The following is a 72,089-nucleotide window of genomic DNA, read 5'->3' as shown; positions in this document are numbered from 1 at the left end:
TGAAATACTTATAAATACACGCATTTGCGCCGATGCGCCTAGCACCACGCATTCAAATTAACCCTTAGCTCTATTTCTCGTTTTTCTATTCCCCTTCCCCTATCCCCCAGTGTAGGGTAGCCAACCGGAAGTGTTTCTGGTTAACCTCCCTGCCTTCTCCTTTTTCTGTTTCCTTCCTCCTTCCTTAGAGGCAAGCCATCACCAAAAATAACGAGTGTGCCTTCTCGGCCGATGAGGGTACCGATAGTAGTCTAATAGCGTCTTCATCGACAGTTGACGATGGTCTAGTGTTCCCTATGCATTTGTAAACCGAGTAGAGGGCAGTGGCACATAGAAGGTCGACATTCTCTTTTCAGCCGCAAACATCATACGCAGCACTGTCGGCCTTTCCGAATGAATACTAAATAAGCTCTCGTGAAAGTAACTTCCAACCGCAACCGGGTAGTCCGGATGTAGGTCGAGATGGCAGCGAAAGGCTTACTTCCTGCGTTCTATATGGCGAGAAAGGTCTCTAATGCTTTGTGCTATGCGTCCTCGTCAGGAATGTCGCAGATGATGAACAAATTCCCCATCATTTGACGTGGCAGAAAGATGGAACTCGGAACGCCTACAGGTTCAAGAGGGTGGACCGAAACATTGTGGCCCTGTATCGAAAGCAATGCATGGAAGAATGACTCTGACCCAAGAAGAGTGGGGCAGACGTCGTTGATGGCGTCTAGGCAGCCATCAACGACGGAAAGCATTGGTGCACGATTTCCAGAGCAAATTGGAAGATGACCATCAAGTATACGGCGACCCAGCATAAAATTGAAACACAGGCGATCGGGTATGAAGAGTCGTGGCGGCTCGACAAGCGGTCAAGTTCATGCAACACAACCTCGTCGCCAACTCATTCATACCCTGCCCCGCCACGGTGGTCTAGTGGTTATGGCACTCGACTGCTGACCCGAAGGTCGGGGGATCGAACCCCGGTCGCGGCGGCTGCATTTTCGATGGAGGCGAAAATGTTTGAGGCCCGTGTACTAAGATTTAGGTGCACGTTAAAGAACCCCAGGTGGTTGAAACTTCCGGAGCCCTCCACTACGGCATCTCTCATAATCATATCGTGGTTTTGGGACGTTAAACCCCATATAATATTAACTCATTAATCCCCTTATGCTGCGTGATTATGTATAGACAGCTTACACTGAAGCTGTCCGGAGTTGACAATAGCGCTGGGGCGCACAAACTCGCGAGAGGCGGAAGCGAGAACTGGATGGATGCCATAGATATTCGCTATTACACATCCGGTTGCTTATAGCAACACAAGTGTTAGATGTGAGAATGTCGGAGCTAGCATCAGGGGCGTAGCCAGAAATTTTTTTCGGGGGGGGGGGGGGGTTCAACCATACTTTATGTATGTTCGTGCGTGCGTTTCTATGCGTGCATGTAGATACACGCAAGCAAAATTGAAATTTTTCGGGGAGGGGAGGGGTTCAAAACTCCCTCCCCCCGCTTGGCTACGCCCCTGGCTAGCATGCTCTGCATATGACTTAACGGAACTACTTAAAGAGTGGCGCTGTAAACTGGAACCAGATACAGGGACAAAACCCAACACAAGAAATGCATCTATCATCTGTTTATTAGAAAAAACACACAAAAAGACAGAGGTGTGTGAACATTCTGGGCAAACAACGCATGCACAAAAACTGATGCGTGAATTGGGCTGGATGGGAGTAGCCTATCTAATTGTGTTCGCCAACCGTGTTTGCAATCCCTATTTTTTTCTAACAACCAGTTGACAGATGCTCTTCGTCCGTGAGGTTTCGTCCCTGTGTCTGTTTCTACTTTGCAGCGCAGCTCTTCAAGTAGAAGTGCGCTATTCGAACTGTATAGCCCCAATGCAAGTTTTAACATGGCTTCGTGTGTTTTAGATTGAGATCTTGAACATTGAACATTATTATTGAGCGGGAGATCAGTGGAGATGGCTCAGTAACAATCAGTCGAGGCACTACTGAATCACGTGTCATTTGTCCTTCGCAATGGCGTCTCGTTTTCGCCGCATCTCTAATAGAGGGCGGTGTCGGCGACGCTGGTGCGATAGACGAAAGCGTCGATCGTGGCTCCCTCTGGCTGCTGCCAAGAGTATATATATGGCGCATCAGCTCGACGAGACGCGAGCCCGTCGAGAAGTCGTGTCAGCGCCTGATAGTTCGCACCCCACCCCCTCCCTTTCCGACGTAGTGGCCGGTGTGGCCACGACGGCCACCGGTTGCCACCACCTTCGCCGTCAGGGAGCGGGAAGTGGTGGCGGAGGTCTGGATGGCCAAGGGCACGACGCGTGGTGTACCGCTGGCCCGCTTCTCGAGGAGGCTCCTCCGACCTTGTCCGCTTTGTTTATGCGCGTCGCTCGGACGTCCAAGGACCCTCGCACACCCTGGCCGACGTCGCGTCTTCCTGCTGCTATACTAAAGAACACGCACCTTGACGGACCTCTCCGCTCCACCTCGCACATGGCACTCACGCTCTCGACGTCTCCCCTCCTGGTCTTTCATCTCGTCCGTGCGACATACATTAAAGGGCCCCTAAGGAACCTCTGAATATGCAAGGACGAGCACGTCATTCTTTGCTGGTGTTTCCCGTCTTTTCGGCACAGGTAGTGACGCGAGCTGTCTGCTCACGTGACGTCATGAGGAAATAAGCTCTCGATTGGTCCATATACGAGAGATATCAGTTGTGAATTGTCTCCTACACTGCTTTACCACGCAGTAGAATACCCGTTCTGCCTCGTCTGGCATGACTATCGTGCGCGATCAGCTGATTGCACTTCATTTTGTCCGTTTAAGACTGCTCAAGCGGAGAGAGCAACGCATAGAGGAAAAGCGTGGAATCCTGATTCATCGCCATACTATAGTAATGATGATGCGTACAGTTGCATTTAATTTCGTGCCGTGCAACGTTCAATGCAACGCAGAGTATGGGCTTTATTTTTTCATTGATGATGTGAAAGGCATTTCTTCAGAGTATGTACAGACGCATTCGTGGTGAAATTTTAGCTCGCACGTGTGACATAGGGGACACAGTGTCTCTCCCCTATACGCTGTGTCTTTGTCGTTTGTGCGCGCTGACATTTCACCGTGAGTAGTAACGAACTCTCCGAACTTTCAGTTCTACTGTAATAAACGCGTGTGTAGAATAAATATATTCACAAGTTAACTGCCTGACAGTACCCGTAATGTGCTATATTCCGAAGGCCAACTTGACAGGTAGTCCATGTGCGCTCTATTAAGTTCAGTTGTTTCCACATATATGCTGCTCACACGGTGTATATAAGGATGCGGCCCGAGATTCTTCACTATACACACACACAAAAAGAAACGGCATTTCAAGCTGCTTTAGTATTTCAAGCAAGTTATAAATTCAGGTACGAGGCTATACATATAACGTCCCAACAACGAGAAGCCTACAATGCTCCTGACAACCAAACTCTGATTTAACGATAGATCCGCGATTTTGCAGCAATTATTTTTTTCTCGCTGCTATTCCTTTTCGTGCGTCTTCAGTAGTAACAGCTGTAAGCTCCGCCTGCCTTATCAGTGAGGTCAACCGAAGGCGGATGATTACGAGAGGAGTAGAATCGAGCGGAAGGTGTAACTGCGAAACTGCGGCGTAGCACAAATGTGAACGTTAGTAACACACGTGCGGCCTTTGTCAAAAGCGGCCAGCGACGAACAAGGCACGTCTCTGGAACATATACATGGTGTAAAAACATGTAGTGCGTCGGCTATTGCCAGTACGTCTTAACTAACGAGAGCGAGAATTGCGCGAGAATAGCACCTAAGCGAAAGCTTTACCTGAGAACAGACTGAAGTATATACGTCAACATATGCTGCAGCCTTCTTCGCGTAAGAGGAGCAGTGGGAGTACTCGCTATTTCCCTGGTGGTTCCGGGAAGTTAATTTAAGGCGTACTCTAAAAGACCATCAATATTGTTTTGCGGCATTTTGCCCACATCTCGCTGCGAGAGTGCTGTGTATGCAGCAGAGAGCATACGGCAGTAAATATTGTGGACGTGGAAAAAAACACCGGAAGGGAGTGTTCGGCTGAGAATAAGCAGCAATCCCAAACCCTTTAATACGACGGGATCTTGTTTTAGAACTCACTTTGTTTTTTTGTTTTATTTACGATAAAACAGGCGAAGTTTCACATATATGTGCCACGTATACTGATGAGAGGTATCTTCAATTAAAAAAGAACCTTCACGGAATAATAAAGCTAATAATAAATTGATAATGCCTTGTTACGAAATGTAGCTCACGATGTTGTTTTGCAAAGCAAGAATAGCGTAGCGCAGTTTGGTTCGTTGAAATCATTGTGAGTACATGGTTCACTGTTTAATGGAACATTTTCACGTGCTACTTTTACCTTTCCAGCGCTTTGGGCGGAACTGCCGTCTGAAGCTTTGCCACAGCAGTAAACAAGTTTACACATTGTTTCTGGGCTTAGCGAACCACAAGTTGTCTACTGCAGATCCGGGTGATAACAGACTCGACTGAGAAGAAACTTGTTAAGTTTTCTACATTCCCGTGTTTCTTGCGGGAGACCGCATTGTCTATTTGCATCCGAGTGGTTCGGCGGTTTGCTGCTCTATATGCATTAGTGCCCATCGAACGACATCCACGCACGTACAGCGCCACCGCTGTTTATTTCGAAACAGTGCGGGCAACAATCCAACGACAGCTATATACAACGCCTTCCGGAAGTCGCTGCCCTGGAACGCCAGCCGGTCGGAAAATTGTCCCGCGCACTTGGCTTGCGCCGATGACCCCTTCCGATGTTTCTTTCACTGAGCTCCCTTTTCGATATTTACTTATTTGTCGTTACTCTGTGTTTTCCGGTAGGACATCAAGATTTTCCGGTCTCTCCGAAGTCAAGTTTCTCGAAAGTCAACCCAAGCCTGCAGCGTCCGTGTTTTGGCTGTTGGCTGTGAAAGTGCATCGAATTCTACCCTTTCCAAGTTACGTACCAAAACGGAAAGAAAAAGGACAAAAAGAAAGGAGTTATTCATCAAATAACTATAGAATTTTAAGATGTGGGACAATTTCTTTACGTCTGTCAATGCAATGTTAAACGCAGGAGAGGTCCCCCCCCCCCTTGAAATTCTGATGACACATGGTGTTTTGTCGAAAATAAATCATGAAAATAAGCGTTTTTCTCAAATAGTCAAGGCTTTCAGCAAGTGGGCCCTAACGAAAAAAATTCCTGGCTACGGGCCTGCGCAGGAGTATAGAATGAACGCTTTGATTATTGATCAAAAGTGCGAAGTACAGAGCCGCAAAACTGAGATTCTTTATGCGGCACCAATGGCGTGAAATACACATTAGTGTCTCCCATGTCGCGCCTCATTTTAATACCGACTGTTTGTCATGTTGCGACTTACCTGTCTTGTCCCTTGTGTTACGCGCTCGTTCAAGTTGAGACATCAGGGCACGATTTCGCAGGTTTGATCCCAGGTCACGGTGGACGCATTTCGATGTGGGTATAATGGAAACGCATTCGTGCTCCGTGCTTCGTGTGTGTCTGATATAGAGCACAAACGGGACGAAATTTATCAGGAGTCGATCCTCAAATACTTGTTCCCTGACAGCTTCATACGTAGCTTCGCAGTGTTCAAATTTGTAATTTTTTTTTTCATGTTGAGAATGAGAGGTAGCGAAGTATCTTTCAAAAAAAGGTTGCAGTCTTGTGCGAGCTTGCAGATTTATAACTCACTTTCTAGCAGCTGTAATAATTACTAAAACATTGTCCGCGCGTTATTGCAAAGATAGTGAGAGAAGCAAGAAAATGCAGCGGCGTTTACGCCACACACGTGCGGTTTTCTACCCTGCTGGGGGTGGGGGGGGGGTGGGGTAGAAAAGAGACAGAAAGCAAACGAAAGAGCGTGCACTATATATTCCGTGCCATTGACTATAAGCGTGCACTGGTCTTCCGCACCATTGGCCATCAGCACACCAGTGATACATAGTGAGCCACGTTGTGTACGCACTGCTTTGAACGAAATGGGATGTGAACCTACGTCAAGTTAACGTTATCTAATATTTTCCCAGGCGGTGACTGATATCAACGGGTTATCCGTCGTCCTCATATCGGTAACCACCTAGTTTAAACGTTTTCAGAGACACTGGCGGCACTCCTTATGACGCCTGCGTTGTGAGACGACTGATATCAACCAAGGTGCTACTCACTTCAGCCAGCACGAGTTAGTTGCCTTGGGCGCATGCGTCGCACCAACACGTCGCGCCAGCGCACAGTTATTTAGCCGTCGGAAAAGTGCGCGCTCAACGCTAAACCTTGTTACCGCTGTCACTGATTTCGCCCTTTGGGCGAAACGGCTATTTAAGTTCATTAGCACGAAAGCGTTCCTTGGCTATAGGTTGGCGAAAGTGCGCATCCAGCTGCAGCGAATGGCGTCCGCAAGAGTCGCGTCCGGAAGGCACGTGACCTCTCCCCCCGGAACTGACATCGGCGCCAACTACTGCCGCAGCAACTGCCTGCAGCCGTGGCCGCGTTTCTTGGCTAGGTTGACGAAAGCAACGAAAGCGCGAACCCAGCTGGAGCCACCGCAGTGACACTCGGCGAGCGTTCCAATGTGCCGAAGGAACCGCCTGCAGCCGCGGCGTAATAAAGGGGAATCCCCGCACTAGACCTTGCAGCTGCCCTCCGTAACAACGCCCCAACCAAAATAAACGTTTTCGTATTCTCATCTCGTAAGAACACGTTTAGGGATCACCTGCAACGTTTTCACTATTACTCAACTTCATCGTTTTCCTTCGTTTCCAGCCCGCTTCGCACATCCTGTATGTAACAGGCGAGTCACGTCTCTCCGGCGAATCGACTGCCCACGTGTCGTCAACGAAAATGCTTGAAATAAGCCGTTCCAGTAAGCTAATTTTATGATAGCACAAACTAACTGCACCCACATGTTTTCGCACAGACAGGACATATGAACTCATTGCTGACGCCACTGTACGTACACATTTATTCACCCAGCGTGTGTAGGTCGAGCACATACGTGCACATACGGCAGACAGGCGCCTGTCGCAGCCACGCGCGCAGGTATTATACTGACACTTCGTCTTCACACAACTGCGTAGACGACCTCGAAAAAAAAATACTTCCATCGCATCCTAGCGAGAGGAGTCTGCGTGATGCGACGACAATTGACACCGTTTCGTCGTGAGCACGCAGAGGGGCGTTCCTCCTGCGACGACTGCACGAGGATTCTCGGAAGAACGACATTTCGCTCAAAAGGGACTGCAGCACCTACTTCGCGACAGTGTTTCCTCGAGCTGTTTACCTGTTTCTCCTGCCGTTCCTGCCGCTGCTGATGTTCCTATACCGCCTTCTTCGTTGTTTTCACCTCCTTTCCTAAAGCCTCGTGGTACGCCCTTGTGGCACAAGGGCCTGCTGAGTTTTCCGGGCCACCCCGCCCTCGTAAGTGAGGAGAGGGCGTTTGCACATGCGCAAGAGACGCAACTGCGTTCTAATCTGAATTAAGTTGCCCTCGTGTCAGCTCTAGTCATTTTCTAGGAGCTGGGAGGCACGCAGCTCGCGTTGACGTTCTGAAAAAAAAAAAAAAGAAAGAAAAAGGGAGGAGCACGGGCTTCTTTATGAGTCGGAGTATAAGCGCCGTGGCCGTGTTTTCATAGGAGAGCGAATGCGAATGCCCAAAGCACCGAACGACGCGTTATGTCACAGAAGCCTATATCTGCGCCTCTTGCACGTAACCATTCTACCGGCTTCATGAGGACAGCGTGGCCTCTTACGCGCTCTTTGTCCACGGTCATCCGCTATAGCGCTAATGCATGAACGAAAGCGTGCATCAGGAAGTCGTGATCTGTAAAAGTGTCCTTTTTTTTCGTTCATTTTAACGTGTCACTTAAGCGTACCGCGTATTGTCTGTTTGTCTTCATTATGGCTTTGTTGTTTTCTTCAGACCCGTACCTCTTCTTGACATTGACAGAACGGCTGATATAAAGTGTACTTCTCGTTTCTTGCTGCAATTTATTGGACAAATATTGCCTAAGGCTACGCAGAGTAGTGAATAATAATATTATCTGGGGTTTAACATCCCAAAACCATGATACGATTATGAGAGACGCCGTAGTGGAGGGCTCCGGAAGTTTCGACCACCTGGGGTTCTTTAACGTGCACCTAAACCTAAGTACACGGGCCTCAAACGTTTTCGTCTCCATCGAAAATGCAGCCGCCGCGACCGAGGTTCGATCCCGCGACCTTCGGGTCAGCAGCAGAGCGCCATAACCACTAGACCACCGTGGCGGGGCAGAGCAGTGGATAGCAAATAGAAATTTATATTGCATAACAAAAGATTCCGGCATATTCAAGTCCATTTACCGTATCTCCACTGTGCCCTGTGTTAAATGTTCAGAGTTGCGCACATGCCAGCATCACCTACTTTATTGCTTATGTGCTCCATTCTTCAGCCTGCAGTCGGGTTGTCACGCTTTCGTGAAAAGGAACCAGCATTGACTTATACCATCCCACGATACTGTTGTAGACTGGGTGGCGACGATTCCTCGGATAATGAAAAGTATACACCCATTACTCCAATCCAATCCGATCTATCCACCCATTCTTTCATTATTCCACCCATCCTTTATTCCATTCATCTGTCTGTCCTTCCATCCGTCTGTTTTAACCATGACTATTATAAGTTCCTTCGATACATTGGCCGTCTTGGTAAACAAACGTTTTTTAGGGGACCAACTTGTAACGTCAAGCTCACTTTTCTTAGCGTTAGGTGCAATCGTACTACCTCGGACAAGCTCGAGGGTAAAATGACGCCAATCTAGGGTAATGAACGACCAACTTCAACATATATCTCATTGCGAATAAATACATTCGAGTCAACAAATGAATGGAAAGATTCTTGCAGTTGACATAAAGCATGGCAACGAGGAATACGATGGTATAATGAAGCTTTTAGGATTAACTACCCGACCAGTGCAGCTTTTCCCCCAGGTTATTCCGGAAATCTGCCATAAAAGGCATAAAGGCAGTAGATTCAACTATGTTCTAACGAAAAAGCACCGAGACGATACATTAGTTCGTTATATCCGATATTCGTTGTAAGATTAGAGATAAACTAGGCTCTACCAACTCGGTAATGTGCTGATGTTCCTATGTTCCGGTGATGTGCTGATGTTCCTAGAGTGGACGCTTTGAAACTTTTCAAGGGGAAAGGGCCTGGTCTAAACTTCACTTTTGAGGCTCCAAAAGAAGGCGCTATACAGTTTCTGGATTTGGTCATTCGGTTCGGTGGTTCCCATGTTTGCTGGATGTATTCACCACGTTCTGAAAAGCCAATTTTGGATTTTCGATCCGGCCATTCTAAGCTAGTGAAAACCGGGGTAGCTGTTTCTTGTTTGACTGCAGCCTTAAAGAAAACATGCCCACACCTTCTTGCGGAAAGCTTCAACAGGCAGGTGGGGCAGCTTAGGGAGGCCCGCTTTCCTCTGCCTGTTTTGGCTCGCCTTTGTGAAAAGATTTTGCGCCACCTGAAGTCTGAGCGGAGGTTCAGCTCCTGCTGCGAGTGATCCGGATAAGAAGGCACTGGTCAGCATCCCCTACCTGCATGGTGTGTCGCACCACCTCAAGAAGGTTGGCGCGAAGTACGGAGTACACGTAGCATTTTTCGCGAGGAATAAGTTGGACAGAATTTGCGGGGCTGTCGAAAGAAAGGTGAAGGGAGCATCTCCAAAGTGGTTTGAGTGCGGGGTCAAACACAGGGACGGCCAATCGGAATGTGGCAAGGGTGTGGTATATTCTGTTTCTCTCTCTCCTGTGGAAACAGTTATATCGGGCAGACCGACCGCTGTCTCAATCAGAGATTGAATGACCACAGGTTAACGATGAAAGGACAGCCTTCTACAAATCTGTCATTACACTGTCGCGATTGTAAGTGCGGCCCGCTTTTCCGCGGAACAAAAGTTCTGGCAAGACACGAGGAACGTACTATACTTGAGATCGTCGAAGCTTATTTTATCTTCAAAGCTGGAGATAGTTGTGTTGCCAGGCCACCTGTGGCGTTACACGAGGCGGAGATTGCGCATCTTGATGCGCACATGTAGTTCTTGTCTGCTGTTTATCCTTGCACACGTGGTTTCTTTGCTCTTCATATTCTGTGTTTTTTCAATAAACTTTCAGTTGTTAGTAGGCGCTTGCGTCGTCCGTTTCTCCTTTTGCCTACGTTTTTCGCGCAGTTTTCACGTAATTCATTATCAACTCGCCCAACAGTCTGTTCTTCTCGGTAATGTGGTTGTCACAAAAATCTTAGATACATAAATGCACACACTGAGCAGTATGAAGTTTTCCACAGTGTCCATGCACGAGAGGGCCTTTTCTACATTAGCAGTTTCAGCCTTCGGGAGTTTCTACAAGTAGCTTCTCAATTTCCTTGCCATGTCCGCGGCCTCCGCAGGGCTTATGGTGAAAACTTTCTCAACCTTCGAACCCACATTTTTCACCAAGTTTTTAATGTCGCAAGCATACACTTTTTTTAAAATTGTGGTTGTGAATTGTCTTTAGATGTTTATTTTCTCTTTTATGCAACTTTTCGAGTTTCGAGCCTCGCGCGAACCAAATATTTCTTCGTCCCAGCCGATATCACTCTCGCCTTTTTGGTTTCGCTATAAAAAAAAAAAAAAAAACATGAAGGTCACCGAAATGATCCGTGACCAACCAAAGCTCGTATTTTGTTCGCTATAACAGAAAATTCTCTATACCATTGTTCGTTGTTAACAGGCTCGACTGTAGTAAGAAAGGTATCTTCAAACTGATAAAAAAAAAAAAACAGCGACATCTCTTTCCTTCGTGCGCTACGCCGCTCTAAGCAACCAGCCCGACAAATAACGAGAGCATCGTTTGCGTTCAGCACTACAGCCCACACGTAAACAGCCGCAACGTGTGTTCTCAGCACTCCACAATGGTCACTCACAAGAACCCTTGTTAACGTTAACGATGTGCAAATAGTAACGTATCAGTGTGTAATAGTTAGCTAGTATACACGAGAGTGGGCGCGAAGAAGTTACCTGGAACTAGGCCCATTGTTCTGTACAAAAGGTGTCGCACGCACACTCGTCTTAAAACCTTCGCGACCTTTTTCTTTTTTTTTCTCTCAGAGCCTCGCTTTACGCACGTGTGCGCAAATCTTTCTGCGGTGCCGTTCTCTTCTGCTTCCTCGCATTTTTTTCCTCTCATTGTGAGCTTCAAGTCTTTAAAAGTTGCACTGCCACTTTCCATTTATTTAGTCTTTTTTTTTTCTTTTTTTTTGCGCCCGCACTCGCTACTTCTTACCTTTCGCATTACAGACACACGTGTTAGAAAAAAAAAGCGCTGGAAGGTTGAAGAGATGCAGCAGAGTAGAAACAATGACTAGAGAACAATTAGTGCACACTGAGATGTGTAATGACGAATTTTGTACGCTTTAAGCAATGGCTGAGGCTGACGCCTTATTAAACTCGGAGGCTTCTACGCCGTATGGAGTTATTTTGTCTCTATGAAGATCGTAGTGCTAAGAGCGTGTGAGTCCGAGTTCGTAGCGTGAGTACTTCGCGAAGCACAGAAGTGAGGAAATGTATAAGGTTAGTGGAAAGGAGGTATGAGCACAGACGCTGGCTACAATCTAAATTTTATTGGTTTCAGAGAACGTATATATTATACACCGGAACATGGAAGGTTAATGGTTACTGAACACGGTATAGTATACAAGTGGTAACCTTGGAAGATCCCGGAACCAACACGAGGAGCCAGAGGATGGAATGATGGCTGCGATTCTTAGGTATTAAAGTTCTTTACAAGCCAGTGAGATTCTTCAATTAACAATACACTTGCACCTAGTAAAAAACGAGGCCAAGATGGCGACGGAGCGGATGTAGATGTAGCAGGGCTTCATCCTCCTCGTCGTTGTCACTGTAGCCACGCTGAGGCGGCCTTTGTCTATTCCGTATCAATATTATGCAATTTTTTTACATACGTACATATATACTACACCACCTGCTAGCTGTATACAGAACTGAAAACCTTGAGTTTCGGCAAATGAGTGTCGCTGTACAAAGCTGACGCTTGGTCCGTTACAGCGGCTCTAATACGTATTAAACTGACCCGCCACGGTGGTCTAGTGGTTATGGCGCTCGACTTCTGACCCGCAGGTCGCGGGATCGAATCCCGGCCGCGGCGGCCGCATTTTCGTTGGAGGCGAAAATGCTTGAGGCCCGTGTGCTTAGATTTAGGTGCACGTTAAAGAAACCCAGGTGGTCGAAATTTCCGGAGCCCTCCACTACGGCGTCTCTCATAATCATATCATGGTTCTGGGACGTAAAACCCCAGCTATTAATATTATTATTAAACTAACAATTAAATGATTATCGATAGCATGAATATTTCCTATATATGCAGCGTTCTGCCCAACGCCTCAAACAAGTGTCAAGTAGTACAGGCGTCGCAGTTATCTTAGTTAAGGCAGATCCGGTGGGACCTGAGCCAACTGCGCTATCCCCGAGGAATTCGATTGGAGCGTGGAAAATAATGCCTGGTCGTGTATTAAATGCATTACAAATCATCGTTCCGGCTGAGGCACTTCTCAGAACTACGTAACGCTGAAAAGAAGCTCGGTTCCGAAGGTAGTGCCAATCAGATATGCTAACTAAGCCTGCAAAGTAATGAAGCTTCCAATGCCTGTCTGGGGAGTTGTTGCCAAAAGCAAGACACAGACGTCATTCCGACATCTGAGCTACTCGATAATGCTAGCCACGTGCTAAGAAAAAAAAAAGAAACCCTTGCATCTCTCACTCCCGGAAGAGAACAGTTCAAGTGCACGTCGGCCTTTGATACTAGACCGAAACGTGAGTCTAATGCTCGAGATAAAACGTCCTCTCGAAAAAGCCTCGCGCTTGACTTTTGCGATAGAGCATAAACACAACTCGTGGTGACACTGTAAATACGCGGTGTCGGTAACGCGTGCGTAGTTGCCAGATCACATGCAGATTTATCGCGTGTCAAGGTCAAGTATCAGACTGTGCACATCCCACTCCCACGTGTTCTCCGTGGTCTGCGGCGCACAGCTGCTGCCGTTGCTTGTGTGAATGCAATGACAAGCAAAATACTTCAGGATGATGTACGTGCATGATAATCGTGTTCGATATTTCGTTTGTATGTCTCAATGCGCATCGCTTTGGCTGTTCCGTTTCGGGCATCTGAAGCTGGAGTACCAACATGCGGCCACGATACACCGTTTGTTCTCGAAGGTATTACCAAAGACAAAATCAACTGCTCTCCGAATAGGCCCGAGTCCTCGAGGTTCCAGCAGCACAAGTGACTTCGCGAAAGCGAAAGACGAAACTCAGATCTCTCTGGATATATGTGACAACAATCGCGTGCGTGACCTCTTTCTCGTCGAGTACTCCTAGAAGATCCGGGTGTCAAAGCTCATGTCTGCATCGAGTGTTACGTGCTGTTTATTTAGATGTGCATAGAAGGCGTACGCTGTCCTTCTTTTGATAACGCAAATGACCGACGCACTTCTGCAGACGGATCCTGCCTTTAGCTAATCATTGATATAGGCCTCGACGATAGCAACCACCAACTACGTGCAGTACATTTTCCACGTGCTTTTCCAGTTTGCATCATCGCCAACATCTTGTTTTGCTTCCCATTGTGTCACAGTCTTGCAGTCAACCCGCCGGGATAGGCTTGGCGGCTGAGGCGTCGCGATGATACGCTCAAGGACTCGGGTTTGACTCCCGGCCACGGCGGCTGATGCGTCGCGATGATACGCTCAAGGACTCGGGTTTGACTCCCGGCCACGGCGGCTGCATATCGATGGGGGCGAACAGCAACCGCCAGTGTACTTAGGTTCAGGTGAACGTTAAGGAGTTCCAGGTAGTCAAAGTTCATCCGGAGTACCACCTACGCTGTGCCTCGTAACCATATAGGTGTTTCGGCACAACTCCCAGAGAAAGCCCCTCTCAGCAGTGTTAGTAGCACGCCTCGATGACCGGCCGCTTTCTCAGGAATCAAACTTGTAATGCCGAAACATTCGAACTTCACATCAGGAAGCGACAAAGGCGCTGCCGTAGTTTCTACAATGAACCGGCCTCGCCGAACGACTACGGCACTCCCGTGTGCGTGTGCGTGTGCCGGCGTGCATATGTGACCCTCTCCCTGTTTCCTCATTCTTTCATTTCTTGCCTTTCTGTCTCCCCTTACCCTTTCCCCACTGTAGGGTAGCAAACTGGATATCTCTCATCCGGTTAACCTCCCTGCCTTCTGGATAACATCTATCTATCTATCTATCTATCTATCTATCTATCTATCTATCTATCTATCTATCTATCTATCTATCTATCTATCTATCTATCTATCTATCTATCTATCTATCTATCTATCTATCTATCTATCTATCTATCTATCTATCTATCTATCTATCTATCTATCTATCTATCTATCTATAAACCCTCGCATGCTACTTTAAGGTCAGCTGGCACCTCGTGCGAAGATAACGACTGTTCCCCACCCACCGCCGTGGCTACCAGTGGCACAGGCTAATACTTTCAGGGATTACACGTACAGAAATACCCGATGAAGTGGACGGGGAAACGCTTTCCGTCGTTGCTCAATTGGTAGAGCATCGTACGCCAAGGTTGTCGGCTCGGATCCCACTGACGGAAATAGTGTCTTTCTTCTCCACTTCAATTCATTGCAATTCACGCCATGAATACTGCACCGCAGTTAAACGCAACAATTAATTTGACCTATGCTGTCCTTGGCATAATTGTCTGTTGGATCCATTCTGCTGATTTAAGCGTGCCAATAATGATTTGATTCTTGTTGGATCATTCGAATGTCTGGGATCATGTGCGTGACAATTCTTGTTGTTTCTCTCTTAAACTTGATTTATTTTGTCCCCTTCATGACGTTTCAATCACCCCATATAAAGGAACAAGCCCTGTATACTGCAAGGTTTTCAAAGTTTATTAAGTTATCTCTCTCTCTCTTTCCTTCCGTCTTTATTTTCTTTTATCCCTCGTTGAATATTTATAACCCTAAGATAAAATGAATAAATATAAAAAGTATAAATATGAATATAAAATATAACATAAATATAATTAAGTGACATAACCCGGCAGCGCCCCGCTCTCTTGCTTACTACAGGTCGGTGTACCTGATGCGGCGTAAAAAAAAAATCACAGCATATCCACGGAGTGAATGATGATGAGTGGGCGAAGCTGCGGAGGTTCATCGGTAAACCGTGAATCTTCCGTGAATTCTGCCCAGTACATCATCACTGACGTGAGATCGGGCGCGTTTATAATAAAGGTTCGATGAGTTATGACGACTTGCAGCTCACTTTAATTTTACATGTACGCTGTGAATTTTCATTGTTTGGAAAACCATTGCTTTAGAAAACATCTGGCGTCTTTCGTTAAGCAGCTGGCGTCTTTTCGTTTTGCTTTAGAAACATCTGGCGTTCTTTCGTTTTGCTTTTACAAAACATCTGGCGTCTTTCGTTGGTTTATTTCATCAATCAACGGCGTCTTGAACAAAATTTCTATTGTTTAATCACGCACAGGAGAAATCTCACCAGGCACTACCTTGGAGGTAAAGAATGGCTGCTAATGGGAATGAGAGACAGAAGAAGTCGGCTTTTAGCTAACGCTGCGAATTTTTTATTGTTCAACAACGCACAGGAAAAATCTCCCACCGGCACCACCTTGGAGGTCAAAGCGTAAGACAGGTTACGCACTACGACTACGACTACGAGGGACGAACGGGTGCCGCCTTAAGGAGCTTCGCCCCTAAAAAAAAAGCTGGCGAGGCAATCATCGGCGCCCTCCGATAACCTCCGCACGCGTATGATCTATTTCACTGATGTAATTGTTTTTGCGACTTCGCTGTATGTCCGGTCGATTCCCCGGCCACGCTGTCGCAGCGTTGGTACGTCGCATCAAGCCGCTCGGAGCACGTGTGGTCGGTCGTCGACACGGCCTTACAATATCCTCAACAATGTGTTTCGGACGTGGAAGGACCTCTTTAGATAAGTCGCACTATGACAGAGATGCCGGTTGAAAGCGGCTACGCGACCGGTCCAAACCGGTGCGGAGTACGAGCATTCTTTTTCTCGAAGGCCTGTCAAGTGTTGTGATTGCGGAATGCGTGGACAGACGCGATAGCGAGGCGCTCAAATTATCGCTCGCTCGCGTGCGCTGCTGCTGCTGCTGCTATATGCGGAGGAGGTGACAGTGTCGACGGAGGGACAGCGCCTTTCTGTACGCGTCTTCTTTCGCAGCGAGCTTGCGGTCAGAACGTTAGAGGAAGATACGAGTGATGTGTAAACGGCTCCTCCACTGGACTATGGGCGCGTGGTGTGTACATATGAGCGGGCGCGTGCGCACTTCGCTGCGCTCGTGCGCGGTGCACGTGCGAGCCCATATCGTTGGTCCGGGCCAGCGTTTTTGAGGACACCAGAAAGGAGAGTAGAAGAGGCTCTTTTCCGTGGAGCACCCGTGACATACGTGTCGACGAGCACGTGCCCGAACATTTTGCTTATAAAGTATCCCACAAGATTTATTAAAGGGACTGACAACTGGTCACAACGTGTGATTAGAGCCTGGTAAAAATGAAAAGATTGCGAAATATAGCGACAGATTCCAGCATCCTTTCCGCGTTGTGAGTAGGGTTTATATTTTTTAATCGCGTATAAAAGTAACAAAACCGGTATGTCGCGCAGCCTAGCGGAAGAGCCTTGAAGTTGGATTATGGAGTCGATCACTTTTTTTTCTGTAGGTAGTCATGTAGTTTGATGCTGTCATGCGCGTCATAATTAGTCCTGAAAATTAGAGTATGTATGTTATTACCTACCCCCGCTCAGTTCTGTGCTGCCTTCGAGGTAAAAGGAGTTGCACGGTGAGAAGTGGCGCTTCCTTCGCGGTAGCCACTGGAACATGTCGAGCCGCGGCGCATGTGCGCGGAGTGCACGCATGCGCAGCAAACCGCCGCGCTCGAACACGAACGGCTCTCGCGCTCACTGTTTGCAGCATGGGTTCCCACTTGTGTTTACGACTTCATATCCGCCGCAGATAGAAAAACTCTGATTACAAATGTTTCACGGCGTTTTCCACGTTACCGTTCCGTGATTAGACACTCTCGCCGGTAAGCTTTCCGTTGCGCTAAAGAAAATGTTCATTATAATAATTGGTTGTCGGTCCCATTAATAATAATTGCCGGGGTTTTGCGTCCCAAAACCGGGATATTATTATGAAAGTCGCCGCAGTGGAGGGATCCGGAAATTTTTGACCATCTGGTGTTCTTTAACGTGCCCCTAAATCTGAGTACACGGGCCTCAAGCATTCCGCTTCCATCGAAATGCGGCCGCCATGGCCGGAATTCGATCCTGCGACCTTCAGGTCAGCAGTCGAGCACTATAACCACTAGACCACCGCGACGGGTCCGCAAGATTTACTAAGGCGGAAGGAAGCCTTGGATGCCTCATAAAACGCGAGAATGGACCGTCGGCGCTGTCGGCGTGAACACGAGTGATGCAAAAAGTCATCGGTACTTAATGACGTCACCATATGACGTCATTGTGACATCACAGATCTCCAAAATGTGTGACGTCACCATGACGTCATCACATGACATCGCCTCTTGATCAAAGGTGGGTCGATCACGGAGGCATTGCGAAACCAGGTCGGGTTCAGAAAGCTTGCAATGCATATATGTTCATGGAGGCATGCAGTGCAAAACCACATTAAGTGCACAAAGCTTTCGGAGGGGGGTGCGGTTGTCCTCCATATGGCGGGTGCGATCCCGGTTGCAGCGGTCGCATTTCGATGAGGCGGAATACTATTGAGACCCGTATTGGCCTCGAGGCCCACCACTGGAAACGCCGGCGCCACCGTCGGCGTGACGTGCTTGGCAGGATCACGTGGTCTCAGCGGCCGCATCAGCTGCTTGTGGCGCAGTGCCGCGTGCTTTGAACACGAGTTTCAAGTCCCACATGCGCTGCTGTCTGTTCAAATTCGGAAGTTTTCTCTCATTTTCTACTCAATTGAAACCATTGTAATAGAGTGGCTGCCTCCGAAGGCGACGAACATGGGGCTCTACCGCTCGGTGCCGCAGTGCCGCGCTTACGCAAAGGAGCCCAGTGTCAGCCTGCACTGGTAACCGCGGGACAAGAAACAGCGTGAAGCATGGGTTGTAAAGCTAAGAACCGGCAAGTAGCCATCCGCTACGAGTCTTGTGTGCAACAAGCACTTCCGCGACGAAGACTTTTGTTACTGCTTCGGGCCTGCGATGTTCGGTGAGTAGCAGACAGTGCGCACTGAGACGATGGCTCGCGCGCGCTTCCCGCCGGAAAATGATGCTTATCTGCCACAGGATGGTAAAAGCGCTACCTTTTACCACGTGCGATGCCATCTCAGAACCCTCCAATGCGACCTCTTGATCGTCGGCCCCGTGCCTGCAGCGTCCACAATATCGGCTGCAGATGCGCAAGTCATTGTTTAGATACGTTAAATAAAAAAACGCGCAGGGTCCCTTATGCATTCGTTAAAGATGACTAGAAGGCGAAAGCCATCTTCTTCTTGTCAGTCGATGTACTGATTCTCCCGCGCCCCCCTCCAAAAGCGTTCTGCGCCTAACGCGGTTTTGCACGGCCTCCGTGACCGATCACGGAGGCAATGCAAAGCGACCATGACGTGTGAATGCGTCATCATGTGACGTCACATTATGTGACGTCATAATGACGCTACACATTTTGGCGATCTGTGACGTCATGATGACGTCATATGGTGACACCATCACGTGACGATTATTTTTTGCATCACTCGTGTTGACGCCGCCGACGCGGGACGCCAACGGGCAACCTTTCTATTTGATGAGGCATGCATTGCTTCATAAGCTACGTAAATTTTGCATTGCCTCCGTGATCGGCCCACCGGCCAACCCCATGTATTTTCTTGGAGCTTCATTTATTTACGTGGGAAAGATGCCACCCTGTTGGCGTTAGACACGACACTGCTGCCAAAATTGCTGGGGTACATGCCAAATAATTACTATCCTGTTTTGCGGCTGTTGGTTGCTGCAATAACTTCTATTTTATTCACCGCTATTTCAAGTTCATGTGGGTCCTATAGTTCACAGCCGACGTTTGCAGAACAAGTCCGCAAACGTTACTGTATTTTCTTTCTTTTCTTAGGCGTCGCATGCTACTACATGCTCGGTCTCGTAGACTGGTTCTTCTTCCACCAGCAATCTCGAAGTGGTGAAGCTTTCGTCTATGAATTTGTTGATGACAGAGAGCGGCAAGTTCACTGGAATGCAAACGGAACGATAATTAAGGAGCATTAAAAAAAGGCGTCGCATTTGCTCACGTTTTGTGTGAGCACCAAACGAAACGAATGCGCGGAATAAAGAAACATAAGCAGCGGCATTTGCCCGCTGAGAAGACCGATCAATACGCAGTGCGAGACAACTTGTCAAATGACATTGAAACGTACCCAAATTTAGACCAAGAAAGAAAAAAAAAACACTGAATCGTCGGGACGGCAGATCACAAAGTTGCCATGCGCATCGAAACCGCAGTTGTAAGGAAATTGTTTTTGAACTGCTCTGATAGCGTCCGCGCAACAGTAGTTGTTCGTTTACTCATAAATTCTCATATTTTGCGGCCTAAAGTTCACAGCGCGGTGCCAAAATGCGCTCGTAGCAAAAGCAAAACCATCAGTACGAACATACATGCAGACGCTCATACATGCAGAGGCACCGTCAGTCGTCGCGAACCCGTGCGATCGCTGGCTTGGGGCTTCTTTCTGTTATGCTCCGTTTGGTTGTACAGGCAGTCTACTCTAACGAGATATTTCACGTAGTTTGCACTCAGCGAGTGACTACCTTTCACGCAAGAAGCCGGTTCAGAGGTCTCCAACGCGGTGACAGCGTGAAGCGGGTGCTCGGTTTTCTGCAAAGAGACAGCGACTGTAGACTATCTTGTGCTTTCAGTTCGTCGAAAATGATTATTTTGACAATAAAGAACACAGTTCATTTCGAAAGTACTTACAGAAATGCCCTGGAGGGCTTCCGCGAGGTGTTTTTGTAGAGCGCCGACAGCAAAACCTATGGGGAGCGCGCCGGCGGTATCCTGCCTAGCACGCAATCGAGGCGCGTCCGATAGAGGGCGACTCCGTAACTCCTCGAGGCCAATACTGTGCGATGTCAGTGTGCGCTAAAGAACTCCAGATGGTCGAAACTTCCTGCAATATACGGCATGCCTCATATTGATATCGTGGTTTTGACACGTAAAACTACGCAAATTATTAATTATTATTACTGTCATTATTATTATTATTATTATTATTATTATTATTATTATTATTATTATTATTATTATTATTATTATTATTATTATTATTATTATTATTATTATTATTATTATATTATTATTATTTTCCCTTCTTACGACCTTGTGACTTCGCGCATTGATCATTATCAACGAGGTATCGCGTTTTTTAACGCAACTATACTCAATAATTATTAATGCAAGCGGAGCCTTGCTATATTGATTCTTGCTTGTCGAAAGAAGGAAGGTGTACACAGCCTTGACACTGTCCGTGATTATATTAATAATTTCAATTGTTAATGTCGGTGCTGTGTACGTCTATCGTGCTTCATGTTTCGTTTGCTTTTGCGCAGTTCGTCACTAAATATAGAAAATATTGCCCAGTAACTGAGACCTAAGGCGATACCTGGCGTGAGAGCTTGCTTGCACGCACTCGAAGACTGGCTCCTCTGCTCGGCCTTTTGTAGCGTTAGCTACACTTGCCAAGCCGAAGCCGATTTCGCGTGGATCGTCATGAGCCGTCTGCGCATGCGCGAGGATCATTGATGTCACACAGCTGGCTCACCGGAGCTGGCATCTCACGCGCTCTCCGCCACAGCCGCGCGCGGCTCGCCGCTGCTTGTCTGCACGTTCGGGAGGAGTGGCGTCGTAGCCGCGGCAGACAAACTGGCGCCGGCGCGCCGCAGACTCCGCCACCGCCGCGCGCGACTCGCCGCCGCCGGTCTGCGCTTTCCAGAGGAGTGACGTCTTAGCCTTGGCAGACGTATTTGCGCCAGCGCGCGCGCAGCTATTCGCCTTCGCTGTGCAGTCGCCGTCTGACACTGTGCTGGAGCCGTTTGATAGCGCCTCTGACTGGCGTTTGCAGGTGGGTAACGCCATGGAGAAGGAGAGCGCAAATGCTGCTCAACGGCGCAGAAGAGTCGAGAAGCTTATCTCATCGGATCCCGAAGTAGTTGCCTGGCAATGAGCGGTTCAGCGTACGATGAATGAACAGAAGAAGGCTAATAATCCTAGACAATCTGGAAAGCTAAGAATAATCAGCTGAACATTTGCTAACGCTACGTATATCCTGGCATAGCCGAGCTAAGCCACTGGAATTTTTTTTTTTTTCAAGAGGGTATAGCTCCTGTTCAGTAGAGTATCTTCGCTCGTGTTTCGAGAATACACAGTGCTGAAATGAAATTCTTGTCGCAACCCGAGCGCAGAGACCACGAAGCCTGCCAACAACTCGCGCACTAGTCACGTGAACAACCGACGTTATAGAAAGAACGACCATTGAAGTGGTCGCTGATTTGAACCTTGCACCTGACCACTCCCACGCTGTTTTCTTGGAAAATGGAGCCTTGTGAATTTAAGCAAACACGCGTACGCACGCTCTTTTGCCACTTCAGATAGCTCATGAAGTGTTTATTCCTTCCACATATTTGGCGGTTGTGCATGCATAGATGGCTTGTTTTCGAGCACGGAGAGGAGTAGTCCCAAATACAGATGTTTGTGCAAGCAATAAACACATGCAAGAGACTCCATATCTGGATGCAGTGTTGACACTCGACGAGACAGACTGAGTTGAGCAATGCACAAACGAGAAAAAAGGAACTTATTTTCATTGGCAGCGTCAGTTTCTCGGAAAATATTGCTATACTGGGAGCCGAGATAAGGAAGGGCAGGCGAGACGCGAGACGACCACTTCCATGCCCAGGCAAGACAACATGTTAGCGAGAAAATGAAAATGAAGGGATCACTGGCCGGACTCTCGAAGCTTCTAGTTGCTAAGGGCTTTCTTTTGTTCGCTAGATTTGTCCAAATATGTCCACTGACAGGACTACGTGAAACTTTCTCTAACGAGCACGTCTATACAGTGGAGAAAATTCACACGGTCCATTGTACCGATTCTCCCGAAACCTTTCTGCATCTTACGTGGTTTAGCACTGCCTCCTGGATCGCAGGAACTTCAAGCTCTCTGCACCTCGCGGGGCTTCGCAGTGCCTCCGGGATCGGCCCCACCTTTCACTAAACGAGGATGCCATGTGATGACGCCATACATTTTGGCGATTTATGACGTCATGATGACATCATCACGTGATGATTTTGTTTGCACCGCTCGTATCGACGTCGACGGTCGATTTTCGCGTTTGATGAAGCATCTAAGGCTTTCGCCTTAACACGGGTTCAGAAGTGGTGGAAAGAGTGCTTTCATTGCAAGCAATGTCTTTTTTTTAACTAGAGGACGTTCTTCGTCAGAGCCGTGGGGAAGCGATAAGAAAATGTCAACCTTTCAATGACCTGTTTGTTGATGATGACGGTGATGATAATGACCATGGAGCAGACAACGAGGATGTCGTTGTTGATGTTCCGTGTACTAACCGAAATGGCGTTACTATCTTCCCGACATCGTGTTTCTTCGTTAGCGGTGCGATCTAAAAGGACGCACTGTTTTCATACAAGCACATCAAAAAACACTTGCATGGACTCTTAACTGTATGTCGTGTGGTCGAAATGTTCTGGACAGTGCTTTCGGTGTAGGTGTCTGTATAAATATTGTGTATAAAAGTTTTAGTGTCTCAAACTTTTTTTTTTCGTCATGCGAGTGAATGCTTCATGATTTGGGTATGACCACCTCTAGCCTAGCCCACACTCCCATATTGTCACATATCGTTTTTCCCCCTCTTTTTATATGAATGCACGCATCTCGAAGATGTCACAAGCGTAAACGACGGCTCTGAAGAGCGGAAATTTTGTCCGACCTACTACATATACAATTTCCATAAATGATCAAAGTCCGTTTCCTTCCCTTTACGAAAGTTCTAAATTTTTTTTTCTCACCGCTGAACGAACGTTTGACTATATCTCACGCGAACGTCTGGCGAAATGTGCGTCACCCCCTTTTTTTTGTGTCACGTTGATCTGACTGCGCTGTTTTTTCCGGAAATTCCCGTACTTATTCGCTGTGCTGCCCCCATCTCAATGTGTCTTCAAATTTCCCATTCTTCCGACTCACGTGCCATCCTTTCGTCCGTTTCACGCGATGTGAAAACCTGCGATGTGTATTCGTAGTTTGCGTGCCCGTCGCTCGCGTGCCGCAAGGGGGGGGGTGAAACTGCGGTGAAACTTCACCCACTTCACGCCAACGGAGAGGCATCAAGCTTACACATTCGGTCACTTGAACCGAGGTATCCGCTGTGCCTTCCATATGTGAGAAAACAAGTGATCTCTCCTGAGGCATGTTAGGGTTCGGTATGACGGAAGCTGTACACCTAAAGAAAGCGGTCTTATTTGTTAACTTTGAGGCAGAAAATGCGTGTCACAACGTTCACTACCTATGTAATAACTGCAGGCACTTAGTAACGTTACTGCCATGTAGTAACTGCCAAGTTACTAACGATACTACCATGAAACGTACTAGTTACACTTACTACCTACAGGGATGTAGTAATGCAAAGCTAGTAACTCTACTACCGTGACAGAAAAGTGAAACGGCACGGGTGGTTTGTTTATGGCGTTTAACGACCCAAAGCGCATACGATGATAGGCAGGATTCGCCCATCTCTCATCGCAAGCCTTCATTAACATCGTAGATTGCAGTCCACTTTGTTTTTTTTTTATTCGAAGGTTCGCCCAATGACATACAGAATCAAATATACAAATGGAGGCCGCTTTCCGTGATGTACATCTACGGTGCTGTATCATTCGGCCCATAGAGCCACGAATCATAGTCTGGTGGTCTCGTGGGACGAAGGCTCGCTGTTTGCAGATAGCAGGCAGTGCATCTAACGGACAATCGCAGATGAACCAAACTCTGAAACAGTTCGCAGTTTGTGACCTTCTGGGTATTCGCGGTGAACGCTGCAATGCGTGCGCGCGTGTCAGTTGTTCTTTCCTTCTATCTTCATTTTCCTGTTCTTTTCCTCTCCTCTGCCGTGTAGGGCAGCAAACAGGGTGCAACCTGGTTAACCTCCCCACCTTTCGTTTGCCTCCCTCCTTCTCTCTCTCTCTCTCTCTATCTTTATATCTCCCCCATCCCTTCCCCCAGTGTAGGGTAGCATACCGCTCCTTCTAGACTGGTTAATATCACTGCTTTCCATCTTTCTTAGTAGACGCGAACGAACTCTTCTTTTTCCCCTTTCAGGGCTCTGCGCGATGGCTTCATCCACAGTTAAATCTACTGCGAGTTTCACTCGAAGGGCACCGCCAACAGCCCAGACACCGGGAACCAACGTCTCCTGAGGGTATACAAGTACGTGCCCCGTAATATGTGCGGCACTTGAGCCAATTCAATGATGCGCTTGATTAACAAAGTCCCCTCGAATCAAATTAAACCCTCGTTGCTTCATTAACGTTGCCAGCACTCGCTGTGCTCACTGGCAACACGACGAGCCGGCCGTTTGCATAGTTGCGCACGCCAAGTTGTTTTTTGGCGTGCATGCATGAACATATTATGCCGCGTGTCGCGACGCGGCGCGTCTGTTATGTCAGGAGAGATCTCGTGCAACCACGAAAAAAAATAAAAAAGTTCGCTGAACTCTGCCGGCGGAAGTGTCTATCGCAGCTCGCCGTGGTGTCCGTTTCAGGCGTTTCCCTGTCGTCTCGTCTCAGCACGCATTTTCTTGTTTACTGAAAACTGCGGCTTGTACTGCTTGAATGACTACCGACTTGATGTTTTCGTCTTGTCAGTGCTTTTCGTGAAGTTTCAAGACTCTCTAAGCCTTATAAAAAAGCAGCAGGCGCTAAGAGTCCCGCAGATTCCTCGCTATAGACAACACACGTGTTTAAGAAACAGTTTTGCTTTTGGCGCAGAGGTGGTAATGCGTGAAGTGGTCGCACAATTGACTTGCTCGTGCTCTGTCCCAGCTGTTGTCGCTACGAGTGCACACACGAGCGAGCGTGACCAGTAAAAGAAAAAGAAAAAAAAAAAACGCGCCATGCTCATGAATTATGTAGTTGGAACATCTGCATCATAACGAGTCTTGCCACTACGCAACGCCAGCAAGGTCTAATTTGCGTCACATGACATTCCAATAGCGTCAATGATTCCAGGTTCGAATTTTCGAGACAACTTTTAGTATCGAATAAAAAAAAATTAGGCAGCTTCGCACTAGCCTGGAGGATGTACGCAGCTAGGCGCCATTCTTTGATTCTCTTTATTTTTCTCTTTCTTTCTTCATCCCTTTCTTTATTTTTCTCTCACCTCGCTGTTTTTTCTGTCTTTTTCGTCTCTGTTTATTTCTATTTCTTTCTTTCTCTCTTTATGTATTTCTTTCTTATTTTGCCTTTCTTTATCTATTTCTCGATTCCTCTTTCTTTCTATTTCATTCTCTCTCTTTCTCTGATCACAAAAAGTCCTCTTGTCTGATCAGACAAGACAAGTCTGATCACACAAAGTTCTTTCTGTATTTCCTCCCTTTCATTCACTATTTCTCCCTTTCTCTTTATTTCTAGGCTATGCTTTGCTCTCTCTCCCCTCCTCCTCACCCTCACTTCACTTTTCTACCCCCCTTTGCTATACTATACTATACAAGGCTACGTTACGCTCTCCTCGCGTGCCAGGATAGCCGAGTGGTTACGACGCTCGCCATCGGATCGCGGGTACGCGGGTTCGAATCCCACCTCGCCAAGAATTTATCTCTCTCGCTTTCCATCTATCTCTTTCTATTCATCTCTTCTTCTCCCTCTCTCCCTCTTTCTCTCTCTCTGTACCCGTTCTCTAGCCCATCAGAGTTTTTGCATCCAACGCTGGACAAATCGGCGCACGTACGTGTTCTGGGAGTAAAGCAGAAGATGAAGAGGACGAAGAGAGCGCGTGACGGTTCATGATGATGATAGTATTCTGCTCGCTCTGCACGGACTAACGGTCGGCCTAAACAGCTCCTCTCTTAAAAAAACATCTCACGTGTGATGTCTAAGCATCGCACTCAGTAAATTTTATTGTCTAACACGCGACAACAATGTGGGTTATCGTTTCTAAAAATCCGAACGCATGTTCCAATATTTGGTACTGTCTCAAAAGCAATAAGCATAGAAACTAGGCATTTAAATAAGCGCCTTCAAAGTGCACGTGGCGTTTGTTGAAGGCTACGCATTTCCGTCTGTAAGACGTACGCTGCCGGTTGCACTAGTGGCAAGAGATGACCTCCCTTGATAATGGCGCAGTGATCAGGGTACAAGCAGGCAGAAACAGTGTGGTTTAGACTTTCATTATCGTGACATTGCGGATAGCTGCACGGAGAACGAAATTAAGCTCGGGCATATTTCTGTGAACTTATGTTTACATATTGTTATCAGTGCAAAGCTTGCGGGCAAAGCTATCCTTCGTGTCGTGATAGCCTTGCACGTAAGGTGTTGCATTCTGAGCTCGAGGCCACGGGTTAGATCACCGACCAAGGCGGCCGCATGTCGATGTGGACGAAATGCAAGAACACCCGTGTACTTAGGTATAGGTGCACGTTAAAGACGTGTACACACACACACACACACACACACACACACACACACACACACACACACACACACACACACACACACACACACACACACACGTAAATAGCAATAGCATGTTCTGAAAAATCCTGGTGTTGTTTTTCTTGCACGTTAATTTTGGAAATGTGTGGTGGTTTTCTGAGGTTCAAAATCAACTGAATCACTTTTGCTGCTGTTTTTGTTGTTGTTGGTTTTCGTCAACTTGCTCGGCGCTATCTCCACGACTTTGCGTAGTTTCAAGTCCTCGTCAAGCTGATGCTATACTATTACTTCGGCGTAATGTTGCTACAGTAAGTTTGCGTGCGCCCTTAAATAATATTTTACCGACTACAGACCTCGTTTTAACATTAACATAGGGCTGGGTGAAGGATAGGCTATACATGCAAATGAAATGGTTAGTGGTTTAATCTTTACCCCGCGCAGTTCGGCTGAACGCGCAGAGAAGGACACGGTGCGCTGTCGTTTTCGCACTGCTCTTCGATTGAATAATGCGATAACCCGGTCGGGTAATCGAACCTTTCACCTTGTACGTATAGCGAGAAACTAAACCACACCGTAATGGGTACCAATGCCACGCAGCTGAAACTGGGAGTGGCCGTCAACGAAAGTTGACCTCCAGCGATCGTATGCTTGCACCGAAGGGCATCAGATATCGAAAGTTGCCCTTGCTGTCCGCGTGCGAAAGTTACATAAGGTGATGGTGCACACGTTTTCTACCGCATTTAGATCCTTGGATTTGGTTTTGCGGCATATGTTATTGTAATGGGCCAATAATTTTAGCCTTGCAGTCATGACCCTTCTATATACGCGTCGTAGTTTCGAAGGAGACCTTGCGCATATATGTTAGGAGCCACTTTCACTTGCCGTATAATGCGCGCTGAACTAGGTGGGCTGACGTATTCAGCGTCGCAACGAATACGCGCTCCTCCGCTTATCAGTGCGGATCATCTCAGATTGCATACGGGGACGTGGCATTGAATTAATGAGACAATCGTGTACGAAATTATGTAACCGGCACGTAAGCATATTTGTTGTGCGTATATGCCACCGGCGAGACCCGGAAATAGACGTCGCGACCTCGTAGCTCCAGCACGGGTCCTTGGCCCCGCATTTACAAGTAGTCTAGTCGATCGCTCATACATACGGACCTTCATGTGAAAACGCCTTTCATTATTTATAACGACATTTCTGCCCGTTTCGGCTTATCTCGTCGTCACCCAGCGATAACTTTCTTCTACCTTGAGTGTGTACATCCTATTGTGTTAAGGATGATATGGGCTTATGAGTGCGAGGAAACGTTTTTTAAAGCAGTGAACACAGAGCGCTAGACAAAAAAAAAAGCTTACACTCAAGGTTGATGAAGATCACCGGCAGATAGCGTGATCAGCCCACAGGAATGCGGCGGTTTTTCATAGTAGCTTCATATAGCAACGTGAGAAGGACAACACTTGCATCATGGGCTGGAGAGTGGGGGATCAGTGCTGGATCAATAAGAGCGAAAGTGAAAGGTATACGGGCACCGAAGTCTGCTCGTATTTACGCAATCGTTCTTCTGTTACGATGCAGAAGTTCAGGAGCAGATGGGGGCTTGCATAGATGATAAATCCTTGAACATGGACGTGTCGCTAGAACCAACGTTTCGAGTCTTTTCTTAAAGATGGCTTAAAGAAAAGTCCACTTGTCTGAACTTCGGCTCCCGCGATACCCTATGTCCAAGGATTTATCATTTCTTTTACGGGGAGATATGAACGTTTAAAATGTCAGCCGGACGTTCGTCTGGTTAACCTCCCTGCCTTTCCTCTTCTCTTTCTATCTCTCTCTCTCTCAGCAGAATATTTACTTGGGCATGGAAACCAGCTTCGCTTCACTATTTTGTGTCACACATTTTATGATGAATTAAAATACAAATGTACAGAAATAGCACAGGCTTGCTTATCGGACAAAGGGCAGCATGACAATTCTGACGAATCCGTTCCTCGCAATTCTACTGTACTAAGCACATTGGCAGCAGGAATATTGTGCTCGGCCTTTACATTGATTTCACTAAAGCGTTTGATTGTATCCGTCATTCCATATTGCTTGAAAAACTTGAAACTTACGGTATTCGCAGGCACTGCTTAAACCTCGTGAAGTCTTACCTAGATCATCGTCATCAGTACGTCCAGAATGAAAATTGCCGCTCAGATTTAAATCATATCAGTAGAGGCGTTCCTCAAGGCAGTATTCTCGGCCCATTCCTATTTATAGTTTACATAAATTACTCGGTAAATATCTACAGTGATGCGAAATACGTCATGTACGCTGACGACGCTAGCGTATTCTTTTCGTCACCTGACCTTGGTAGCCTTCAGAACAACGCCAACACTGTTCTAAAGGCTCTCCAAGAATGTTCAGCAGCAAACGTTCTGCAAATAATACTAAAAAGACAAACGCCGTGATTTTCAGACCGAAATCTAAGCAGATAAGCTGCGATCACATCACCCTTCTTTATGCACATGAAACAATCGAAATAGTGAGTAGTGTGAAAATACTGGGCGTTACCTTCACACAAAATATGCTTTGGGATGTACACATCGAATCGGTTTTAGGCAAGTTATCTCGTGTGGTCTGTATGATGGCGCGTCACAGATTTGTATTACCTATTAAAATAAAGCTTCTTGTTTACAATACACTCTTTTTTCCTTCTTTATATTATTGTTTTTTGGTATGGGGTACGACGACATATACCAATCTTGACAGATTAATTCCCATACTTCAGATTCCCATACTATAATTCCCATACTTCAGATTTATTAAATGCGAAGCATTTCTTAGCGAACCTCAGGTACTTTGGCCGTTTCTATCTACGTATCTATCTATCTATCTAGCCGCCTACGTCTCGGCGCTCTCCTGGTCGTCTCCATACCTCTTAGTATACAGAAATCGGCATAGCAGGGGATCAGTGATGACGAACACGATTCACTGGTCACGACATGAATAATGCAAAACACCTGTCGCGTACGTCATGAAACCCTTTCTCTCAGTCACGTGTGGCACATACCCGTACACCAGAGTTTATGTTAAGCGGGTATGTGCCACAGCTGATACAGTCTCAACCAACACAGTAACCACGAACACACACATTGACAAGCAAGGAAAGTGATAATAACAATAATTGTTAGGGTTTTATGTCCCAAAACGACGATATGATTATGTTAGACGCCGTAGCGAAGGGCTCCGGAAAATTTGACCGTCGGGTATTCTTTAACGTGTACCGAGATCGCACAGAACACAGGCATCTAGCATTTGGCCTCTATCGAAATTCGACCGCAGCGGCCGGGATCGAACCCGCGACCTTCGGTTCAGCAGCCGAGCGCCTTAACCGCTACACCACAGCGGCGGAGGCAAGGAAAGTGAGGAAACTGAAGACAAAACACCCCTGGAAGACGCTCAACTACCAACCACTCATTCACGTGGTCCGCAACGTGGACCACGTGGATTACGCGAAAACCGGGATCAACGCTTCCTAATAAATCTGCCGAGAGAACCAGACCACTTATCATTACCGGTGACTTCAACATTGATTTATCAAGACCTAACAATGCCTGGTTCTTATACTGCGTGAAAGACGGCTGGGATGTGGACAGGACATCAAAAGACCTCGATGGCACGTCCAGGACAGGAGGCATCATAGATCAGTTCATCGTAAGAGGCATCCAGTATTTCCGGCAGCTGTACTAGACCTCGCACTTCCCTGCACTTAGACCCCTCAGAGCCGCGATCATGAACGGATCCGCATAACAAGTCCGGTCCAGCTGCTGGGGCTCACTGATCACGGTTATGATGACCTTGTTCAAGAACTGTCACGAACCCCTTCTACACATACACATGGGTTCGTGCGTGCGTGCGTTCGTGCGCTCTCCGTCATAACGTACTAGTATAAGCATTAGAACTGTAACAACTGCAACTGTGACTGTAACGTACGCGCAGTGTGCCTGCGCTTACCACTCGGCTGTGCATATATCTAGGGAAACTTTCCTGAATGAAACTTAGTTGCAAGTAACGCCTGTCCTGCCTTTCTGTGTTCCTTCTGTTCCTTCTTCTTCGGATTCGCGCTATCAAGTATTGAAGAACTTAAACACTACATATCAGCTTACCGCGTCTGGTGTTGGTAACACCCATGCTGCTGTTGTCATCGTTACGCAACTGTAAACAACTGGTTATATATTAGATATGCGACTCTTCAACATATGAGTGTGCGTATACCACTTCCTTAATTCTCCGACGTCATTCCGTAACGGTTCGCTCAACGTGAAAAATCACGCCACAGCCACCATCCCACGCATGCTTCGCAAACATCGATCCCGCGGTACGTGGGATCTGCCAAATTTTTTTTGAAAGGAAACATCATCCCCGTGTTTAACCTTTACAATTATAAGTTAAGTCTAGCGTTTAAACGAGAGATAAAAGAAAACTTAAAGTTTTTCCATGACTTATCTAACCTTGCTAAAAACACTCATTCATATGGCACTAGTTACATAGAATAGTGGAAGGTGGTCACTGCGCGGGCAAATTATTCTATGCAGAGAATATCATGCACGCTACCAACCCTTTTAAATTCATTTCATAAATTACACATTGAATTGCAGATAACTTCTGCGCGAACACTGCGCGAACACTTCATCAACCCATTCTCGCATAGTAAGTAAGAGTAAAGTATTGCTTCCTTCATTGTTTCTTAATGATGGGGCTGTTTTTTGTATGAAATTGTATAAATTGTTTGGATGTATTTGTATTGTCAATATGTGTTCTGTATGATTTTCTTTTCTTTTTGTGAATGTGTGCTATCGCTGCCTGCATTGTAGAGGTGGCTGCGGGCCTCTGTCAAGTTGCTTGTTTTCAAGCAACTTTTACCCGCAGTCTCCTCCATCGCTGATGGAAATACAGAGGTTATTATTATTATTATTATTATTATTATTATTATTATTATTATTATTATTATTATTATTATTATTATTATTATCATCTTAATATTTCTTTAAATGCTATTTCACCGTTAAAGCAAAACAGACCTCAAGACCTTGTTTTTAGGAGCCCTGCGATACCTGAACAGAGCTCCATGGGAATGAAGAATTTATTCTGTTTTATTTCTGGCAATTGATGTACGAGAAAAATGAAATGTTATTTGAATAAAGACTAATTAGCACAATAATGAATAAAGTAGCAATCGTTAAATTGTAGAACTATCTGCAAAAAGAACATCTGTATCGTTCGGTAACATGGAAATTTCTTCGTTCTGTGATAATATATGTGTCCTCGTATGCTCCCAATATAGTATGTATTGAACTATACCATGCACCCCACTCACCCTATGCCTCTTCATGAGCCTGTGAGGTATTCCTAAATAAATAAATAAATAAATAAATAAATAAATAAATAAATAAATAAAAAAATTCGGCAGATCCCACGCACTGTGGGAATCGATGTAATGCGAAGCAGCCAGCAAAGAGCTGCATACATCGCCTTGTTTGTCTTTGAGCCAATGAAATCATTCATGCCATGGCATCTAGTCCACCATATATCGCATGTTTGCCATGCACGCATGCGTGCACACTCTAGTATACACCATGCCAATGAAACGCATATTCTAGTATATACAATGCATGACCTGTCGTTTATGTTCATCACGCACTCGTGTCATGCCATACCAATTTTGGTATATATCCACGCACCATGACAGTGGCATGTAAATTATACCGTGCATGACATGCATAACATGATTCACATGTTAAGACCTCTCATTTATGTTCGTCATACAGTCACATCGCGCAATACCAATTTTGGTGTATATCAAACGAGCGAAATGGCCGCGAGTGCACCACGAGTATAGCATGTAAATCATGCCATACATGACATGCATGTCACGGTTTTCATGTTACCACCTGTTATTCACGTTTGTCATACAGTCGCGTCGCGCAATACCAATTTTGGTATATATAAAGCTAGGAAAACAGCCGCGAATGTATCATGAGTGTGGCTTGCAAATCATGTCGTACATGACCTGCATGTCATGTTTCCATGTTACCACCTCTCATTTAAGTTCGTCATGCAGTCGCGTCGCGCAATACCAATTTTGGTGTATATCATGCAAGCTAAACGGTCACGAATGCGCCATGAGCATGACATGTAAATCATGTCGTACGTGTCATGCATGTCATGATTTTCATGTTACCACGTCTCATTTACGTTCATCATACAGTCGCCGCGCAATACCAATTTTGGTGTACATCAAGCTAGCGAAGCGGCCGCGAATGCATCATGAGCGTGGCATGTAAATCAGGTTGTACATGACTTGCATATCATGATTTTCACGTTACCACCTCTCACTTACGTTCGTCATACGGTCGTGTCGCGCAAGACGAATTTTGGCGTATATCATGCAAGCGAAACGGCCGCAAGTGCACCCTGAGCGAGGCATGTAAAGCATGACATACATGTCATTGATGTCATGGTTTTCGTGCTACCACCTGTTATTCATGTTCTTCATACAGTCACATAGCACAATACCAATTTTGGTGTATATCAATCTAGCGAAACGACCGCGAGTGCGCCATGATCATGGCATGTAAATCATGTCATACATGACATGCATGTCATGATTTTCATGTTACCACGTGTCAGTTATGTTCGTCATACAGAAATGTCTCGTCATGCCAGTTTTCGTATATATCCCTTCATTTAAACGGCCGCGTGCGCCCAGAGACCATGTCATGTAAATCATGCTGCGCATGACATGCGCGTCATGATTTGCATGTTAGGACCTGTCATTATGTTCGTCATGAATTCTTGTCACGCCGTGCCAATTTTGGTGTATATCAAATTAACGGAACGGCCGCAAGAGCCTAAGGTCTTGGAATGTAAATCATGTTGTTCATGACAAGTGTGTCATGATTTTCATGATATGACCTGTGATTTATGTTCGTAATAAGGCCATGTTATGAAACACCAATTTTGGTATACATCCGATTAACGAAACGGCCAGGAGAGCACAAAGTCGTAGGCGGCTAGATAGATAGATAGATACGCTCAAAGTCGCAGAAGTTCGCTAAGAAATGCTTCGCATTTAATAAATAAATAAATAAATAAATAAATAAATAAATAAATTGTAGTGAAGAGGAATGTCCAGCGCTGTAGCCACATCGCCAGCCCTGCGCGAGGCACGAGCTGGAGCTGCCTAGCCCGTGTTTTTGCTGCAACGCTTCCCGCGCCAGTCCAGTTCCTGCTGCTACTGTTACAACGCAACCACCACTTGTGGCCCAGTGTTTTCATTATAAAATAAATAAATAAATAAATAAATAAATAAATAAATAAATAAATAAATAAAGCTACAGTTCAGCGTATCAAAATCGCATAGCCCTGCGTCAGAACCTCGCGTTAAATTTTCTGCATCGAAATCAGTCTTTTTATATCAAACTCAGCGTAGCTGAAAATTACAATACGAAGTGTAAGTCAGCACAAGCACTTGATCTGCTGCAAGTGCGCGCCCTGATATAGACCGTTTTCACGGAGAGGAGGAGCGTAGCCTCGAACCGGTGTATTTTCACCGCTTTCTCTCTCTCCACCTCGGCCGACCGTTGCCGCTGGTGTGTGCGGATTCCCGAGTTTTGCACTGCGTGGTGCGTGAGAGGTCAGCGTGTTTCCATTTTTCGACGCGCTGAAGCAATTGTGCTGCCGCAAATCGAAATGTCGGACGAGAACAGGTTGACAAGCTACCACTAGCGCTGTGTTTGGCTGCGGCAACAGCTACGGAAGTCTGAAAGACTGGCAGCCAAGGCATGCGAAGTGCACATTGTTTTTAAATGACTTCGCTTCTCTCAGGTCGCACGCCTTCTTCTCCGAAAAATAGTATATTATTATATGGGGCGTCTGCACTTATGGCCATTTCTCCAAGTCACCACACCAGCTTGTGATTGTGCTTGGGTGCTGGTACACTTTATCATCTGCACCAAAGAGAACCAATGTCAAGGCTGACGATTAATATACAAAATGTTTGGCCAAGAGTTGTTCTCATGAACCTCTCTGATTTCTATGCTACAGTACATGATTTACAATGCCTGCGGCTAGAAAATGTTCCATCTTAGTGCGCGCACTTTCGAGATTATTGAATACGCACTTTTCAATCTACATGACAGAAAGGCCCGCATGACATGTGTTCTTTGGCGTAGGTACGCGTTTCTAACGTTTCGTCGAGAGCACGTTCTTTCTCGACTTGTCAATTTTGTGACGATAACTGGGGTAGCGTTATGACAACCGCACTTTTTTTTTTTTTTTTTTTTTGCCCGGCAGCCTGGGTGTCGTGAATGATCGGCCCACGTTCGTTAAAGCCAGGTCGTTACCTGGACACGTGCGCTCGTCGTAATGCTTCTGAAATACTCGCCAGAAAACAAATTGACAATAATGTTACCAAAAACGAGCGCCTTTTCGGCGTATCGCTAGTGGCGGCGGCTCGCGCCGCAGCGAACTTCCGCCATGCCACGCTTCCAGATGTGCAACATTCCTATTTTTATTTTATCATCGGTGTTGTTTCTACGCCGAATTTTGAGCTCACACGTCGTACTTCTGTTCCCTATCCTGTGCAAGGATCAGAGGCCACAAGCTACGACGGCGACACGAATAAACACAGGCATCGGTGTTTGTGCTCCTCTCGTTCCGTGAACATTGTATTGCAACGTGCCAAGCGGAACCAAACGGGTCTTTTAGGGATTAGAGTTACGTTGAACTTCAATAATCACGGCACGGGAACCCGGGAGCCATCTTAAACGCTAATGCGCGCACCTAGCGCGCAGCCGGATAATGGCGTACGTGTTCGCTCGTCTCCATTTACGTTTCTCCGATTATACTTACAGTTGTCCTAAATGTTAACGCTCTTTTATAGTGATTATTCCAAGAACCTCACCCGGCCAGCTATAACAAAACATACAAAGCAATTACCAATTTACACATGCTGCTTAAGAACAGCATTGGCATTATTCTCATCGTCGGCGCTGCTGCGGGAACCTCTCGTGGGCCGCCGCTGCTTGCTGTTTCAGCCATTTTGAAGCTGAAAGCTTAGCGATTATTTATCAGCGCCTTTACACTCGAAAAGCGTTGCCCTGTTTTGTCCGTGTACCGCGAAGAACAGCCATACCGCGTGAACCGAGCGCATACGCTGCATACACCGCCGCGGAACCCCACACACCGGAAGGTCGGCGAAACGTCGCAGACGATAGACGGCGCTGCGGCGGTGGAGTGTTTTAAAAATGGCAGCCTCCTTGTGAAATTGGTGTATAGGGAAGACAGAGTGGATTTAATTGGGCAAGAAAGTTAAGCAGAAGCGAATCAAATTTCAATGAAAACAAATTTATCTGTGTATACCGACGCCAGCCCGTAACACATAAGCATATAGCGGACATAGCGAACAGCGTGTACATATAGTTTCTCCGCCTATCACCTTTTGTTACATTCATCCCATTTTTCACGTGCAGGGTAGCCGGTTGGTCTAAGAAATGTTTAGACTTCCTCTCTGTTTATTTATTGCTCCTTTTGCTCCAGATAGCCGATGAAGTATGTGTGGAAATATTCATCAAAAAATATTCATCAAAAAATAGAAATAAAAGGAAGGAGAGTACACGTGGCTTGGGGAAAAACAATGACTCATGCCGATGAACATTGACACTGAAGCAACGTTTAAAAAAGCGGTTTGCCTTAGTGCCAGAGTGTCGATGAAAGCAGAGAGAAGTGGCAACGGCTCGTATACATCTACTTGATTCGGCACGCGTCTCTCTAGCCTTGAATATAACATCTGGGGTTTAACGTCCGTCCCAAAATCACGATATGATTACGAGGGACGAGGGCTCCGGAAATTTTGGCCACCTGGTGTTTATTAACGTGCACCTAAATCCAAGTATACGGGCCTCAAGCATTTTGCCTCCATCGAAATGTAGCCGGCGCGGCCGGGATTCGACCCCGCGACCTTCGGGTCAACAGTCGAGCGCCATAACCAATAGACCACCGTGGCGGGTAGGTGGCGACAAATAGTTGCGTAGTCTGCTTGAGGTAATAAATCATTACCACATGTATTGTAGACCAGCACTTGGCGCTACATCCATTTTAAGTTACCTTTGTCTCCACACTACCTTACCCCAGGTGTAGGGTAGCAAACCGGACGCTGGTCTGGTTGACCTTCCTTTCCTCTCATTGCTCTCTCTCTCTCTCTCTCTCCCTTTCTGTCTTGAATAAAGCCCATATTATATTGTTATCTAGGCACGTAACGTTCCCTGCTCTTTCATTCGCTGCATTTTCCCACCAATACCTTAAGTGTCTCGCTTATTTCCGCAACTAAATGCTTCCCTTCACTTTTGAGTCCTATAGAGCTTCTCGAAACGTAGACGATTCCTAAGGAACTCACTGGCTGGAATTCCAGTCTACTTCGGCATTCCGTTTCTGGGTGTGGAATCGTCTCTATATGCAGTTCACAATCGGCTGCAGCGCGTATGCATCAAGCTGCTGCAAATATTTGTTGATATGTTTTCGTACTCAGGTAGCCTGCTTGGTCTTCAAATAAAAAGCGCCAGCAAGTTCGCTCTGAACAAAGACTACCGGGAACTCAGATATTCTCGGCTGGTGCGCCACGAGTTCAAGTCACGTGTTGTGGTTTATACTGTGGGGTAAAAAAAAAACGAAACAAACGGCCTCTCGGAGAGCTTTTTCCGAAGTGGAGGGCGTGATGCAACGCTTTCTCCCTGGTTTATTTCCTCCCACCATAATCAAGCGCACAAAACAACGAGTGAAACACAGTTGCAAAATTTCTTTTTAATGCATATATGCGTGTCAGAATAAGAAATACAGCACCACCAGTCGCAGCTTTTACAAGTCGTGCTGAGAATATCACACCTTATTCGATTTTTCCCCCCGAGCAATTTGACTGCGATGGTATTTGAAACCAGGCAACCCGAGCGCAAAACGCGGAACACATTGTCCCGAACGAGTCCGGCATCGCTGCACGGAATTATTTGTGCGGGCAGAGGTAAGCGCTGAAAGATTAACTACGCTTGCTCTAGCAGTAATCAGGAGCTTAGTACACAAACTTTGTCATTCGCAGGGGCACTTCGCCGTTTCTCAACCGGCTTCGATAAAGACATGCCGGGCATCATGACTAGCTGAAGTTGTCTCCTGCCATCAATTCTAGAGTAAGAAGATTGCTTTTCTCTTTCTCCTTTTTATTGTTTTTTTTTTTTTCAACACGGGCTCAGAGTTTTTGCCGAGTAGCGCAGAACTTCAACTTTGTAGTTTTTTTTTTCGTCCATAAGATAGCCATTCTTTTCCTTCAATTGTATTGTATCTCATCATATCGTTATAAAAATAATTGTGTAATCACATGATCTACTCGTCGCATGTGCGGCAGCGATGTGATAACTATGTCTGCTTCATATTTTCTCTGGTAGATGCTGTATAATAATCTAGATCTTTTTTCTTATTATACTACTATTTCAGTTATTATCCTACCCATACGTAATGATCTTATATTCTACTTACCTTTGGTTCGTTTGCAACCCTCCCCCCCCCCCTCTATGTGATGGACTAACGGGGCCCTTAAGACATTCGTATGAATTTAAATGTAAACATTTCGCTTCCAAATGCGATGCCTTGCAGTGAACACTTACAGCGCACGAGCAGATAGGAGACAACCAAAACGTTTCCACCTTTCGCGGCGCTGCACGCAACTTACGCAACTGGGAACGAAGATCTTGAGAGCCTCTCGCGGGTGGCAACCGCCGTTGTATATAGTACGAGAGCGAACGTAAGCGCATAGCCTTGGGCCGAGTCATTCCACTGTGGGCGCGGTTGAGACGCCGAAATAAGAACGGCTGAGGGTTCGAGCCCGTTGCCTGGAACTGCGCCATCTCTCGCATCTCAGACAGGGCGCCGCCTCTTGTAGCGGGAGAGGTTACTTACGGCATATCTGCGTTCCAAATAGAGGCCAGACGTTTGCGCGTACTTATCCAGCCATAAAAATGAGTTTCCATTTAACCGCCAAATTAATAGCTTATGATAAAGCAAATTTACGGTAGCAATGTGTCGCTATTCATTGATATGAGGCAGCTAGACCATCACCACTTCAACTCCTCCCTCCGGCCTAGTAACTTAGCGGCTGAGGTGTTGTTGTTACTAAAATTGAGGACGCAGGTTCGATTCCAGCTTACGGAACGGCGGCTGCATCTTGAGCGGCGCGAAATGTGGCCGTTCCGTGTTCTTCGATTTTAAAGTCACGTTAAAAAGGACCAGGGGGTCAAAATTCACTCTGAGTCACCCGCTACTGCGTTCTTCATAATGAGATTGGGGTTTTGGCACGTAAGACCTCAGAATTTAAGTAATTTTTAACTCATCGTTCTCCTCTTTCATTCCGCGTGTCTCCAAAGCGCTGCCTTCTGGGTTATCAGGCCACTTTCCACATTTCCGATTTTCACATTTCGTGTTATATGGAAGTCGCAAAAAAATGGAGTCAGAGTTTCGCGGTTACTTATCTGAGTTGCAACTGTCATCTTTTTGGTTCGCTTGTATTATCTCTTATCATTCCAATGTAGTAACTTCTCAGTCCCCGTATGTGTTATCTAGGAAAATGTCAATGCGTAAAACCGCTAGTTCTTGTATTTGTAGATTTTGTAGATATGTTTCTCTTTGTGCACTGTTAACTCCGTATTTTTATGAAATTTTAACATTGAGCGTCGGTGTCATCTTGGAAATGAATTTGGGTTTTCGGGAAGCAGGCGCTTTGTCAGGCTTTCATTGCATTTTCACACGTCCCCTAGATACCTGTACGTTGTTTTTTTATTTTAATTTTTTGTTACGGAAATTGACTTCAACTTCAACCTTGGCAAGAATCCTCCTTGCCATGCCCCGTGGTGAAGCACGAAAAAAAATGTAAGCAACGTGAACATACTACGCAACAAAAGGGGAATATGACGTATTGGTGCACAGAAGATGCGTGTCTCCATAGCTATAGGCGACACTTAGCCGCATGAAACATGCGCCGAGCAAGCAGGTTTTTCTGGAATAATGAAATTTTCCGCTCTTTAGCGCTATACCTCGCACGCGCAAGGCCGCAGGCGAGCGGCGGCAGTGCGCAGTGCCCGGAACCGCATCGGACTGCTTTTATCCAGTTGTGAGCAGTAAATGAACTTGCAGCGGCGAGAGCACGTGACACGGGCAGCGCTAGAGCGTCATAAGTTGCCTTGTTCTGATCCTTCCTGCTGCCGGGTGCGAATAGTCGGCGCTTGAAGGCGCTGGGATACTCTCAGACGAGTGCGGTCTTTGCAAAGCTCGCCAGTTGTAATGCTAGCTTGTTTTGAGTTTTATATCGTAACAGTGTAATTGCCTTACTGTATAGGAAAAGCTAGCAGTCTTGCTCTTCAATATATGCCCACGTACCATAACGCTTGTAGCCGAGGCGAATTAGTGGCCAGTGCTATTATCGTGTACAATTTACACTGAACCATGGACTGGTCCTTGAGAAGGTTAACGGCGGTTTAATCGTATAGCTTGATGGTCTGACCAAACGAACGTTTATTTTGAGATTAGGGTGCTTCGAAGGACGTTTGCACGAAATGACCACCTTTTGAGCTCGACCTTCTGATGAGCTCTGTTTTTTCTGTTTTTTCTTTCTTTTTCTGGGAGCTAAAGGGACACAGACTTTGTAGTGATTAGCGAATACTCCTGAATTTTTAACATTGAATCGAACGGTGTACTGCTTGATTCAGCCTTCAAATCGAATAGCCACTCTTCTCGAATACGAATATCTTTCGAATAACTACAAATATTTCAATGTGTCAACTGCACCCAAATAATCCGATAAATGTGATAAATGCAATCGCTATAACGACATAAGCATGTGACGTGACAGCTTCCGTGCCGCGATAGGATACGTCGCATCGAGACGCCGGGCTACAACGATCATCTGCACTCTTCTGATTACCACGCAAGCGAAGCGTCTGCTTATTTGTTCCTTAGCTCCATTTGTGCTTTTGTTTCACGCTATAGTGCAACAGTGGATCTTCAATATAAGAACCTCCCTGCCTTCCTCTGCTCTTTCTCTCTCTCTCTCAATATAAGAAAAGTATTCGATATCCGATTCGATTTTCTGCTGGCACAGTTCAACTCTTATTCGATTCGGTCTCAGAAATAAGTATTCGCCCACCCCTGAATCATTTATGCCTTCGCTAATTGGAACCAGCAGTTTGAGTTACGAGCTTCAAACGTATAGCATCAACGGCGTGCTTCAATCATCTGTCGTTTTAATTTGGCGTGCACTCAAGTGTATCATACCTGTACCTGGCCTCTATTTAACGGCCATGCTTTTGAGCCTCTCGCTTGCACTACTATACGTGAATTCGGCACGGTATGCCAAGCGCGGTCTGAAAGTAGATGCCTACGTAATACTCGTGTCATAACTCGTGGTTACAAAGTAACCTCACGCTTACATCAGACTCATACGCCTTTCCAAACGGCGCTGTTCAGTTTTACAGCTATGAAGGTGCGAATGAACCTTTATAAATTGAAGCCATTACATCTGCTCGATTTTTGGCCGTGTGGATTGCGATCACGGATTGAAGGTGACAACATTACCGATCTTCACGAACGCAATGGTATTTCGGTCGGAAGGTGGCAGAAGCGCCGCAGTCTTTCTGTCGTTAAGGGAACTTGCCGTATACCTTCATTTTTATCGTCCGAATAATTGAGTGACGCCTAGCCATTACGTCCTCTAAGGCTATATAAGTGCGGGATTATCGCATCTTCGCTCAGCTAACCTTGAAAGCAGCCGGGGCGAAACGAAAATGCGGTCGTTCTTTCCGTTCCCGCTGGTGTTTTTGTCGCGCATACATAGGAAACGTTATGATGCTAGAAGGTTTTTTTTTTTTTTCTTCGTGATGCCGTGAGTGCGAGATCGCGTGGAGGAAAATGCACCTACTTAAAACGAATGAGAAAATAAAAGACGGAAAGAGAAATGAATTTCCTGGTCGATTTGTGCCCAGCGGCCGGTGCATGAAGTTGATGTATACGCGGCGAAGCGCGTTTTGAAGTGAGACAAAAGAAAAGATATATGTAAGAAAAAGGAACGGAAAGCCTCCGCGCGTTCGCGAACGAGAAGAAGAAGAGCGAAGAAGTAAAACGTTGGAGGAAGTCCTTAGCGTGGTGGCCTTTCCTCAATACGAGCGGCCGGACACCAAGGTTGTCGCGTCGTCGATTGGTTTATGCGCGTTTGCGATCCTCCGCTTCCTCACGCAGAAACCATTACACTATATACTGCCCTGCTGGTATCTCTCTCTCTCTCTCTCTCTCGCCACTCATGATACCTCTAGTATACAGAGGTAGCCTGTGGAAAGAAAAACAAATTTTCGTTCCTAATGGAGGCGCGGAGTGCAATTCGATGACGTCTTTTGCATACAAACAACCCTATGCACTGCCCGTCTTCTTACTTTTTTTGTCATCTTCCCCTCTGAATTGCTTACCAGCATATCAGTAAGGTTAACTTTCTTTTCTTTTCTATCTTCTAAGTGTCACCCTCGTTTTGCTCGTCGCTTCTAGTCACTTGCAGACGTCACTGTAGTCATACAGTGATTTAACGAAAAACTTCGAGGACGCTTGAGCAATTCTTCTTCAAGAGTAGAGCGCGATAGCATAATCAGAACCGTCTGCATCGCCTTCTCTTTCGCTTGCCAGGCTCAATCGTGCCGCGGGGAAAGGGAACGTCTGTGCGCGTAGCATTGGCCGACTTAAACTCTCCTAGAATGCACGCCTGCTGCAAGTACGTCTGAGTAGTGCCCACTACGTCATAATCCATCATTTTGGGAATTAGCGATAGGTACCCACTACGCGTCCGTAAGGCAACAGGCGAAGCTGCACGCTTTGTTGATCCAGTTGCCGATAATAATGAGTAATTTTGCCTGTGCGCATCGTAATGGGTTGGTCTATAAACCACCCAATCGTTGAGCAATTTACATGCTTTGACGCCCGGTGCGCTTATACGCTTCTGCCACGCAATATTACATGTGTCAATGCGACTCCTCGAACCACATGACGCCTGTATAGGGATTTTTACGAATCAGTTTCAAGCACTGGTGTGGCTTTGGGGTAGAACACCTGACTGACCCACAGATGGCCCTATAGGTTTGATTCTGACTGGGACCCCGGATCTTTATTGTTTGCATTCATCGTGATTTTTCGCACACGGTCAATGCCACTTCTTCGCTCACAACCAGCGCCGCCGACGCCGACCCTGGAATTTCTGCGACACGACGCTTTAACGCTATCGCTTTAAAAGTGTTTGCGCTTTTGCTGGGTCAGTCGCACTGACGGGCTGCGTCTGTCACTGGTCAGGTCGATCTATCGACCGGAAAGGTTCATCTATCTCACGGATGGGCTAGTTCTATCACGCGAATGGGCAAGGCCTGTGACGAGAATATGTTGATCTATCACCCTGTCGGGATGGGTCTGTCACGCGGGTACACGTTGGGCTGTCATTCGGATGGAATGTGTCTTTCACATGAACACGTTTATCTATCAGCCGGATGGAACGGGTCTGTCACCTGGATATGTTGCTCATCACCCGGTAGGTCCGTCACTCCAACATATTTGTCTATCACATGGATGGACTAAGTCTATAACACGGATACCGAGCGAAAAAAAAATAAAGAGAAAGTAAAATTGCCTCGTTTATTTAGCGCGCTAAAAAACAGTATTCGGCGTGCTTACCGGATTTTTCACGAGTTGTATAAGGTGTTTTTGAATTTGACCGCCATTATGAACGCGTTGCAATATTAAGTGCTCCTTCGAGGTGTCCTTGAGTTCTACATATATTTGTCGCGGTGGATGTTCTCGGCGGGAATTCTCGGCGATTGCGAAAATTTCAGTACCTGATTATGAAGGCTGCGTAAAGTTTATAGTTTTCTTGATCAAAGGTTTCCGTAATCCGCTGCATCCCTGAGTGACTCGCCGCGTACTTTCAGTTCTAAAGGCCCTTTTTTCTTTACTTTACGTTCCCATATTGACCAAAGTAGGTGCGTGTGCTCGCATGCGAATCGAGTAAAAACATCACGAGCGGTGCAGCCCTGCACTTTTTTTCTTACTCGGAAGGTTGCTCTTGCACTAAATCAGCAGTATACCTTCGCATGTGACCGTGTTGTGATGCATTTATAAACTTGTTGAGAGCTGCAGCATTCGCAAGACCGCCAACCTTGAAATCGTATCTTCTGTTTCTTAACTTCGCCGCTACTAAATGTGTTTATGTAACAGAGCTCATACTTAACGACGCACTTCTATCAAGCTCATTTTTTTTTTCTTTTTCGAAGGTAAGTTTTGTCTCATCGTTGTTTAGTCTAACTTTCAGTTAATCATCCTTACTTTCCTCATATGCGAGAAATGTTTGATCTACAGCACAGAGTACCGGTCTGGCTGAGAAATATCGATGCTGGTCAGCAGCTTTTGATGTGAGCAACACGCTGACCTGTGGGAAGCAGTGGAATGCTACCGGCATATTTTTTCTCGGTTTTCGGATTTCACCTTTAGCTCATTGGAAGGCCCGCACGATTCTAGCAGTCTATAGACGGTTGGAGTTACTCCGTCTTCTAGTAACTTGCAGACGCCACTTATTACATCGATTTATTAAGAATTGATTTTACTATAGCTATAGGCCTGTCACACAGATGGGACACGTTTACCGCTGGTTAGGTTGATCTATTCACAGGATAGGCTGATTATCACACAGATGGGCAATCTCTATCGCACGAATAGGCTAGGTTAAAGTCCCTAGATTTTTCCTTTTAACTTAAGTACCGACAACTGCCTCCTCTCCTGGCCCTCACTCACGCGCAGCTGGCGTCCGCCGCCACTTTCTTCCTAACTTCGAAGATTTACAAAGTCATGTGCGTCTAAGTACATTAGCCACGCATCTTTCAGCGGACAATATGCTAACGCGACGCGCCTTTCTCTTCCCGTCAACCCCCTGTCATTAGTGAGCGGCGTACGCGTTTTACCAGGTGCTGGAAAAGCGTTAGGAAGAACATGGCTGCCCAAAACGAGCGTTAGCCAATGAGATTCGTCGGCGGCGCTTCAATGGTTGTCGGTACTTAAGAAAGAACAGGGAAATACCTAGGGACTTTAGGCTAGGTCTGTCAGAGGGATACGCAGAGCTATCGCCTGGATAAAATAGGTCCGTCTCATCAGGTGCGTAACCAGGGGGGGATGGGTGCCTCCCCCCCCCCAAATTTTTCAATTCTGCATGTGTACATATACACGCACACATATAAACGCACGCACGAACATACATAAAGTATGTTGAACCTCCCTCCCCCCCTCTCCGAAAAAAATTTCTGGCTGCGTTACTGCGTCGCACGGACGCGTTGGGCCATCTTGCGGATGGGATATATGGTTCAGATGAATCACCCGAATTTAATATCTCTGTCACATGTATATGTTGGGCTTTCACCCATATGGAATAGGCCTATCACATGCATGGATACAGTGGGTCATCAACCGGATGGGATAAATTGGTTCCATTATTTTGTAGGGCCATCACCTGGTTGTAATAGGTCTGTCACGTGGGTACGTTGGGCCATCACACGTATGGAATAGGCCTGTCGCATGAATACGTTGAACTTTCATCCGGATGGGATACTTCTGTCACATATAAATATGTCGGGTCATCACCCGGATTTCATAGCTTTGTCACTCGGATATGGGATATATCACGTGATGGACTAACATGCATACAAGTGGGAACAAGTGAGGAAAAGTAAAATTGCTCCATTCACTTACGTGCGCTAAAAAACAATCTTTGGCGTGCATCGGGAATTTTTCACGAGGTATATTTCGTGTTTTCGAATTAAAAGAGCACTCCAATAAAGACAGTGCAACATTACTGTCCTTAACATGTGGGTCACTAGCATGATGTGGGTCCCTAACCATAGGAAGTTATACGTATATACCGCTGCGGCGGTAACTCTTTATTGGGGAACTCTATTGAGGAACTTTATTGAGGAACTCTTTGTTGCGCCCAAAAAGAGGAGACCAATCAGAAAACAGCTGTCTCGCGCGAATTCTCGGCAGTTGCAACAGTTTCTGGACCAGCTGAAGAATGTCGCGTAAAGTCTATAACTTTTTTCAGCCGAGGTTTCCATAATCTGCTGCATCCCGGAGTGACTGGCCTCGTAGTTTCTCTTCTAAAGACTGTATATTTCTAATTTTATGTTCCCGTATTGACCACAGTGGGTGCGTGTGCTCGCACGCGAATCGAATGAAGACATCGCGAGCTCCGCAGCCCTGCGCTAAATCGGCACTGCGTTCACGGCGCCGATGTTGTGTTGCGTTAGTAAGCCCCAGGGGGCCGCAGCATTCGCAAGACCAACCTTGAAATTGTATTTTCTATTTCCTCACTTCACAGCTGCTTGACATGTTTGTAAATGGAACTTATACTTAACTGTGCGCTTTTCTCAAACCCTTTTTCTTTCTTCTTCGAAGCTAAATTATGTCTCATCTTTGCTTTGTCGTCTCGCTTTCAGCTAATCGCATTTACTTTATTCGTATGCGGGTAATGTTTGGTCAACCGCAAAGTGCACCGGCGTGGACGCGGAATATTGACGCCGGCCAGTCAGCAGCTTTTGACGTGAGCAACGTGTTGAGCATGGGAAGCAATGGATCGCTAACGGCATAATTTTCTCAGTTTGCGGATTTCACCTTCAGCTCACTGGTACATGCGCACGATTATAGCTGTCTAGACGGCTAGAGTTACTCCACTCGGCAGTTGTTTACACGAACACTGCATCAGACTAACACAGCCAAGTGCGCCGACGTGATATCTGCCTCCGTTTGGACACGTCGCAATGTAGTGTTAGTACAGGAGCCCCCAAGCCATGGGGGGCTCTAGCTTTTAGCGTTCTTCTGTACTCTCCTTGCATTCTTCGGTTCGCGAGCCGGTTTTCTGGTTAATTAGCGGGGCCCCAAACGCTTTGGGGTTCGTTTACTAATTTTATTGAATGTCACCTCTCTTCGGGTTGTATTGTGCAGGGGAAACGACCATGAAATGAAGCACAAGACGCATAAAGTGTCAACTCCTTAATTGTATGCGCTGCCGGTACGATGTCGGGCTACCATTAATTTTTTTATTAAACGGCCGGTTGTAAGTAAAACGTTCTACCTGTCTAGTTCCCTCTCTTTGTCTTCGTGCTTTCTTTTTATCGCTGGTTTCTTGATAAAATGGCTGATTGGGACAGTTTCGTGGTTCATGGTTTCACTAGTATCATGGTTTCTTGAACCCGGTAATGTGAACCGACTCACCCTTCAAACAACGTTACTTGGCAAGTTCGTTGTTTTTGTGTAAAGCTCCGTCTGCGGCGACAGGCGTATTACTACATTACTACATCACATACTTGAACAGGAGGTGTCGCCGGAGCCGACGTTTCCACAAGTGGTTTTGTCTTCTTCAAGCTCAAGGATTTTTTTTTTTTTGCTCTTCAAGCCTTCATCTTCTACTGACCTTCTGCCTTGTTTGGATATCTCATATCGAAGGATGTGAATCAGGACATGACACAAGCCACAGAACCTCACTTGTGTAACAGCCGCGATGACGCTGACGCTGCAACAGGCGCCGTTGGCATGGCTTGCACGACCGTCCGTAGATTGAGCCTGAATCGAACAAGTGTATCATCTTTAAGCACTTTGCGTTGCTCCGCGCTGATGCGCTTCTCCGTGCGTAAGCATGGGCTCAGAATTGGACGTGTGGTAGCCCGCGATAGCTCGAAATCGTTGCTTTTTCGCGATATTGTGAAAAAAAGACACTGGCGTCTGACTATATCGGGAAAACTACGTATGTCACACATCTCATCCCGTTCACTGTTCTGCGTTACTTTAGGGAAAGCTTCGGGCATTAACTGCGAGGTTTCGTACATGAGGAGTGCGAGAAGATCATCCGTGTTCATTTACTCCCCTGGGTATAAATTCATTCACTGCTACAGCAGCGGGCTCTCACTGCAGGTACCTTCATATTTGGAAGGAGGACAACGGCGTTTTTATTTTGGGTGTGCACAACGTTATCTTGGCCGTCCAAAGAGCCCACAATCCGGCCACCGGGCTCGGCCTGCTCGTCCCAACGTGACAGCGGCCCGCTGCGCGATAGTCGCGCTTCTCAGGACCCTCAATAAAGCTTTTTCATCCATCCATCCAGCGTAATCTTCATCGGCCACAATATTTCACCACTGTGACCTCCAATATATGTAAACAGACGCCTCTGCTTTCATTGTTTGCATACTGAAATCGCGCATACATTCAAGACGTGTGCGTACATACATTGCTACATTGCCTAACAGAAGCGTTGTGTCACAGCTCAATGGCTAGCGCGTCCAGCTCTCAGCTTGAAACATTGATGCAGGGAACACGAGTTAGAATCCTATATGCCTGCAAGTTCTGTTTGAAAGCGAAGCCTTTTAGGGGCGAAGCTCCTTAAGGCGGCACCCGTTCGTCCCTCGCAGTTGTCGTAGTCGTAGTGCGTAACCAGTCGTAACGCTAGTACCAGATCTTGACCTCCAAGGTGGTGCCGGTGGGAGATTTCTCCTGTGCGTTGTTGAATAATAAAAAATTCGCAGCGTGCGCGTTAACTAAAAGCCGAATTCTTCTGTCTCTCATTCCCCATTAGCAGCCATTGGCAGCCTTCTACTAACGTTTCCATTAGGCTTAGTAGAAGTAGAAGTGTAAGTGTTAGCTAAAAGCCGACTTCTTCTGTCTCTCATTCCCATTAGCAGCCATTGTTTACCTCCAAGGTAGTGCCTGGTGAGATTTCTCATGTGCGTGAATAAACAATAAAACTTTTGTTCAAAACTCCGTTGATTGATGAAATAAACCAACGAAAGACGCCAGATGTTTTCTAAAAGCAAAACGAAAGAACGCCAGATGTTTCTAAAGCAAAACGAAAAGACGCCAGCTGCTTAACGAAAGACGCCAATTGTTTTCTAAAGCAATGGTTTTCTAAACAATGAAAATTCACAGCGTACATGTAAAATTAAAGTGAGCTGCAAGTCGTCATAACTCATCGAACCTTTAGTATAAACGCGCCCGATCTCACGTCGGTGATGATGTACTGGGCAGAATTCACGGAAGATTCACGGTTTACCGATGAACCTCCGCAGCTTCGCCCATTCATCATCATTCACTCCGTGGATATGCTGTGATTTTTTTATTGCGATAGCAATTATATGGACAGTCTCGGCTGAATTTTGCCGTCACCGTCGCCGCCGTCATGCACCGTATATGTATAAGTGTATATATATATATATATATATATATATATATATATATATATAAAAGCACCAAAGAAAAATAATTCAGAAAATTGCTTCCGAATCGCGGAATCGAACCGGGGACCTCTTGCTCCGCAGCGAGTGTCGCTAACCACTACGCCACGAAACGCAGATCCTCCACGTAGGTAACGGCGAGCGTTATATGCACACCCTTTACCGCTGGACGGACTCAGAGACGCTAGGCGCTTATAAGCGTTCCTTCATCACCAGCGAGATGGCGCTAGGAGCGCGACGGGCGGATTTAAAAGTCGTCGGCGAGCTCGCTCGCTTCTTCTTATATTTGCGCAGGGAGAACCTTGCCCTTCCGCTGTCTGCTCGCGCGGTTTTCTCGTGGTGAGGGGAAGAGGGATGTTTCACGCTTTCACCGTGATGTCCGCGCTCATGTTGCAGAGCGTACGAAAGTCACTCGAGCTCAAGGGACACCGCTAAACGAACAAACAGAAGACGAGCGCGAACTATGAAGTGTCACAACTCGACACTTGAAGCACTCTAGTTTCCTTCGCTGCTTCGGCCGCCTTTGCAACAGGAGCGCTGTTCAAACTGACAGTGTCCATTGGCGAGCCTCACTTCGTATAGCATTAGTTTCTTGCTATCGCATTCATTGCTTCGCCCTTGCGGCGAAGCTGTGACGTTTTTGCCTCTTCCGCGTTTTTCGAGTGATGACTGTGGTCTTCTACGAAGGATCAGAGGTCGAGATGTATCTTCAGAGACCACGCCGAAGCGGTTGGCTGGTTGGCTGGTTGGCTGGCTTGGCGTTCGTATGTATCCGAGAGGTTTGAAGAAAAGATAATGCTCTATTTAGCATAAGTTCAGTTCGGGGCTTGGATTTCGCAGTATTCTGTGGTTCCTGCCGAACCCATGTCTCCGATGTTGAAGCGCCACAAGTTTCGTTAAACGATCAAGGCGTTTGCAAGTTAAAACGCATCAAACGTTTCGTCGTGCTGTCTCTGCCAACGGTCGCTAAAGGAGAATACCCTTCCTTGAAAACACAAGTAAAAAGTTTCTGTTAGACAGACTTCGATGGCACGTGCGATCCGCATAATTTTTCTGAATCATTCAGATATAGTGAAGATTAGGACGAGTAAGCGACGTGGACAACTGTGTCGATGTTGGCGATCGAGGAGACAAGGGGGGATACAACAAAGCCCGTCTCGAGCCCTTCAATGACTTCGCACTAAAGGCTCCGTGAGTATGACGTCACGTGGTCATGAGTGCACGGTCAGCGCGTGTACGTTCGTGGCGACGTGCGAACCGGCACATGGTATTATTGAACTCGGAAGGCCACCGGCGTTGCTTCCGCAACACGAGGCAGCTTCAGGCGGCTTGAAAGCTAATCACGCACCGTCGTTGACCTTCTGGTACCTTGCCGTTTGCAAGCGCATTGCTTCCTCGATTTGTTTGTCAAGCAAGCACGTCCCCCTTGTAGCACTTCCCGAAGCCTTGTACGCGTGCTTCTTTCGTGATCTGGCAGCCTAAATTATCCCGCTTAATGCGAACTTCTCGGCTGGAAGCTGTCGTCAGAGAGAGGGGGGAAATGAAGGAAGGTTGTCTAACTAGACTTTGTCCAGGCTGCTGCTCTACACGTAGATGTGCGGCCAAGCATAGGTCTAGATACATACATACCAATAACTTTAATTAGTAGAGTCCTGAGGGACAAGATTAGAAGAGGCCAAGAGACCTCCCCAGTCAAGTCGGTGGCTCCACCCACCGATGACTCTCGGCGACGACACGAGCCTAGATGATTCACAATTCTCATGCATAGGGCAGCGTGGCTACAGACGAGCACTTAGGTTGGCTGCCTTCAAGCACTGCAAAAGATCTCGTATGGCTTTTTGGGCTTATGAGCTGCGGGGCCAGGCTTCCACGATCCTTCCATACGCAGAGGGCTGACCATCAACACTGCTCAAGGAACACTGGAGATCTGGCGATGCTTGTCAGAACGGGAGCAGAGGCACTGGGGGTTTTCGATGGCCTATTCACATTTTCTGTTAGCGCACACTGGTACACCAGTCATTCCGACGCGACAGCTGTATGCATTCCAACGCGAAAGCAATATATCGCTAAAGCGTGGGTACACTCCATACATTGAAACGTACAGATCGTCGGCCTTCCTCTATCATGTTTTCCTGCTCAAGGTGCGCCATGATGAAGTGCTCTGATATACTTACCCAGACTGTTATTAAGCTGAGCTGTGTGTTCGTCACGGGTACAGGCAAATTTAGCTGCATTTGCAAGGGCTTTATGTCATCATGGACATGTGAACACCTGCTCACGGTTAAGCCTACAATTAGCGTTAGTGACCCGCCTTTTTGTCTCGTACCATGGCCCGTATATGGAGTCACTCTACATCCTTCATATATCGCCTAGCCACACAGCCTAGTAAATTGTAGGCCACCCTTTGAGTGCCATATCGGGTCTATCCATTGATGTGCGATCATAGCAGAAGAAAACACGTCCCAGTAGTTTTCACATTGCCAAATCATAATCTTCGCAGCTTGGCTTAACGCTGCGTGTTTTTATATCAGCAATCAAGAGTGGTAAAGGCGGGACGTCTAGACAGTTTCCGTACACCTGTGCTTAACGTTGGCGGATCTCCGATAAGCGCGTCGGCTAATTCACAATACCGACTTGCACCCTTGAATCCGATCGGAGCGCCATCGCGGTTTTCGTGCGAATACCCTTTGATTGCGGCCCTGCTGGCCCTGCCTCGTCGCCTCCACATTCTTCATAGTCGACTATAGTTGTTTCTTGGCAGGCTGCTACCATTCGCCCACTGTTCGCAGTCGGAGGTCAGTCTGGGCGCAGTAAAATTACGACGACGGAAGGGTAAGTGATAACGCGAGAGCACGTGCACGCTGCACGAGCGACACTGTCCTTACACTGCCCTGACCACACGCGCTACCATGACGAGCAATGTCTGCACGGCAGTGCCAGTTGCTAACTCATGGCCACACGGTACTACCGCCATTGAACATACACTTGAACACGGAGAGAGAGAGAGACAGTGAGAGCGACGCGTTTGATGGAAAGGTGAAGAGGTCGGCCTGAGAAACTTGTCCCTGTAGCCTGCTGCTCCATAACAGGGTAAAGAGCCACGGAGGGACAAAAAAGGGGGTGACTGGGGCGACTGAGAAATACCGCAGCCATATGAGTGAGCAGGGTTCTCCATTATGGTGGGCAGGGGGGGGGGGGCAAGTTTCACCGCAGCGCACTCTCCCCCCCTTCCGAACGTAGTTCGAATCCGAAAGAAAGCGATCACCCCAGTGGATGCAAAAATGAGAATGAAGTGATGACGTGTTTCTCACAGCGGACTGCCATTTGTTCCCGGCTTTCCGGAGCTAAAAATGGGAAGTAAACAGTTATTTGAATGGAACATCAGGTGTCCTTGGTGGCCATTATTGTAAAAAAAGAAACATGCGTAGCCAATCCGGCGCTTTAAAAGATGACGTGAACGGTCCGGCTGAGTAATGGTATGGGGCAGAATTGGCGCCCTCTTCACGTGATGGAGGAGGGCAGCCCCCCCCCCCCCCTCCCACTTGCCTCGCCCTCGCGCACGCTATGATTACTAATGTGGAGCGCGCAGTGTTCTAAATCATCTCCATTTTATTTTCTGAACACATGTCTTCGTCCATCGCCCTCTTGTGCACTCTATAGTTTTTCATGTCACGGATGACTAGTTATTAAGCATTTTTAAAGGTAGCCTCATAGAGATTCTCCGTCGCCTATCGGAAGTCACTGCTTAAAGGGACACTAAAGGCAAATATTAAGTCGAAATTGATTGTTGAAATAGCGGTCCAGAAACCTCGTAGTGCTACTTTTTTGCCAAGGAAGTCCTTATTTTGAAATAAAATCACGTTTTAGTGGTCCGCATCGCGTTAGAGCACTTCAAGTCACCCGCCTGAGAGCGGTCTTTCTCACGTCACTGTTGCCGTGCCCAACGTTGCCCGCCTTTACTGCGCGGCGGCGTGCACTGGCGGCGTGCACCATTCGGGCATCCGGCAACATCACATGCATGCGGCATTTTGTCGAACTTTCTGCCAGAGCGACTTTCACGAGCGCGCAAGACACACACGGCAGTACGCGATACCGAAACTACCACTGAGACGCGACCGCATAAGCGAAGCAGGGCGCCTGGCGAAGCGCAGTTCGGCGAAAACGGAACCTTTGAACCACGCGTGCCGTTCCCCATGGCAACGCCAAAGAGGTTCTTTTTTCCACGAATCAAACAGAAACGAACAAGCAGCATTTTATTACGTCTCTCGATGCACGGAAGGTTCTTTTTTTTTTATTACGGCTAGTTTGATTACGAGTGATTAATTGTAGTCGGACTCTCTCACATCATCGGGATCATTTCCAAAATGTCCCGCTCGTGGCGCTTATCGTGTGATACATTTAGCTAATTTCTCGGTGAGTAGGGCACTGCTGTTGATATATTGCCTTTTTAGACGTTGTCATACATTGAGCTTTCACTCTGACATAAATTGTTATTTGCCTTTATTGTCCCTTTAATGTAACTTCTCGAGCTATGCTCCTAACCGCCGTGGTTGCGGCGCTGAGTCACGGGTTCGATCACACACACACACACACACACACACACACACACACACACACACACACACACACACACACACACACACACACACACACACACACACACACACATGCACGCACGCACGCACGCACGCACACACGCACGCACACACACACACACACACACACACACACACACACAGGGATGTTGGTGTTTGCTACAGCGCCTAGTCTGCCTCATACCTGAACTCAGTCGAAACTGTGCCTTTTATTGTTTTAAGCGCACAGTTATTGCACGTAGCTTTTTCATGATAATGGCTTTCGGTCCACGGAAAGCCGGTGACCAAAAGCAGGCCGCTATGAGAAGCACGTCAATCGCACATTTCCAATTTTTCATCCATTGCGAAGCTTGTCCTTCTTCGGACTCGACCAAAGAGGCGGGAGGGGGGGAGGGGAGTGAATGAACAACCCTCCCCCTGTCCTAATGTACAACCCTGCGCGCGCCTATGCTCGCACTTGACCAGCAATGTGCTCCCATTCCCCACTAAGTAATATACGTCAAAATGTGTAAGTGTGGGAGGCGGTAAGGTTCAAAACTTACTACGCGCTGCAAAGGCTGGACGCAAGAAACAACCGGACGGGGTGTCTCCTCCTGTTGTTTCTTCTGTCCCATCTTTTGTATAGCATTCAAATCACTTTGGATCATTCAAATTACGATCGCGGCGACGCAGTGATTCCTCATTATCATCCGTGTGGTAGGTGAGGCTCCCTTCGGAGCTCCCATAAGAAAGCAACGAAACGGCAATAAGGCACAGCCGCACGCCAGTGACGTTTTGTTTGTCGCGCTGTTTTCCGAGCGGTCGCATATATTAGTTCGCCATTAGACAGCCCCGCGCGTGGTTTATGCCGTGGCATGCATTCTGGCTTCCTCATTGCGGCACGGTGCGCGCTTCTTCTTCTACCTAGTGTCAGCTATACTCGTGACGGCTGTGACGCGCAAAGCCGCGCGGGGAAACAGAAATAAAGAAAGGGTGCAGCGGCCTTACAAATTAAAGGGGAAAAAAAAACTCTTTCGTCGCCACTTCCTCCAAGCAACACAGCGCGCGGCCCGTTCCTTGAAAACCAAAACACGCTATATGCGTACGAGAAAGTGCGTAGTAGCTTAACGGAGGTAAGACACACACGCGCCCGCGCGTGTCAATAAGTGCGCGAGTAACGAACGAATCGAAATATAGCGGTGTCTCTTAAGCAAAGGGAAGCAAGATACAAGAGTGAACGAATACCAACGTCGCGGAGCCGCTCCCGTCTTTTTGCGTGTGTTTTGCGTTTGTTCCAACTTTTATTTTCGTTTACTTCCGTCCTTCCTTCCTTCGTCTTGTCCTTCCATCTCTCTCCCCGCCTCCCCCCCCCCTTCTCTCTCTCTTTGCTGACTTGCTTTGTTTCTACAGCATTTCACTCTCCGTGAACACCAATAGCTTCCGTGCGTTCACTCCTTTCTCATACCCTCTCATAATACACCCCTCCGTCGCCTTCCTCTCTCGGCCTCTACTTTTGCTGCCACCATACAGGCTCCACCGCGCAGCATTAAGAGATAAGGTTACAGTGAAAAGGCGGCTTCGTGTCTCCATCTGGCGGGCGGCATACTAAGCAGCCGGGCGGAAGCGTTTTCTCGTGAAACAACGTAATAGAAATAAGAACGAGCGCCGCAGAGGGTACTTACGATTCACTCAGCCTCCAAGGCTTCCACTCTCCCCCTCCACCTTGCCCCTTTCCCATGCGTTCTCCCTGTCACCCCCCTTCAGTATTCTTCCATTCGCTTTACTTTTAAATCTATAGCTGTTTGTTTTGTTTAGTTTCGATTTCTTTAGTTCTGAGGGGGTATTTTTTTTAAGTGTTCGTTTCCTCGTAAAACACGGTCGCGTGTTCGCATGGCGCTTTTCTGTACTCACAATTGAAAGGTAGGTCGCGGCCTGCGCCTAGTCGTACGTGTTCTTGTTCTTTATGTCCCCTGTGTGGGCGACGACAGGGCACGGTGGTCTCCGAGCTCGCTGTTTTGTTTTGGCGACGTCATTCGTGACGAATCCAAGGCGTCAAGGCTTCTCGCACGCGAGCCGAAGAAGTTGCATGCACGGGAATTGCGCAAGCGACGCAATTTCCAGTGACGTCGCACGTTGATCATCATTTTTTTCTTTTATTCATCGTTTCATCGCAAAGAAAATGTAAAGGAGGACGCGGGGCAAGAAAAAAATAATATTAAAGGAGTGACTGCATCGCGAGAATAAAGCCCAGGGGCGAAATTCACGAAGCGTGTCCTTCATATGCGCTCTTCTTTTCTTTTCTTTTTTTTTTTCTTTTGGCCAGTCGAGTTCGATAATGACGCGCGTAACATCAGGTTTGCCGCTCACGATTATTTTTTTTTTTTTTAGCGTAAGACGTTTTTGTAAATGCAGGCCTAGTGTTCGAAAAGAAGGTGAGGGAAAACAGTTTTTCCCCGCGTATTTGGCGCTGCGAATGTCAACTTGGTAGTAATAAACCACTAGGCCGAAGCTCTCATAGGCAGTTCATGTTGCTTGATATTAAACAATATTGTTAAGTGAATGATGCGACAGTTTCACTGGAGACTATTTACACGATATATTTACAATAGCGGTTGCAATAACGATATTAATTAAGAATGTGCACTGAGCTAACAACGGGGCTTGATAGATGAATGATGCTCAGACACTATAATAGCACTGAAACGTCACAACAAGATGCAGTGAGAACACCGCTGATATAGTAACAATAGGGAGCTCTAGATTTCGCGTAACTGAGCGGGCTTTAGGCAACTACAACAAAAAGGGAACTATGTAAGCTCTTTTTACGTTCTTTTCTGCATCAGTTTGGGTTCTTTTACGCTCCTAGCGATTTGCATATGCTAACTTTGTGGGCGCAGAGCGTTCTGATGTATTCACCGTTCGCGCGGCACCTTCGGTGTGATTGATGGATGAGAATTAAGAGCCGCTATCCACGCAGGCATCAGCTATAATGTATATTAGAGCACTGCACGGGCCTGATTTCTCGGCCCGGGCCCGGCCCGGGCCCGGGCCCGGTCGTACATAAGGAACCCAGCCCGGGCCCGAGCGTGCATGACCGAACCCAGCCCGAGCCCGGGCCCGTGGTTCCAAGCCCAGGCCCGGCCCGAACCCGGGCGTTCATTACTAAATTTATCAAGGGCGCGCGTGTTCATGACCAGGCCCGGCCCGCTAGAGGATATTAGTTGTTGATGATAATTATTAATGATGCCTTGCGCTTTGTAGCGGGCGATCGGACGGAAAATCCGGTCTGTACATGCATCGAAATGTTGCCTTGCCCGCGGTGGTAGCTCAGCGGTTAAGCTGTTTCGCTGTTAAGTCCTAGGACGCGGGTGCGATTCCCGCGGCGACGGCGTCAGCATCTTGATGGTGGCGAAATGCAAGAACATCCGTGTACTTATCTTTAGGTGCACGTTAAAGAACTCCAGGTGGTCGAAGTTAATCCGGTCCCCACTACGGCGCGCCTCGTAATCATACCGTGGTTTTGGCATGTAATATCAAGGAATATAAATGAAATGTTACCTATATGGCACATGGCAAGTCATTCAGTATAGTGAAAATGCAAAATAGCAACAAAATTTATTTAAAAGAAGTGTACGACGAACATGAAAAAGCGGATAGAAGCAAACCCGGGACATTTTCTTTAATGCTCTTTTCTACACTTGCGTTGAAACATTAATTACACAATTTTTTTAAAAGAGGCTCCTGATTAATAATTTTTTGCAGCAAGATGAAAAAATTACAGCATATCCACGGGTGAATGATGAAGAGCTTGGGCGAAGCTCCTGAAGCAATCATGGTCTCGGGATCCGCTTCTCGTTGAGCCCGTTTCGCAGCGCCGTCCTTTGCGCGCACCGTCTCGCGATCCGCCTGGCTGCCGCCAAGTGAGCGCCCGCCGCTGCGCATCGTCCATGCTCCACCAACGATCCGACACGTACGGCGACGATCCAGGAGAATGAGAGAGGCGCTCGCTCCCCGCGCATCCGCGCGCAGCCCGCGCAGCAGCCAATCGGAGAGCAGCGGCACTTCCAGCGCCATTTAGTGTCGATTCACACAAGCGCCATATTGCACACAATTCTAAAGGACCAACGCCATCTAGGAAATGAGACGAGAAATGGTGATGACGACACAAATTGTGTACAGCGCCATCTAGAATATCGTCCCTGAACTGCAGTTTCTATGTGCTTCTATGCGACAGCGCCATCTATTGCATTATACGGGAGATACTGCCGTTTACGCCGGACAACGGAGACGTGACAAGGTTAGACTAGTAGGAGCTACGCCCCTAAAACGTTAGCGCTACATATGGTGAACAGCCCACCGAAAGCAGATCAAATATAAATCGGTCATATTCTAACGTCGTCACGAAAACGTAACCGCCATGTACAATATAATTATATAATCAAGCTAATTGGCACAGAATGCCTTAGACTATGCAATGCATAACGTTCGCGTGTGCTTAGGCCTTTTAATAACTTAGGCCTTTTAATAAGCGGGCCCTAGTCCGGCCCGGCCCGCAGCCTCAAGCCCGGGCCCGGCCCAGGCCCGCGGCTTTAATCCCTGGCCCGGCCCAGGCCCGCACATTCAAGCCCGAGCCGAGCCCGGGCCCGCCGGAAGACGCTTCGGACGGCCTAACCCGGCCCGGCCCGCGGGCCGGTCCGAGCTCGGGCTTTCGGGTCGGCCCGGGCCCGTGCAGTGCTCTAATGTATATAGCTGAAATTAGACTTCGCGCTAAGAAGCGACGTGGGTGGCAAAGAGAATGACTCAGTGATACTCTATAGAGGTCAGTATTTCGAGAACTGTTAAATATTTCAATGCTCGATGATGGAATAACTTCATTCACGTGAAGACAGGAAAACTAAGGCAAGAACGTTAACCTTAAAGGCGTCTGGTTGGCTATTATAATCGCGGGGAATAAAATGGGAAAGGGGAGTAAAGATGAGAGAGAATGAGCGGAGGTAAGGTGCGGTTAATTTACTCATGCGTGTGGGTTCCTGGACTATAGCAAGACCTTTTCGTTAACTCAGAAGCACTGTTGCTCGGAAATCCGCGTAGACTTCTGTGTACCTTTGTCCTAAAAGCGGTTGGATGACATTTTTTTACGGCGCTAACCGTAGGTGCCTGACTTCCTGTGTATACGCAAAGAGAAAAAGAATTCTAGCGTTGAGGGGACCGTCGTAGGCGTGCGCACGAAGAGGGGGGGGGGGGTCTTACGGGGAACCCTGCGCACGCCTATAGGGACCCCACATTTGCGACCGTCGAAAATCCTCATTATAATGCCGAATTCTATTGGGAGAATAGGAGAACTCAAAAGCACGCTGAAAGTTCTCTCTTCAGAGCCGGTGTGTTTCAGTTGTCGAACAGTAGCAGGAGCACTGTCATCCAGTGGTAGAGCGTGAGCGCTTCTGCTGCGCCGAGAGCAGCCATGGGAGCAGTTTGTAGTGCTCTCGCCTGAAAAGCGGAATAAGCGCAGTACGACGAGAGTCACGTCACTTTTAAACGTCGCGTTCTCCGTATTTGTAGTTTAAACGTCGCGTTCTCCATATTTGTAACCATGTGTAGTGTGACACCACTCATGTTTTGGCCGTATCGGCGCCGTTTTTTGCGGATAGCGACGATGACGGCTACGAAGTGTACGCAGCTACGTTTGCTGGATGCGTCGTTTCACAAACGTACTATGCGACTGCTAATTAGGATAATGGCGAACATGCGACTGACAGATTTCCACGCGTATTTTGCTGCTGCCCCACAAAGAAAGCCGGGGCTTCGAATGTTTTGATCACATAGTATATTCCTCCTCACACTCTCACCTGCTCTCCGGAAACGTGCCGCATTCCCGTGGCAGATCGAGTGTCGCTGCTCTGAGTGCTCTGCCCCCCCCCCCCCCCCCCCATTCCTCACTGCACGTCCTCCATACTCCTGTTCTCTCAATGGAATTCACCATAAGTATACTGGCCTGTAGCATTCAGACTCCATCGATATCCGGCCGCCGCGGCCGACATTCCATCGACCTTCGGGTCAGCAGTCGAGCGCCATAACCACTAGACCACCGCGACGGGTGTCCACACCTTCTTATATTTCGCAAATACGCTCAGTCAATTGTTATCTCGGAATCATCAAATTATCTCGCTGTAAAATTGTAAGAGAAACATATGAATGACATTGTAGCTGAATAATAAAAGAGGTCCCAGTTTTTTATAACATATTGCGTGCAGATACTTTTATATACATTCAAATTTTATCTGCCCCCCCCCCCCTCCCAATGACCCCATCGCCCCGTTTGCAAACAAGAGCAGAAACTGCAAGTTGTTCCTTGACTTTTGCAACTCCGAGGAAACGTTTCGCGCTGAAGGCTACTTCGTTTTTGTTTAAACGGCTCTCAAGATAAGAGAATGGATGGTCAAAACGAATTGAAATCGGAGGGATAAGGGCCATTGTTCTAAGTCCATTACCAGGAATTTGTTACAGTGAAAGCGTGAAGCAATGCCAAAGTGCTTCTCGTCCGATAATAACGCCAGAATGCCAACCACAGATAAACCATACGGAGAAAAACCGCATATTATCGTACACGAGCCGTCTATTTTCGTAATGCACACGCTGTTTCGTTCGTCACAAACATCAGTGCTGGAGAGTCGTTCCAAACTATCTTGTATATGTTATTTCCATTGTTACTATGGGCCCGAGCCTACCGAAAAAGAAATATAGGATAATGAAACTCACCAGCTTGACAGTGCCTCTGCCGCGTATCTCAAAACAACATACGCACATTACTCGTAAGCATTATTTAGCGGACCAGTGGTGCAAGTAGTCACACACTTGCATGACTGAAGAACATACAATGTCGTATTCGCAACGCCATAAAAAATTATTGGGCATACGCGGCACCGCCAACATGAAATTTCAACGCGCGTTCAGGAAACCTATAATAATGCCAAAATTCAACCATGGTGCTATTTTTTTATGTGTCTAGAAACCAGAAAGAATTTTACTGAGTACGAAGAAAAGCAACAGAAGGAAAGAAACAGTCAGCCATGATTCACATAAGGAATGTTATTTTTCTCTCGTTTCCTGTCTACAGCTAACATCGACAGCTAACATCAAATATTGCTAACATCGACATTCAATTTTCAAGGTCTATTGCGTTGGTCTTGACGCTCGGCTACAACGAAAGTCAATGTTGTGTTCGTCATAACCCCCGCTAGGATGACGCAAACAGAAAGAAAGAGGAAAGCAGTAAGACATGTTGGACATTGTCACGCAAGTCTTGCTGGCTTCCCTGTGAACATGTATGACATTGTACCGGCGACCTGCCTGTGAGTTTTGCGCGATTTTCCTCGCCTGATCATTTCCTCTTGCCATCGATCGCCGGTGGTGGGATGGGAACCGGTCACCAGTGACGTCACTGTGCGAGAATAAGCGATGCGGTTGGAATGTTCCGCTTTTATTTGCACTGGTGCACGGTGGTGGGGCGTGCATTGAGGCTCTCCTACGCGGATGCGTACAGTATAACGGTATACTATGGCTTTGCGCGATTGTGTAATTGATTAGCTCGGTGTTTCGTGTATTCCTGCGTCATATGTACTGAAACGGACAGGACTGACACGTATATGTCTTGTAATTTTTATTGTTGACTCAAGCCAGTGATAAAATACGTTGAATTCCCCTGGCTTTCGGAACATATTTTTTCACGTCATGTAGAGTTTTCAAGAACATATATATATATATATATATATATATATATATATATATATATATATATATATATATATATATATATATACACTTCTTATCCTTTTTCTTGTTGCAATGAAATTTCTTTTTAAAAATTGACCTCGCAGTGGTGACTGCGACTCCTAATTAAGTAGCAGTATCAACAAGAATAATGTAACATACGAAGTAACATGCCACAAATTCGAAAAAAATGTGTAGCTTATAGCTAAAGCGAATAAACGAGGTCAGAGTATTTTTCTAGGCAACGTAGAACATGCTAGGACGCGCGAGAAAGGTGGTTGCGTTCCTCAGAGACTCTCAGAGTGGTGTTGGGTTCTTTAGCTTGACCAAGCCAAGAGCAATCGACACCACCCACTGTACGCAGTCTTGAATGATGTACGCGCGTGCTGCGTCTCAAGAAGGAGGTATATGAAAGTGAGGTCCCTGTACGACTCAAGGTGAGCGGGCGCGCAGATGAGGAAACACACTGATCGAAAGACGTCAGTAATTTCGTTTTCTTAATGTCACATCTCTTCTTCAGACAACAGTGCACCGCGTTTGCAGCTATCTGCTGCAAACGCGTTGTGGATTCGTGGAGCTCACCGCCGCTCATTACTTGACTTCATACACGAAGCAAATTTGTATGTGCATTCTTGAATCAGTAATTATAATGTATAAGGGCAGAACTTCGAAAAAAATATTATAATATTTTAAACGGTTTGCTATTTGGAGAAATGTTATATAACACTTGTGCTGTGTTGTCTTCTTCTTAATTAGGTAATCTTGTCGCGATTTTCATATCTAGTGAATACTTAACAGTTATCAATGGCATATCTTTTAATCTACTGTTATGCCTCTTTGATTGGTGATATGTATTTTGCTTTAAATTTGCTATTGTTGCGTTCCACACGGCACATGGCACATGACTTCATTCGATTTAGTGACCTCATAAAGTTTTATAACAGTGTACACAGAGTGTATAACACATTGTATAAAACATTGTATAATGTTGTGTAACACTGTATAACGCTTGTTGGCATCTCATTCTGCAACTGCATGTGCCCGGCCTACAGAAGGGAAACTGGGTCTTTGTCAGGTGCATTAAAGCACCCTTAGCCCTATTGCCTCGGCCTGCAGTGCAGACTATGAACCGAATAAAGCTTTTTTTATTTAAAAAAATAATATTAAACCGCTGTACCCGACGGGTGTTGCACCACTCAAACATCTCATTAATAAACTTATTATTATTGTATTTCATTTTATTTTGTTTTGCGACTTCGCTGTACGCGCCAGTATAATGTTATCGAGTTCGCGTCAGGGACATTTTGCGGTCGAGTGATGTACACGCCTCCGCGCGGACTGGTATATTGATATCCGCCTATTGTCCTGCATACTCGTGATATGTGCGCTATCATAAATGCATACATAGGATACTCTGAAGAACAGGTGAGCGTGAGTGAGCAAAACTGGGCCGAGAACAATCCAGTCAGACCGAGCGGTACTTAGGCAGAGCCATTAATAGAATCGCAATCTTCCGCTGTCCTTGCCTATATGCCGCACTTGTTGCAGCGGAGCCTAAAAACGGCGCAGAAGAGATAACGATTCTCGGGAACAGATAGTGGGAGACCTGAGCCCGGGTCGCCAAGTACCCTGCAGGACAACTCAATAAAGTTATAATAACCGATAGATAGATTCAGTGGTCCAGTAAAAAAATAAATAAATCGTATCGCTTTACGTGCCGAAACCACAATCTCGTAATGAAACACGCCGTAGTGGAGGACTTCTGATTAATTATGACCACTCGGAGCTCCGTAACGTGTACAGTTGCGCCCAATATAAGTTGCAACATGCTTCCCTTGTTCAAAGCGGCACCAACGGTGCACAGTGGCACAAACATAAAAAGCAACCAGAGGCGTAAGCACTGTTTCGACTACTGATACTTCTGAAACCAATTTAACGCTTGCCGGTGTTACAGTGAAGGCTATAGGGGCCACTTAAACCATAGCCACTTTGTTGCAACTCATATTAGGTGCCCCTGTACCTAAACTTAAGTACCCAGGCGCCCTATGCATTTCGTCGGCACGAAAATATGCCTGCCGCTACCGGGGTCTAGCTCACAAACTAGACTCTAAAAGCATAATGTCAGCGAAGAAAAAAAAGGGCGTGGGGGCAACTACAGCCCCCTTGCCAAGAATGTTACCGTTTGTGTGTATATATTTACGCGTACATACGCAAACATTCACACGAATGTGCATAAATGGAGGTCTGTGGTATGCGACGTCATGATGACGCCGTAGATGCCGTATCATGACGTCATCTGTAATCACGTGACTTTTTGGACCGTTTCGTGTTGGCGCGCTGACTGTCACTTTTCGCATTTTATGACGCAACTAAGGCTTTGCCTTAAAAACATATACAAAGGATGGTTTTGCTTTAACACTGCCAATATCCCCTGCTTGAAAAAGAAATTTGCAAATTATATTTTGAACTTCGTTTCTGTCCATAAGTATTGCTGCTGGGGTAATTTGCGGTGTCATAAATAAATCCCTGTAAGGCCGGTTAGTTTGTTCGCGTAGCGAATTTTCTGTCCAATTTCTTCCTTGAACTCTATTTTTTGACGCAGCTTGTCCATACAATAATATACAGTGGCAACGCACCGAGAAATCGTTTGCACCTGCTAGGAAACGCGAAGTCGAAAAATGCGACGGGAATGAAATCACAGCGTCACAAAGCCGTCCTCGTGTTTTCAAAACTTCGTCTGCGGGAAGTGCGCATAGCGAATGTTTCGAAAGCGCTGGAAAGCCGCGCATGAGCGATTAACCGAGAAATAGGTTGCGCAACGAACCCTCAGGGGGAGGCCTTTCTTGCATGCAGTCACTGCCAAACATCCGACTGCGCTTATGCATCACCCGAGAACAAAAATAACGCCTCGTCTGACGCATGCCAGCACCTCGGCAGGAGCTTGCCGTCACTGTGGAAAGCAACTAATGCGTTACACATTGTTGTAAACCAGGACCGTAGCCAGATATTTTTAACAGCCAAGCTGTTTATGCTGTCGGTAACTATGGTGCTACGTCTTAAAATAAAACTATCATCATCATGAACGGGCACGTGTACTCTTCATTCTCTTTAGAGTGAAGCTGTTTAAACTATCGCTAACTTGTGCTCCGTCGAGCGAAACTCCTCAGGTGGGTATGCGCCACAGGAATTGGGCAAGCCCCACTACCGTGTACTGCAGGGGCGAGTGTCAAACGAAAAAGAACACGTGAAAAAGAGAGAGAAAGAAAAGAGAGAAAGCTATAGAAAGAAAGAGAGAAATACAGTGAAATAAAGGTAATAAAGAGATAAAAAGATAAAAAGAAAGAAAAACATCGACATAGAGAGAAACAAAGAAAGAGAGAGAGATAGAGAGAAAGAGGAAGCGATAAATACAGAGACAGAGAGAAAGGGAGGAAAGAAAAAGAGAAAGAAAGAAAAACAAGGAAAGACACCCAGCTCCGCTCTCCCTTCAGGCTTGGTACCACTGGTGCGAAGCCGCCATAATTTTTTTTCGGTGGGGGGTTCAAAAAATATTTATGTATCTTGGTGCGAGCGTTTGTATGTGTGCGAGTATATATATATATATATATATATATATATATACATATACATGCAAAATTGAAGTTCTTCAAGGGGGGGGGGGGGTTGGAACCACCCGACACACCCGCTCCCCTGGCTATGCCAGTGTTGAGAACGTTAATTCGGTGTACTGGTTAGTGTTATTCAAAGTGGACCCACCGACAGCGAAGGCGAACAGGGCGTTGTAACTGAACCAACCCGTCTCAATTGCGCGCAGGGCTTTTGCATAGTATGAAGGCGCGTCAGAAGAATGTCATCACAGGCAGCACTGGCTGGCGCCTTCAGCAACTTCTCACTACACAGTAACCGCTGTAATAATAATAATAATAATAATAATAATAATAATAATAATAATAATAATAATAATAATAATAATAATAATAATAATAATAATAATAATAACTGCTGGGGTTTTACATGCCGCAACCAAGATATAATTGTGAGAAACGCCTTAGCAGAAGACTCCAGATTAATTTTGACCCCCTGGGGTTCTTTGACGTGCAGCTAAATTTAAGTACACGGGTGTTAATGTATTTTGCCCCGTCGAAATGAGGCCACTGTGGCCGGGAATCGAACCGGCGACCTCGAGCTTCGATCCCGGCCGCTGCCAAGCCGCCGCAGTCCCCCCTGAGGAAGGAACCGAGCTGGTTCCGAAACGTCAGGTTTTTACGTGTTTTCGTAACTTTGGTTGGAGAATAAATATCAGTTATCTCAGTTTACTTACCCAACCAGACAGACTTCTGTCTAATGTTTACCTTCACCTCTACACAGTAGCCTCATTGACTGCCTTTGAGCGAGAATCCCGTGTTGTTTGAATGCCGGTGTGAAGTCATTCTTTCGGCTTATTAGAGCGACACTACAGAGAAAAGAAATTTTCACTCGTATTAGTAAATTACCCTTTCACAATGCGTGCGAGAAGATGCTTGGTTAGCGAGAAAACGCGCGGAAACATGCGACCATGCCACCCTTGTCAATCCCGCTCCAACCGACCGTGACGTCACAGATTTTGATGGCGTCGGCTATAGGGCTGACATAAATTACTATCAGTGCAAATGAACTACGCTGCGTTCTAAGAAAGCAATATACCTAACTTATTAGCACGTTTCGTGAAATTTTATTAAGCCAATGTGGCCAAAATTCGAAGGGAGAGAGTGAAAGAGACAGAGATCTGTTACGTCGTATTGACATGTGTTGAATTTTCAGGCGCAAAATTAAAAAAAAAAAGAATATTGACTTTCATTTTTTTTGCTAATAACGTACTTACGATCACGAAATCAGTAATAATATCTGGGGTTTAACGTGCCAAAACCATGAAATGATTATGAGGCACGCCGTAGTGGACGGCTCCGGAAATTTCGACCATCTGGTAGGGGTGTGCGAATATTCGAAAGTTTCGAATATTCGTCGAATATTACATTCGAAATATTCGTATTCGATTCGAAAATCATGTATTCGAAAAGTTTCGAATATTCGATAACTTAGAATATTCGAAAAATTCGAATATGCGATTCGATTATCATGTATAAAATAACTCGTCTTCCACATTTCTGCTGCGTTCGTATCGCTAAAAACGTTGCCGAGAGGAGCGATAAACATCGTAAGTACACGGAGGCACGGTATCTGCCTGCGACGAGCGCCCCAATACGTATGATTTATGGCTGGTGCATCTCCGACGTGCAGTGCTGTTGGCGATCCTGTAAGCGCACATTTTCAATATTATGCGGCCGTAACTTGCCGCACTACCAATCGTTCACTATGCGGGACCGCTTCTGAAGAAATACAGTGACCCACGTGACTGGTGGCGGACTGTAGGCACATTCAGATACCCCAGTCTGGCAAAGCTTTGCCCCATGTAACTCCCTATACCATCCACTTCTGTTCCAAGCGAGCGTGCCTTTTCAGTGGCAGGGGGGGGGGGGGGGTTGGCTCTGTTAGAAGGGAGCGCCTGCTGCCTGATTATGTGGAGCAACTCATATTTCTTCATGATAACACGTAGTCATTACCTTCATTGTGCCGTGATATTTGCTTGTGTTGTGATGTGCATTGTGCTAGCCTGGACATTGTGTTCTGGAGATAGCAGTGTATGTTGTGTTGCCAGTCAGGCTGTTAATGTTTTTTTTTTTCAAATAGCTACATGTTAAATAAAATATTGTTACTGTGGAGGCATTTTTCCTTTGATATTCGATATTCGATTCGATATTCGAAGGTGGATATTCGTATTCGATTCGTATTCGAAAAATTTGATATTCGCACACCCCTACCATCTGGTGTCCTTTAATGTCCACGGACATCAGTTCACGGGCCTCTAGCATTTCGCCTCCATCGAAATGCGACCGCCGTGGCCGGGATCGAACCCGCGACCTTCGGGTCAGCAGCCGAGCACAGCAACCGTTATACCACCGTGGCGGACGATCGCGAAATCAACGACGATAGAGTTCTCAAACTATGATTTATCAGTGCAGACTTATTTTGTGCTTTACCTGAGTGTCCTTTTAAGTTTACGTGCAAGATTGGATGTTACTTACATTCGTTGAGGGTTGTGACGGACTATCCGAGTGTTGTGTTGTGTGCCATCTTTACCTAATAAATAGACTATGATTGTAGTGATGATGCCCGTTTATGGCCATAAATCTGTGCTTGGTATTTATAGTTACACTTCATACACTGTTGTTATGTTCACGTTTATTTTCGCCCTTTTTGTCTATGCAGTGGTGAGCCATCGGATAGCACACAAGCCCTCACCTTCGCATGCTACTTTTCATCGATGAAGAAGTTAAAGCGTAGTCCGGTAGAGGATTGTAGTTAATGTGCGCATGCTGTTGTAGCAGTACTACTACTACTCCTAAATCTACTACTACTACTACTACTGCTGCTACTACTACTACTACTGCTACTACTGCTACTGCTACTACTATTACTACTACTACTACTACTACTACTACTACTACTACTACTACTACTACTACTACTACTACTACTACTACTGAAGTAAGACTGAAAGTCGAGCTAGTTGGTACATATTCATGTTGAGAAGCTTTTAGCGCAAACTAGGACAGGGACACAGAGGGAGGGAACAACACCAGTGCTACTACTACTACTACTACTACTACTACTACTACTACTACTACTACTACTACTACTACTACTACTGCTACTACTACTACTGCTGCTACTGCTCTTTACTGCCACTACTGCTACTGCTGCTACTGCTACTACTACTACTACTGCTGCTACTACTACTACTCCTGCTACTACTACTACTACTACTACTACTACTACTACTACTACTACTACTACTACTACTACTACTACTACTACTACTACTACTACTTTTATAATAAGTTCAGATTAATAAGATTAGATGAAGGTGCATCGCGAGCTGCGAACGCATCACTGAAGCCCTAAAACGCACGTATCAAGAATTTATCTTTATTCTACCTGTGTGTGCGAAGCACCTACAGTAGAGCTTCTTTGCGCTGGCCGCTTTCACTATATGCGGGCCTGCAGAGGTCAGTCGGGCCGGCAGCAATGGTCAAGCGTGTTTGCCTATGCGCTCGCTGGTCACCTCTGGCCGCGCCGTCCTCAGAGCAACAGCGGCAGTCGCTGATCCGAATTCGTGGAACGAAGTGTCGCTGCAACGGGCGGCTGCCGCGATTAGAAAAGTCGGATGGCCTCGGCCCTGGGCGATATGTTGCGGAGAATCATCTTCACCTCTCGATAACTCCTCGTCTCCCTAGCCTCCTCGCGTGCCTAGGCTTCGTCTCGACTGCGGCTATATTTAGAGAGTGCGTGTGCGAGATATGGGGGGAGGGGAAGTGTCGTCGCGACGGTCTATTAGTGTCGCGCGAGTCGTGCCACTGAATGTTATCACTGTGCTTGTGTATGCACAGCGCGCCACAGTCTTGTTTAGTGAATGTCGCGTCGCGCTGCAGTCGTTGAATAGGCAAGGTTGCGCGCGTGGGACAAGTCGGGCGAGGGCGAAGCAGCGGAAGGTCGGGTGGGATAAATTACAAGCGGTCAAATAAACCAAAAAGAAACTCTATCGTAAAAAGCGCAGAAATGCAACGCTGCAATAACATGTCGAGTGGCCGTCTCCTCTTTCGTGGTCATATCACAGCAACATTTCGCTGTTGCCATCGGACGCAAACAGTTGTTTGGAACCGCTGCAAGGTTGGCGGTAGAAATGGACGCTTCGGAGCATGCGAGGCACGGGTCTCGGAGCCTTTGTCCATTTGATAACTCACCTGGCACTCCTGTACCTTTGCACTCTAAAACGAACTCGTCGATATATTGCTAAAGTGAATCATAAAGTTTTCGACATTTTTTTTTGTGTGCGAGGTTATGTATTTGTTCTTCATGGGCGTAGCCAGAATTCTTTTATTATTACCTTTTTTGTTAGGGGGGGGGGGCGGCTTGGCGGGGTGGGGGGGTGTTCAACTACACTTTATTTATATTCGTGCGTGTGTTTGTACGTGTGCGCGTATATATACGCAGGCAAAATAAAAATTACAGGGTGATTTGAACTACCTCCATCTTATTACAAATGTTGTTCTCGATAAACAGCCACGGCCCACGCGGTTTGTACCACGACGCCTTACGTTATGCTATTTCAAGTTCGCCTTAATGAAATTCGCTCATTACGGTCAAAGTAATGTTTAGGAAAACCATCAGAGGTCGAACTCACGAAGCCTTTTTTGTTCGCAAGTGCTCTTTGCAATTTTGCGGCCTGCTTCCCCAATGGAACGCCTGCGATTCAATTTGGCGGAAGGTTTCCTTTTCACCCCTTGGGGTTCTTTATAACGTACATCTAAATTTAGGTACGCGGGCATTCTGACATTTCGCAACGCACCTGCCTTTCATCTATCTTTATCCGCCTCTTTCTCCGCCCCACGAAAATGCGGTCGCCGCGTGGCCAGGAGTCGAACCCGAGGCTTCGCGCTTAGCGGCGCAAAGCCATATATAGCCTCCAAGCCACTACGTCAGGTTCATTTCACTATTTGAACCCACGATCTGAAAAGCCGATGTACTATATGATTCACCCAACACATGCAGCAAAATGCATTCCAAGCGGTTCATTTCTTCCAATTGCGGCGTTCTCTACAATATGCCGCTGTCTTTTGAATGTGTTTACATCAATCTAACTGGTCTATGTATCAGCGATCACTTGCGTAAACACGCAAAAAAAAAACAAAAAAAAAAAAAAACGAAGCTTGCATTGAGCCGCGCAAGACTTGAAACAGCGAAACTGGACGATTCTGAAAACTAATATGCTCGCTTCTAGGTTGTTTCTAGGCCTTAGCTAGGTGATGCTAGATTGTTTCTACGTCGATTCTCAGCGCAGAGAGGTTCGAGTTAAACCATAGACAGTCATAGACACGACGCGGATGTGCAAACTGCTGAGACAGAACCTTGCGCCGAAACAAAGCGTTCGTACCTCACATAGATCTACGGGCACGTCGTCGTTGGTGGGCCTTCCATCGCTTCAGGGCCGCCATCGTTCCAGGGCCGCCGTTGCTTCGCAACCATTTGTTGGGCTAACTGTTGCCTTCTTCATTTTTAGTGGACCAGCGGTCAGTAGTGGTATTTAGCCAATTACTGTGGCACATACCCGTTTATGATAGTTTTAGGGGCGAAGCTCCTTAAGGCGGCACCCGTTCGTCCCTCGTCGTGCTCGTAGTAGTGAGTAACAAGTCTTACCCTTTGACCTCCAAGGTGGTGCCGGTGGGAGATTTCTCCTGTGCGTTGTTGAACAATAAAAAATTCGCAGCGTGCGCGTTAACTAAAAGCCGAATTCTTCTGTCTCTGTAGAAGTGTAAGTGTTAGCTAAAAGCCGACTTCTTCTGTCTCTCATTCCCATTAGCAGCCATTGTTTACCTCCAAGGTAGTGCCTGGTGAGATTTCTCCTGTGCGTGATTAAACAATAAAAATTTTGTTCAAAACGCCGTTGATTGATGAAATAAACCAACGAAAGACGCCAGATGTTTTGTAAAAACAAAACGAAAGAACGCCAGATGTTTCTAAAGCAAAACGAAAAAGACGCCAGCTGCTTAACGAAAGACGCAAGGTGTTTTCTAAAGCAATGGTTTTCTAAACAATGAAAATTCACAGCGTACATGTAAAATTAAAGTGAGCTGCAAGTCGTCATAACTCATCGAACCTTTAGTATAAACGCGCCCGATCTCACGTCGGTGATGATGTACTGGGCAGAATTCACGGAAGATTCACGGTTTTTACGCATGTGAAAACGCAAAGTGACAACGTATAAATTAAAAGAAATACAAATATCTCGCTTGTGTGCACTGCGTTCCCCCTCAAAAAGCTACATGTAGAAAATGAAGGAGTATTTTATATATCCCACGCAGAAAATACGGACGCAATTGTGGGACTACATTCATTAGCGTTAGGATACGTGCATTGTGGCTCTGTAGCCTTCGCTTCATTGCCAAGAAAAGTTGTCCGCGAGTATAGCATGCACAACGAACGCCAACGGAACGCGATCGTGGAGGTGCTCCGGCTTCGCATCGCCTCATGGTCCTCCTACGGTCCCCCCCCCCCCTCCCCTATCTTGCCTCGCGGCGCTGCGGCGCCGACGCAGGCAGCGTCTTGATTGAAAAAACCGACCGCTCGCGCTGCACAACCGTTCACTGACCACCCCGCATAAATAGGCACTGGATTTTGACCTCCAAGGTAGTGCGTGTGTGCGATTGCTCCTGTGCGTGATTAAACAATGAAAATTCACAGCGTACATGTAAAATTAAAGTGAGCTGCAAGTCGTCATAACTCATCGAACCTTTAGTATAAACGCGCCCGATCTCACGTCGGTGATGATGTACTGGGCAGAATTCACGGAAGATTCACGGTTTACCGATGAACCTCCGCAGCTTCGCCCACTCATCATAATTCACTCCGTGGATATGCTGTGATTTTTTT

This window comes from Rhipicephalus sanguineus, chromosome 3, assembly GCF_013339695.2.
Source record: "Rhipicephalus sanguineus isolate Rsan-2018 chromosome 3, BIME_Rsan_1.4, whole genome shotgun sequence".
In the NCBI taxonomy this organism is placed as follows: domain Eukaryota; kingdom Metazoa; phylum Arthropoda; class Arachnida; order Ixodida; family Ixodidae; genus Rhipicephalus; species Rhipicephalus sanguineus.
Note: the sequence above shows the minus strand (reverse complement) of the source record.